Consider the following 72,089-nt stretch of genomic DNA (forward strand, 5'->3'; position numbering starts at 1 on the left):
TGTATTTATAAATTGGACGTAAATTATTACTTTATGAATCGAGTTTGACAATTGAGTTCAAATATTTATTTATTTATTTATTTATTATATTTTATAAAAAAATTATGAAAATCAAAATACTTAAAAAATAATTAAAATAATTACTAAATATTTATGGTAATGGAAAATAATCTATAGATACACACACTAATAATTTTTTTAAAAGATCTAAGTTGAAGAATATATTATACTTATATATAAAAAGTCGGATTGACAAATGAAGATCAACAAAAATAAAAGTCAAATAAAATAAATAAAAAGAACAATCAAAGATTAATCAATAGACAAACAAAAAATAACCAATAGACAACCAATAATTAACTAAATCAATATTAAAAAGCAACTAAAAAAGTACATCATGCAATTTTGGGCCAACATCAAACTGTATTAATGCATAAAACTGTTTAAAATTAGAGTCAGATTCACCGCCCGAAAAAAATCTACACGCCTCAAGTGAAAATTAGTCTTAATGTTGAAGTTTTAAAGGAGTTGTTTTATAATTGAATAAAGAATCAACGTGCTCCCTGAATTTGTGACATAAGGTCATTTAACCCAGTTTTAACTTGTTTGAGCAACTAACCACAAAACTCTTTATTTTTGGGTCAAATAACCCCATAATTTATTTTTTTATTAAAAAAATAAATTTAGGATAATTTTATCGCAACAATTAGGAAACTTTTTAATTTCTATTTCGCATTCCTCACCTCTGATTTCTGTTTTACGCGTTTTTAAAATACAATTATTGGGTTATCTGACCAAAAAATGAAGAGTTTTGGGGTTAGTTGCTCAAACAAGTTAAAATTAAGTTAAAAGACCCTATGTCTCAAGTTCAGAGGTGTGTTGACCCTTTGTTCTTTTATAATTAGGACTCATTCAAAAAACTTCATGTACCACGTACCAATAACAAGAGCGAGCAATAAAAGAGCAGCTAAAAAATAATCATAGCAATTAAAAATTAACTAAAGAGTAATTAAAAGAACAATTTACTAGTAACAAAAGAGAAATCAAAACGCAACATAAAATAACAAAAGAGCAACTAAAAAGTAACTACAAAAGAGCAACTATAAAGTAACTATAAAGCAACACAGAGCAACACAGAGCAACCAAAATCCACTAGAAGTTAAATTTATTAGTAGATATATTTATTTTTTTATAAAATTATTATATTAGCCCATCTTTTTTTCACCTTTTTTAAATAAATAAAAATACATTCAAGATTTTATTGCTTTAAAAATAAATTAATAAAAAAATTACAAGCAATTGAAAAGAAACCAAAGAACAACTGAAAAGCGACAAAAGAAAAACTAAAAAACAACAAAAGAAAAACTAAAAAGTAATTAAAGAGAAATTGAAAAATTAGGGGTGAGCATTAAACGGTTAAAACAGAATAAGCGAACTGAACCGAAATAATCAAACCAAAATATAATTTGAAAATAAAGTTCAGTTACAGTTATAATTTTTAAACCGTAATATTTCAGTTTGTTAATTCGGTTTTGACATTATTTTGGTCAAATACGGTTCGGTGACCAAAATTTCAAAAAACTGAACGGATTTGAATTTTTAGGCGGTTCGATGACCGAACTGACCGTTGCTCACCCCTGTGCAAAATAATAACAAAGAAATAGATTTAACAAAATTAAAGGTAATATAAATTTATTATATATCCATACCAAAAATAATATTTAAATTACATAAAAAAATTCAATATTTAAAATATTTACCAAAATACATATAAAATATGAAAAAATAGAAATCTATCAAACAACAAGCATAAACATCAAATACAGGAGTATCAAAACATCAAGTAAAATAATCATAACTTAAAAAATAGGAAAAGATCTGATTAACACAGAACTAAAACTATATATTCAAATTCTATAAAACACTTTGTATGTATTACATTAGTTGAAATTTAAGTCTCATAAAAATATTATATGAACAACTAAACAACAACTAGAGAGCTACTAAAAACCGACCAAAAACCCATTAAAATAAATCAATAAGTCAAAAATTAGATACTAAATGATGAAACATTATCCTCCTATAAAACTTATATACTAGATAGTTATCCCCAAAGGAGAGAATCGACTTAAAATAATCAATGGCATAATAATAACGGTCTAATCTATATGCAAGACTCCGGATAGAGGAAAATTTTATTGTCAATAATATGTCACAAATCATGTATGCAACAGTTCAAATAAACTTCAAACAGTTATAATAATTGTATAATAATTACAAAACCAACGCATCTACGTAATAGGATGGCCCTTTGGACTGCCGAGGAGATGTTGTCCCCTCTACAAACCTAGGAGGCACTGGATAGGATAACGACCAGTCATCCATGCAATAGTATGGCTCTTGTGACAGCTGAGTGTGTATTTTTCCCTCTACAAACCTAAGAGATAGTGGACAGGATAAGTACCAGGGGTTCAAGCCATTGAACCTCCTTCGAAATAGTTGGAGGGGTATAGCTCCATTACATGAGGAAAACAACTGGCAGTTTAGATCTAGCAGGCAGCCTTCAGGCCAACTGAAATACTATTCAGGCAGACAAACGTAAAGTAGACTGGATGCATGAGGCATGTAATCACAACCACGCACCATAACCGGTAATGCTCAGATTAGAGCATTACCAAACCACCGGCGACAGAATACCTCCAGTGATGGACAATATCCTTATTGCTTGTCTAACGTCGACTATCGCTCTTTGACAAGAATTGACCTACATTGTCAATTCCTATTAAAGAGGGTGCAAACACTAGACACCTATTTTTAGGACAGGTAAAAAAATGATAAGGGACTGAAGCGCCGATGATTATTGTGAGCAGAGCGGGCTCGCTCGTCTAGGCTTATGGCTGACTTCTTGATTTGGAAATGGTCTGAAAATGGAGTCGCCACCTAGTTCAATTAGGAAGTGCATTTTATACCGACTAGATAACCTTAATCGCTTATGAGTAAGATTATCGTACATCGAACTAAAAGACTGGGTTCGTGGACCTCCTAGAGACTCGTGTGCTTGGCTTATCTATTATTGCTTTATTCACCGTACATATTCGTTTTATTCTCATCTCAACATTCGATAGCAGTCCACGGGATATGATACTGGAACTATAAACAAGTCTGGAAAAGTAGTAAACACGTTTGACGCGCATATGACTCGATATGGACAGGACATGCAAAGCAAGTAGTAGATACTCCTAAGCATACATGTAAACCTGGTGGTTTCTAACAAATAGCAGAAGTATGACTGGTCTGGATTTATTATATGCACAAAGCCTAAAATGGAGTCTAAGTTTGATTGATTTTTATAGATGATCTTTAATGTTTGATACAACCGTTACAATAATTTCATGTTAGTCCTAAGATGTCTAAGTGACTTGTTGGAATTGATTTGATTTGGTAAATTACCATGGTTAATCCTTTAGCCTGTTAATAATGGATTTGGCATGCTTTTGGAAAGCGTTAGACATTGCAAACTGGCCCATGTACAGTTGGTATTCATACAAGGTGAGGAATACTTTTAAATCTCGTTTACCTTTGAGTGCCTTGCACTGCCGCGGGTTCGACCGTCAGTGTCGTCAGAACTAGTTCTTGGATAGAACACAAAAGTTTTCCGTCTCATAAGGTTTTATCACTTTGAACCGCGGTCGATTCCAAGTTCGGGTGAATCCGGAATCTGGTCTGGAAGTTGCTAGGTTTGCTGGCCTCATGCTCATGGGCCTGGTTTATTCTTTATGTTGCATTTTTGAGCTTATGGGCCCGATTTACATTGGTTCTTACCCATTACAGTGCATAAAATTAAAGTACATCAGACTATCTACGTCTGGGTTTAAACAGGGCCTGATTCCGAGAATGAACGAGCCTAAAAATATGTTTGGAAGTCTGGATCAGAGTCTGGGAGTCATTTTCAGGGAGGCTAGGGATGAAGAACACAACGCCAATGTGATGGAGGTGGAGGCGGAGGCAGGCAGCAGCAGTTTGACAACAATTATTTTGGAAGTTTTCAGTCTGTTTTAGCTCGTTTTAACTCTGTTTTCTAGGAGAATCAACACGTATATTAGGTGTATTAGGGACTGGGATTTAATAATTTTGTGTGTGTGTGTGCTATAGTTCGGCCAAACCTAGGATTTTTAGGGGGAGGGGATCAAATTTCTTATGCTAGGGTTTTGTGTTTCTGATCTGACCTTTGGCTAAGCTGTATTAAGGCTGTTTATATAGGGGAATGTGTGACCTATGGTTTACTAGAGTCTTCTAGGGTTGAAAGTGTGTGGAGTGATAGGTCTTAAGGTATTAGGATTAGCTAACAACTTTATGTTTTAATTAAATTTGTATCTCGTCTTGATGGCTAATCAAAACAGAGTCAAAAGTTTTTTTTTGATGCCCGAAAGTAATAAAAAAAAGGCTACTAAGACCTTACGGGTTTGGGTATGGTCAATTTTAGTCCGTAAAACTTGCAAATTGGCTCATAAACTTCTAAAATATTGCAATTATTCCAATTTCTAGACTTAGACTACAATCTCTTTGGATTTTTATAGGCTACTTGCAGCTAATTACATTTTATTTCTCCAAGTTTGCAGCTATGGACATATTACGTCTGCTTAGATTCCAGCAAGCAAATTGATAGCTCATCATCAGAACAGATTTCTCTAGAAATCATCATTGGACGCTTCCATCCCTTATCACTTTTTACCTATCCGGAAAATAGGTGTCTACAATTATTTCCAGAGACACATGCCCGATTGACAAGCTAGCGATCGGCTTGCTAGAATTCAAGTGGACTAGATCGTTGTATAACAATAAACTTGAAGGACTAAAGCGTATTGTCACAAATAGCGCATAAACACCCATCGATATTGTGATTTAAGTTTAAGAAACTGGACTAGTTACAATTCGTTTGAAGTTTATGGTCTAATTTGTAGGTTTGAAAGACAAAATTGTACCAAAGCAAACCTTAGTGGCACTGAAGGCTCTTTTTAACATTTTTAAGGACCAAAATACCTTTTTTGCAACCTTTTTCATGGCACACAATGATAACTTCAAAATAAAATAAATAATTAATCTAATGTAGAGGCTTAACCTAATATAGACATTAGGAAACCTTAACTCTAACCCTAGACATCGATAAATACAACCTTGGAAACCCTAATTAAGGCGAGGCAGGAAAATAACATATAAACTCTAATCGCACGTACAAACCTTAACTACAGTGCCCTAGGCCGAACCACATAGACCTAAGACACATAAAATTCATTCACTCACACTAATGAAACAGTGTTTCTACACTTCAGATCATCAAACATCTACTACTGCACAATTATCTATGATGGCTTCTACTTCTAGAGTTCCAAAAAAACAACCCAATGACTCTTACTTTTGATGACCATATTGTAGTTCCTATCATATATTTACTGTCGTTTATGCATGCTATATTCAATTAGGATTCAATAAGATGCACGATTAGTCTATTTTACGTTTTTGAATGATTTGCCATGTTGTCCATTATTTTTGCCTCTAGATTCATGTTTCTGTTGTTAAATCATTGTTAAACAGGGTATTTTATACATATAAATTTCCAGGCATTTATTTAGGCATTTTTGGATTTTTTTAAACGTTTTTCTTTGAACGCCGAACCCAGAAAAATCTCAGAGTTCTGGCGCCGCAGCTAGAATATTCTGGCACCGCTATCGGATAAAGCAGCGCAGCCACAACTTCTTTTAACGCCGTGATCCCTAGTTTCCAAGCATTCCTAGATCTTTGATCCTAAACCCGCATCTTGTTTTTGTGTTATCATACTCATCCGGGCTGAGAATTGCTCCATGTTCGTACCAATGGTTAAGTGTTTAGTTGTAGTTTTATTTTATGTCCAGTCCCAGTCAGCCTACTATTGCCATGTTAGCAACAGTGACGTGCGACATGTAATCATGGGCTTTGAAGCCTAATCATCGGCCCAACAACTTCTAGTAGTGATTCCTGCTGTATCTATACTCAAAATTTACCCTGGTTTTGACTAGTGTACTCGAATTGATCAGAAGACCAACTTCTGTGTTTTTACTAGATTCTGAATCTGAGCGTACCAAGAAAGAAACGACAAACAACCTTCAGGCGCTCTAGAAAGAGATTTAAAAGTATTTTTAACCTTTTATGTATATCAACTACGTTTTCGGCATGTAAACATTGTTTATCGCTTTGAATGTGATTCATCATTAATAAGCTTAGTCAAATAATCATCTTAATATAATACTAAACTAATTAAATGATGTCGAATTCCTAGGACTGCCATGAAAACGGCAATTAGTTTTTGTTTAGGCATTGAAGATGATGATTAATAAAATCAATCTTACTTTTACATCCGGTTTAAGTTTTATGCATGTGATTGGAATAAAATTCACCTTTGCTTGTTACATGTTAGTAACCTGTCACGACCCAAAATCTCGAGCCGAGATCGGCGCTAGGGAATGGGAATGGTAGCTCTGAAACCCGTCGCAAGCCTTAAAAATACGATAAAAAAAATTTCGCAATCATTTAACATAAAACGTTTTCATAATAGTTTTTCAAGACTTAACATTTACAAACATCTGAAAACGTTGCATAAAAACCTGGGACTTATTATGTGATGTCTCACATCCAGCATAGCCCGTTTCACTTCAAAATAAACGGTAGCGGAATTTCAAAGCCTTATATACATATCAAAATATAGGGATAACAATTTAAAAACCGTTTGACAAACTATTTACATAGATTGGGGCCATGACTACTGCAGCACTACTGACGGACCTCCTTTTTACTGTACATACTTCAAGTACAGACTTCTAAAACAGAGGTAGGAGTCTGGCACACCAAAAAGTCTTTATACTTGAAAAGACACACTATTGGGGGGGTCAATCAAAACTGAGTGAGTTCATAAGTTTATAAATGAGTATTAATTAAAACATTCAAATCGATGCTTTCAAATCAATCAATCATATGCATCCAAGTATAATTTTTCGGATGAAACCCTAAACCTTAACTTGTCTTATCGTAATCCAAATTAATTCCCTTAATCCAATTAATTCCATTACCTATCAATCCATATCTTAAGTAAGTCTTTAATACTTATTACTGATGGTTTAGTCTCGGGATATTTATAACGAGTTTAACTATAACCATATAGTACAGTCCCGGGATAATTCAACCGAGTTATAGTACTATCTTATATCCAATCAATGAGGTGAGTCCCGAGATAATTCTACCGAGTTAAACTCCCTAGACATACGTCCCGAGATACATCTACCGAGTTCAACCTATGCTTGTCGTGTTCTCAAGAAGCTCTTTGCCAATTTCTGATGCTTGTAGAACCTCTAACCTTAACTGGTGATCACACAGTTTCTATTTGCTCTCAATAGGAAAGCTCGTTTCATCGGGTTCATAAAAGTTTCAAATCCATGATGTATGCATTTCAAACTAGGCATTTCATTTAAAATGACGCTATGCAAATGTATAAAACATTTATGTAAGAAGAAATGCATTTAAATACTGCAAATGTAAACATCCACAATAAACTCACAACTTGCTATATTTCAAAATCCTCGATTAAGCAATTATTTCCTATCAAGCTCCCTGAGCTCCGCCTTGCCGGATCTAAAACAATCGTCAAATAATGCTCGAGTAAAAATCTATTTCTATAGACGTTTTAAACTCGAGATAAACACGTATTTATACGTTGTTGTATTTTATTTGCCTCTTGTTTGATTTGTTTCTATTTTTTCATTTAGCGATATAAAATATCATATTTCTTGCGCATCTTTGGGTTTACCATTTAAACCTAATATCCAATCGTTATTTGATTCACTTATCAAATAACTAACCACGCATACAATTTCGACGTTTAAGTTTTTAACACATTTATTACGTCGAATCTAACTCCGATTGCCTACTTGATTTCATATCAAACGGCTCATTTTCACAACTTTATTGACTTTATCAATTTTATACTTCAAAGTCCACTTTTCGAATGGTTTTAAACTCAATTTAAAACCATATAGCATTGTATAACAAAAAAGTCAATTATTACATTTTTTCATTATTAACATTATTTGATTTTCCGTATTAAATAACCTATCATTCTATATCAATTTGACGTTTATAAAAACACTTATGTCCATTTATAAAAAAATAAATCCCACAATGATACAACTTTACTTTCAAAGTTATATAATGCTTTATTGTCAAGCGCTCCCCATCGACGATTGGGGACTAAACTTGCAGCCCCCATTGCTGTCCAACTCTGCTCGATGTGAGCAGAGTTGGGCTCTGCCCTTCGGCAGAACTCTGCCGACCGACAAACTCTGCATCGCCGAGCAGAATTCTGCCCTTGGTGAGCAGAATTCTCTACTCACCGGAGCAGGGCTTCGCTGGCCGGAGTTCCTACCAGACCTAGGGTCACTTACCTTCAACAATCATAAATCAAAACACTCAATTATCACCTCACCAATCAATACAAACATCAATACATCCAAACACCACAACCCTTAGTTATTACCGAAACCTATAACCATTTCCCAATCAATTCATTCATCTTTACTTAATCAAAATTCATCTAAAGCGCTTATCATGATAAATACTTCACAATCCAACACATAATATCAATTAAACACAAACACTCTAAACCTTTAATAATTGTCGAACCCTCCATAAATTTTTCATCAATTTTCCTTAGCCAAAACTCACACTAAAAGACTCATCAAGATCAAAACTCCATTAACAATGTTTTAGCACCAATTTATTAGCATCACAACTCTCAAACCACTCACCAACAAGCTTTGAACATCAACATGTCAAATTACCAATACAACTCACAAACCCTAGAAACTTTCTATCACAGTTTCTTCCAATTCAACCATTAAAAGTTTAAATTGAAGACATTACCTTGTTTACCTTTAATCCAAGATTGATTTGCCTCAAGTTCGATAAGTTTTGGTGAGGAATTCCTTAGGCCATGGTGGTAGGGTGTGTTCGGCAATGGAGGAGAGGAGAAGAGGGTTTCATTTTCTCTATTTGTGTATCTTAATGATAATGAAGATGATAATCAATCCTTATGCTAATGGGAAATGACATCACCACATGGCCAATTGTCCACTTAGCTCAGTTAAATTACACTTAAACTCAATTGATTAACCGACGTGCTTAATTCTCAAAACTACTTTCGTAAAACCTTTTCCAATCAATTCTCAATTAAATTTCACGAACCTTAACGTGAAATTTAGTTTCTCGGAATTTACATCTTATCCTTATTATTTTTAGTTTCTTTAATTCTGCTAATAATCAATTTATCAAATAATAATTTTCAATTATTTTTTTTACGATAAATTTACTTCCTTATTTATATTTCATTCTTAATTCCAATCTTATTTCCGACCTATTTGACCTAAATTTCTTAATTTAGGTACGAAGTACGACCTAACTTATCGGAATACTCTGAGGGTTATTAAAAACCCTAGGTTAGATGCTTGTTTAGGAGTATTTGCTACTTGTTCACCATGCCAATCTAGATTCAGTCTTATGCGAGTCTTATGCGAGTCTTACTTGTTCACCATGTTTACATTTTTGCACTTATTTTTCAAGCTGTTTATTTCTCCAGTCATTTTCTTTCCAGAATGCTATTTTTGGACTTCTTGCTTTTATGAGATGATTATCTCTATTTAGGATATGCCCGATAAATTGATAAAACCAATAAGCCAAGTACAAGAGATGGTTGTGTCCATAAACCCTAATCTTTTGGTCTGATGCACGACATCTCATACATTGGCGCGTGAGATTGTCTAGTCGGTAATAAATATTTCCTAGATAAGCTAGGTGGTGACTCCATTTTTCAAACTAAACCACCGAGGTTTTGAAGATTATAAACATCCAAACAACGTTTTTAAACTCTACAAGGCATTGTATGGTTTAAAACAAGCTCCTAGATCTTGGTATGAAAGAGTGAGCAGATTTTTGCTTGAAAATGGTTTTTCCAAAGGCAAGGTTGACACAACACTTTTCACAAAAACTCATAAGCATGATATTCTTTTTGTTCAAATATATGTTGATGATATCATTTTTTTTTCTGATAATGAACACTTTGTGAGTATTTTTCTAAGTGTAAGACTAAGAAATTTGAGATGAGTCTCATGAGGGATCTTAAATTCTTTCTTAGACTCCAAATCAAATAAGAAAAGGATGGAATTTTCATAAATCAATCTGAATACACTAATGAGATGCATAAGAAGTTTGGAATGGATACTTCATCAAGTAGTAGAACACCAATGAGGACCACAATAAAATTGGATAAAGACAAATCGGGTACATGCATTGACATCACAATGTGTCGAGGTATGATCAGATCGCTCCTTTATCTTACCTCTAGTAGACCCGATATCATGTTTAGTGTGTGTTTGTGTGCTCGTTTTCAATCTTGTCCTAAGGAGTATGATTTTCATGTCGTTAATCTTATTTTTAAGTATTTGAATGGCACTTTCAAACTAGAAATACGGTACCTAGAAACTTGGACCCTAGGTTGCTTGCTTACTACGATGCCGACAATGCAAATTGTCTTATTGATCGTAAAAGTACCTCATGGAGTTGCCAATTCTCAGGTCATAGTTTGATCTCTTGGAGTAGTAAAAAGCAAGATTATGTGGCTTTATCAACCTCGAAGGCCAAATATGTGGCGGCCGGGTGTTGTTGAACTCAAGTCCTTTGGATTAAGCAACAACTAAATGATTACGGTATTGCACTTGCCAACATTCCTATTAAATGTGACAATACAAGTGCAATTAACCTTTCTAATTTAACACTCTAGGAGTAAACATATAGGTATCCGTCATCATTTCATTCGTGATCATGTGCAAAATAGTGACGTTGTGATTGAATTCATCGATGCAACTAATCAACTTACAGACATCTTTACCAAGCTTCTAAAAGTAGATCGTATGAATTTCATTATTGAAGAAATAGGTATGCTTGATGGTAGTTCTTTGAACTAATTGTTGTGTTAATTGTCATGTGTTTTTAGTGTTTGTTTGGATGATTATGCGTTTTACTCAAACAAATTGGAAATGGATAATCACATGCTTAATTTTCATTGATTAATGAGTATATATTAAGTTTTAGTCCATACTATTGCTTAAATTCAAACTATTTTACTCATATACTTCTCTTTTAATGTTTTTCATGCATTTTAAAAAAATTCATCCTAGACGATCGTCACTTTTAACTAGACGATCGTCTGTCCCAAACTCATTTAACTCCAGTTTCTACAAATGCTAAGCGATTTTCTGTCAATAGACGATCGTCTATCTCGTCTAGACGATCGTCCGTCGAGTTTTAAACCCTTTTCCATTTTAGCTTCTCTTTTTTTTGAAATTGTTCTTTCCTCTTCCCAAAACAATGTCGTTCGTTGTTGTCATATCTGTAGACACCTATTTTTTGGACAGGAAAAGGTGATAAGGGAGTGAAGCGTCCAATGATGATTTTCAGAGAAATCCGTCCGGGTGACGAGCTACATATTTGCTTGCTGGAATCCAAGCAGGCGTAATCTGTGCACTGCTGCAAAATTGAAGGATTAAAACGCAATTAGTCATAAATAGCCCATAAAAAGATCCAAAGAGATTGTAGAGTCATAAATAGCCCATAAAATATCCAAAGAGATTGTAGTCTAAGTCCAGAAATTGGACTAATTGCAATGTCTTAGAAGTTTATGGGCTAATTTACAAGTTTTACTGACTGAAATTTACCTTAACCAAGCTCATTGGGTCTTAGTAGGCCGTTTTGACACTTTTTTGCACCAAAACTAACTTTTAGCACTTTTTTTGCTTAGCCACCAAGTGTAAATCCTAATTTAATTGTAAAAAACCTAAAGTAAATAATTTAAACCTAATCCTAATCCTAAAAATCTATCACTTAACACTTTTTTAACTTTAAAACAAAATCTAATTAGATAAATAGTAATTTAAAACTAATTGAACCTCTAGTTAACCCTAGATCACCCCTAACCACTATATATTCAACCTTAAGTCAATTTGGCTAGAGGTGGCACACAAACACTAGAAATCAAACAAGAAAATATGACCACCCCGCTAGAATAGCATAGCCGAATATTTCAACACACACACACAAAACTGCACCAACTTCCAGTCCTAAAACACTAAAACACTTTTTAATTCTCTAAGAACATAGCACAAGCACCATATTTGAAGCTGGATTCCGCATCCACTTTTCCAACGAAAGAGCCATGGACTTTGACTGGTATTTTGAGGACCCTTTAATTATTCCTTTGATTTTCCATGAATATATGTCATAATAAGCATCATACATGCCAAAGTTAAATGATTTAGGGTGTATGTTAGTTTATTCGCCAATTTTAGCCATAAAATTGGCATGCTATACTTAATAAATAATTTTCAAACTGCCATGAAATCATTAGTCGGTGTGTTAATTAGTTATAATCGACATTTTTTATGCTCAAATCAAGAAACTCAATCGATCAAAACCTCTAGAATGCATGTTTGTAGAAGTTTTTAGCTATTTTTTGACATGAAAACACCCAAAAATAGTTGTTGTATATTTTTTGTTCAAATAACCTTAAAAACACTTCCAGACTGCCGTTTTTTCATTCCTTGTTCGATTTTATGCGTTTTTTTACTACTTTTGCATGAAAAACGGAGCTGAAACGAGTGAAAAACAAGCTACAAACGAACCAAGAAATTGCTGAAAAACAGACAATTGCTAACTGCCGGCGCCAGCGGTCACACTGGTGCCGTGTTCTTGATGCCCAGCCCCAGAACCTTGCTTCCCAGATCTTCTAGACGATTCCCAGACTTTCAAATTAGATTTTCGGGCTCGTTGGAGCTCAAAATTAGATTCTGATTAGACCATGATTTACCGTTTCCCATGTACTTTATGTTTTTCCTTTGTAACGGGCCAGACCCAATGTAAAACGGACCCAAAAGACCAATAATGTAACATAAAGTATAAACCGAGCCCACGAGCCCGAGGCCCAGCAAACCAGTAAACTCCAGAAAAGATTTCAGGTTAACCCAAACTCGGAATTGACTTCGGATAAAACCAGTAGAATCAGATCGACGAGATGCATAACTCTCGAGATCTAACCGAGAACCTGTGCCGACCAGACCGATTGACAAAACCCGCGCGAGTGCAAGGCTTTCAAAGTCAACGAGGTTAAAAAGTACCCCTAACCATGTATGTATACCAAACATCCCCTGAGCATTCCCACATTGTTTACCGCTTTCCAAACCAGTTAAAGTACTAATCACAAAAATTGGCCAACTAATGCAATTCCAGCGCATCACTTAGACATCGTAGGACTGCCATGAAATGAGTAGTAATACTTGTATAGGTTTTTCAAGATCACCTAACAAAATTAATCAATCAAACTCAGACTCCCGATTTAGGTTTTTTGCATGTAAAAATATCCAGACCAGCCAGACTTTGCTACTTGTTAAAATCCTTTAAGGTTAGATGAATGTTTAGGAGCATATGCTACTTCCCTCAATGCTAGTCCAGATCGAGTCATATGTGGATCAAACGTATTTATTTCATTCATACTTGTTTATTAATAGCTTTCATATCCTGTGAACTGCATATACTGTTGAGATTAGATTAATGCAAATATGTCCGGCATATAAAATTTGTAACCGATAAGCCAAGCTCACGAGTCTCAGGAAGGTCCACGAACCCTAGTCTTTAGTCTGATGCACAGTAATCTTACCTATAAGCGAGTAAGGTTACCTATTCGGTTAAAAGGCATTTCCTAGCTGAACTAGGTGGCGACTCCATTTTTCAAAATCCATTTCCAAATCAAGAAGTCAGCCATAAGCCTTGGGCGAGCGGCCCTCGAACCCTCTCCGCTCACAATATCCTTTCACCCAAATCTTCGAATTTTCACCATTCAAAGTCAAAATCGATCCATGAAAACTTGTTTAAACCTCCTACAATCAATCTCTAACATCCTATTTTGTTAAAATTCAATCAATTTTGAACAAAATCACTAACCTTGAGTTTTTCCCAATTTCATTTTTTGGTTGAAATCTCCAATTTCGTCCTCAATTCTTAATCATGTCAACATCAAGGGTTGGTCAAAAGCAAAAAACAGTGGGTTGTGGTCCTCGAGGCGGCTCTCGTCCCTCTCCTTCAACCAACCTCACCAATGATGAACGGGTAAGACTCTATGACATAGACAAATGTGAATTCCTAAACTCTAGGATGTATTATCCTAATACTTATGTGTCACGACCCGATTTCCTCCTCGAAACTCGAGCTGAGACCTGCGCTAGAGAATGGGAATGGTTGTTCCGAAACCCGTAGCAAGCCTAAAACCTCTATAATTTTTTTGCAAATATAAAGCTAGATCATATCTCATATACGATCCGTTTCAGAAAAAATTGTTAAAACATTTTTTAACGTAAAGACAGTTCTGAAATATTCACCCACGCTTCTTTCTGAAAACTGATGTGGTAATACTGAAATCAGGGACTTAGCCTCTATGCCTTACCTCGAAGGCAACCCCGTTTCAAATCACACAAAATGAATAATATGTTAAATAAAATATCTCAAACAACTTTCACTTCAAAAGCGTTATATTAAACATATTAAGTAATCACACAGCAGACCAGATACATAAGGCCAACAAACCAATACACAATGTTTTTGCAAACCAAAAGCATAATGCCTGGCCTATACGTAGAGGAATAGAAACTAAATACCAAATTCCAAGTAAGTAGCCACCTAGTAGGTATAAAAAAATAGGTTCCAACCAGAGTATACTGAGAGAGGAACACTGACATGGCTACTGGCATATCTCTCCTATGGCACACTACTGCAGCAGCTAAGAGTACAAAATTTTACGTACATGTCAAAAGAGAAGCTTCCCTGAAACAGAAGAGTGGAAGCTCAACCGGACCCAAAGCGAAGTACCTGAAAATGATAAGCAACAACGGAGTCAGAAATATAAATATTTCTGAGTGAGTGAATAGGTTTACAATTAAATACCAAAATCGCAAATAGGTAAAATATCGGTATATAAAAATATTACCAGTTCATCGATCCAAATGAAACCCTATTCCAATTACGTTCTAATGTTATAATGCATATGCTCAAATCTTGTTTAATACGGAATGAGCTGTATACTTATGTATCACAACCATCTTAACTTTATATAGGGTTGTTGGACCGTAACTTAAGTCACTGCCGCCTCATGACTACCCGTTAGGTCTAAGCCGCTTTACAAGCATCTGGCTACACAACCTAGTCTTAATATGTATATGCAAATGTTGTTTACCTCTCACTCTAGTTCATTAACAACGGTGATCACATAGTCCAATTGTTGCCTAATAGATTGTCACGACCCAAAATTTATTGAGCCGCAACCGGCGCTAGGGAACGGGAGTGGTAGCTCCGGAACCCGTAGCAAGCCTAAAATCACAATTTATTTTTCGCAAATATAATATAAACAAATAACAACAAACAACGGAAGCAAATATATACATATATATAACATATAACCGAATATGTACACTAACTGTTTCAAAACCTCGCGGGCTCTAGTTACCGTACCCTGTACGAACTGGCCTCGCGGTACTATATACATCAGTTAGTGTTTCAAACATCCCACTGGCATCTGGGGCCGTGGATCACATACAACGTACGTAGCCTATCAAAAAGCATATAGACAAATACAGCAGTTGATATATACAATCAAAATAAACTGCTGACTAGGCTACTATTCTGTTGACACAGGACCACTACTGCAGCACTCACAGAAGTCAGAAACTAACATATACAGCTGACTTCTGGACTTCAAAATTGGTCTCTAGCTAAGTCCACAAGCTAAGCACCTGAAAGACATCAAAGGTGAGGGGTCAGTATTTGGGGAAATACTGAGTGAGTTCGCAGTTTACTAACGGTATTATTTTAAAAACATAGCATCGCATTTCAAATCAATATCAATATAAAAATACATATGAACAAGTACTCGATCCTTTCGAAACTATAATCCTGAAACATAACGTAACTCACTATTATTCAAATCATACTGATTCCATTAGTCTGACCCGGGAGCGTTCACGTTCAACCACGTCAGTCAGAACATATCTCTTAATCCCAAAGAGGTGGGTCCAACCCACTGGTAGGTCCAACCTACTAGATACGGGGCTCAGGTTACACTGTAACCGAGTTCACTCTCGTATAGCATTCATATCATAGTTTTCATAATCAAACCATGCATGCATCTCAAATCATATCTTATAGTCAGACACACTAGACTGACTCGATTACTGGTGATCACGCAGCCTATTGACACCCAATAGGTAGCTAGTTTCGTTGGATCGTATACTAGGTTCTCGTACATTAAAACTTAATCAAAACATGTAGCATATCAACAATTCATATATATATATATAGTGCGATGCATATAAACAGTATATATATATATATAGTATGATATCAACATAATATTAATCGATAATACACGAAAGTAAAGTGCAACTCACAGTGACCGCAATCCAAGAAATGATATGATCGATCTGATAGTACGCTCTTGCTAGTCTGCCTCTACTGACTTCACTACTCGCAGACACGTCTGATAAATCGTTAATAGTTAGACGTGATTCTCATATTCTTATACGTATAATACTTTTAAGTTTTAGGATTTAGTTTTGTTTTACACTTATTTACGTATTCAATATCTCTAGTCGTATAAACGACTTAGCGAATACTATTTCTCATAATTGAGAATCGCTTAACGTCCTTGACGTTCTCCATTTTATAATTTACCTAAAACGTCGAGCTAATCTCGAGATTAATGATTCTCAAAGTCCGAAATCCGTCTTTCCACGTCCAATTACCCTAAACGTCAAACACTTAGGTCAATTATAGTTTGTATACGCGTGGGGGCGAGTTGGGGTGCACGGTGTGCGTTTTGGTGGGTGCACGATCGTGCAACTGAGTACACGTTCGTGCACCTCAGGGGTACACGTTCGTGTACTCATTGTACACGTTCGTGTACCATGAGAAGTACACGTTCGTGTACTTCAGTACACGATCGTGTACCTCGCTAGGTGCACGTTCGTGTACATCAGTACACGTTCGTGCACCCGTGGTACACGGTCGTGTACCACGTGCACAGCCCCGGAAATCAGATTTTCCGGGGTTTCGCCACAGTCCCGACGTGCTAAACATACCCACGCTCAATACCCATATCTCGGTTTCTTCAAAAACGTCATAATAAACTCAAAAACGTCAAATTCAAACCAAAATCATAATCTCATGAAAACAGCCCACAAAACCATCTTTTTCATGCCAAAACCCGACCTCTTACCTTAATTTGATGGTCGGAGGTGATAGAGCTTTCCGTTCTGAAGAAATCGCCGCTTGAATCACTCGAATCGGATGTCGAACGGAGAAACGGCGGCGAAACGACGGAAATCGACGATAATCTCTCAATTCTCTGGATGGTTCTCTCTGCTTCCTTCATTTCATATTTCCTTTCTTATATTGTTTGGCTAAAAGCCCACTTTGATCCTTGTTCTTTTTGTTTCTTATCATTTATCCTTTAAACTTCTCTTTTATACGATTTAGTCCATAACTAAATCGTTAAATTCTTTTATTACGACTTATACGTATTATTTATATCCTATAAATAATACAAAGCCCGATAATAACACTTTCCTGTCAAAATCCCATATTTCTATTTTCGACACAAAGTGGCTAAATTATCACTTTGGTCCCTATACCTTATTTTAGACTTTTCTCATCATTTTTCCATTAGATTCCAATTCCAACTTTAGAATATAAATTTTCTCCGTAATAACCTTTTTCTAAACGACCTACTAAAACTTATTTATCGGAAAACTTTCCAATATCGCCACTTCTGCGACTCAAAACTGGACACGTGGTCCAATTAGCTAATTAATTATTTTGGGGTATTACATTCTTCCCCCCTTATAAAAATTCGTCCTCGAATTTTCATAAAACTTATTGGGACCTTACAATTATTCTTATACCTTTCTTGATATTCATTACTATACGTCAGTCATGTCCTTTCTCTTACTTAGCTCTTAGCTCTCCACGTATAGCTGTGACTTCGTACTTATCATTAATCGATTATTTATCTTGCTCACAGTAGTCTCTTGTCGTAGTATAACTGAGAATCTTCTTACTATTACCTTTGTTTCATCTATCGTCTATAGTGTGACCTTAGATGTATTCCTGATACCATAATCCTTGCGTTAATAATACCCAATCAAGACTTTCCTTTTTCTATTTCTGTATCCTTTACTGATATTGATAACGCTATAAATACTTTGAATATCACTTGATATTCATTATTCGTATTACCATCTCTTTTGCCCTTCATACTTTTAATTTCTCCTTTTCAATTACAACTTACAATCACTACTTCGTTTATCTCAATCATAAGAGTAATCATACATCATCCTTATGTATATATTACGTTTCTTTCGCTTTGCACGACTCCCTGTCATTTTATCCTTTGTTCAATCATAAGGATAAATATTGTATCCTTAAGTATTACCAGTGCAGTGCAGCTTATCTGCGCATTTCCGGCGGTAATTTCTTATTCACATTCTTCTTTAGTTCTATTAGCCTTAGGGCAATGGTTATTAACATGGCTCTATTCTTTTATTGAAGTTTCTTTCACAATTTTTATTCTTATCTGTTAAGAATCTTTGATTATTTGTCGCAGGGCTTTACATCCGAGTTTACTTACTAAACAATACGATTTTAAAACTTCTTTTGGCTGCGCAGCTCTTTCTAAATCACTTTTCATAAATCATTAAAATCGTTAGTACAATTGCTGCTCAGAGTGATGACATCTCTCATCACCAAGGAGTTGCTCAAAATTGCAGTTTCTTTTTCCATTACAAAGATATGATGCATGATCTAAAATTTTGAAAATCATTCTTTATGCATTTCTATCATGGTTATGCAATGTCACATGCGATGCCTGAGCACAATTGTACCTTGAAAATCATAAAAACTTTCAAAATCTTCATCAAATCGTAAGTCTTACTCCAGATTATACGCTCTGCGACTATTAACGGCTTTCTTTATATTTATTGAGTATATTTCAGATTTTTGTACTGCTGTCAAATTTTTGTATTGCTGTTATTTTCTGTCATTTACAGACTGTTCGTCTGTCACATCACTTCTTTCTCCATATCTCCAATAACTCAATTGAATTCAAAATTTTCTATTGCTGTAATCATCTTATCCACTTCTGCAACATTCTCTTTTACGTCATATACAGATGCAGATACCGATGTTTCACATCGACTCCCGGTACACAATCCATCTCTTTCCTCAAATTTTAAAACGTAATATAGGAATTACGTTCGCTACAAATGTATTGTGTAGTATATATTATATTACTATTTTCGTGAGTTATGTTTATATGTTCTTATATTAGGCGCGTGAGTTCAACTACAACGCTTCCTATAGGTTCTCGCTGTCTAAGGTATTATCCTAAAGGCAAAACCTATTATTGACATTCTACTATGCAATGCAGCAAATATATAAACACAATAATGCAAACACATAAACACAATTACTCAAAGCATATAAATTACTAATACCTGGAGGTGCCTGACGCGGAACGTTAGGTTCCCTAATAACTATGCCTGTATGTCGGCCCCTAACTGTTCTACCTGAGTTTCGTCCACCTCTTTGCACGAAATAGGGGTTGGTTGTAGTTCTGGAGGACGTACTGACGTAATCCGGGTGGTACTCACGTCTAAAGTAATAAGGTCGTATCGGATCACCCGACCATTCATGCTCTGTTTCAATCCTACGGGCCATTGTAGTAAGCGTACTGAAATGTTCGTCCACGTGCTCATACAGCTCATCAAACTGAGGTCCTAAGCCCCTGACATATCTGCGATTAATGGTCCTATTGCTTTCGTTCAGATTAGGGACTCCTTCAGCCATCCGCAGAAAATCAGTAGAATACGCTCCTACAGTCAACATCCCTCTAGAAAAAGAACGCATCTGCCTTCTAACCTGATTTAAAGCTATTTGCGCCTGACCGTTAGCTATGTCCGCATCTTCCCTCAGATTGCGATACCTCCGCACACTTGACCAGAAATAGTCACCTCTGTATTCCTCAACATCTAACTCATCTAACTCCTCTTCTTCATACTCTTCTTCCTGAGGATTTTCCTCTTCTGCTTCTTCCTCTAATTCTTCTTCTGGATCCTCCTCAGGATCCTCCTCAGGGTCTTCCTCAGGATCTTCTTCAAGATCCTCTTCCGGATCTTCCTCCGGTTCCCCTTCCTCTTCTTCGCTGTATTCAATCTCCGGCGAATGTTCTCTAACTCTGTTTCTGGAAGAACTACCTATCTCCGACACAGACATAAAACCATTTTGATATATCTCTGGCGATGCTCCATTATTTGCGTGGAATCCACTGTGATGGACCCCAGATGGTTCGCCCACTTCATTATGAAACCCGTTTTGAAATATAGGAGGCGCTTCCTCCCGTTCTTCATCAGCATGCGACTGAGCTCCGTTTTGCCCAGACATGCTGAAAAGAAACAATTTCAAACGTAAGCGACCATCTGAGCCCATTTTACACGCAATTCCAAAATCAGCTTATAAATGCTGTAACCATTTAACATTTAATCCAGTCGCACGTAATTCGCAAGCAAATATTCATTTTAATAACCTCAGCGCGAATAGCAAATACTTAACCCTCTCAATTGCTCATAATTTGCAAACATGTAACCACCTTCTATATCTTAGCACAAGCAACACATACTTAATTGCCTTGGTCGTCCGTATAAACAGATACTATTCACTTACTAATTTAATAGTCCTGGTACGCGCGCGTAATGCCACGTACTACTAATACACACATAACACAATTACAGACAACTACGGTCTGACTCTTGCTGCAGTAGTTCCTAGGTATACTTACTGACAAATACTCCCGGTCAAACAAGCAATCAGACAACTCTAGCAGTGGTAACTGGACCAAACTGCTCTCAGACAAGCATTGAAACAAACTTGCAGTGGTAACTGGACCAAACTGCTCTGATACCAACATTGTCACGACCCAAAATTTATTGAGCCGCAACCGGCGCTAGGGAACGGGAGTGGTAGCTCCGGAACCCGTAGCAAGCCTAAAATCACAATTTATTTTTCGCAAATATAATATAAACAAATAACAACAAACAACGGAAGCAAATATATACATATATATAACATATAACCGAATATGTACACTAACTGTTTCAAAACCTCGCGGGCTCTAGTTACCGTACCCTGTACGAACTGGCCTCGCGGTACTATATACATCAGTTAGTGTTTCAAACATCCCACTGGCATCTGGGGCCGTGGATCACATACAACGTACGTAGCCTATCAAAAAGCATATAGACAAATACAGCAGTTGATATATACAATCAAAATAAACTGCTGACTAGGCTACTATTCTGTTGACACAGGACCACTACTGCAGCACTCACAGAAGTCAGAAACTAACATATACAGCTGACTTCTGGACTTCAAAATTGGTCTCTAGCTAAGTCCACAAGCTAAGCACCTGAAAGACATCAAAGGTGAGGGGTCAGTATTTGGGGAAATACTGAGTGAGTTCGCAGTTTACTAACGGTATTATTTTAAAAACATAGCATCGCATTTCAAATCAATATCAATATAAAAATACATATGAACAAGTACTCGATCCTTTCGAAACTATAATCCTGAAACATAACGTAACTCACTATTATTCAAATCATACTGATTCCATTAGTCTGACCCGGGAGCGTTCACGTTCAACCACGTCAGTCAGAACATATCTCTTAATCCCAAAGAGGTGGGTCCAACCCACTGGTAGGTCCAACCTACTAGATACGGGGCTCAGGTTACACTGTAACCGAGTTCACTCTCGTATAGCATTCATATCATAGTTTTCATAATCAAACCATGCATGCATCTCAAATCATATCTTATAGTCAGACACACTAGACTGACTCGATTACTGGTGATCACGCAGCCTATTGACACCCAATAGGTAGCTAGTTTCGTTGGATCGTATACTAGGTTCTCGTACATTAAAACTTAATCAAAACATGTAGCATATCAACAATTCATATATATATATATAGTGCGATGCATATAAACAGTATATATATATATATAGTATGATATCAACATAATATTAATCGATAATACACGAAAGTAAAGTGCAACTCACAGTGACCGCAATCCAAGAAATGATATGATCGATCTGATAGTACGCTCTTGCTAGTCTGCCTCTACTGACTTCACTACTCGCAGACACGTCTGATAAATCGTTAATAGTTAGACGTGATTCTCATATTCTTATACGTATAATACTTTTAAGTTTTAGGATTTAGTTTTGTTTTACACTTATTTACGTATTCAATATCTCTAGTCGTATAAACGACTTAGCGAATACTATTTCTCATAATTGAGAATCGCTTAACGTCCTTGACGTTCTCCATTTTATAATTTACCTAAAACGTCGAGCTAATCTCGAGATTAATGATTCTCAAAGTCCGAAATCCGTCTTTCCACGTCCAATTACCCTAAACGTCAAACACTTAGGTCAATTATAGTTTGTATACGCGTGGGGGCGAGTTGGGGTGCACGGTGTGCGTTTTGGTGGGTGCACGATCGTGCAACTGAGTACACGTTCGTGCACCTCAGGGGTACACGTTCGTGTACTCATTGTACACGTTCGTGTACCATGAGAAGTACACGTTCGTGTACTTCAGTACACGATCGTGTACCTCGCTAGGTGCACGTTCGTGTACATCAGTACACGTTCGTGCACCCGTGGTACACGGTCGTGTACCACGTGCACAGCCCCGGAAATCAGATTTTCCGGGGTTTCGCCACAGTCCCGACGTGCTAAACATACCCACGCTCAATACCCATATCTCGGTTTCTTCAAAAACGTCATAATAAACTCAAAAACGTCAAATTCAAACCAAAATCATAATCTCATGAAAACAGCCCACAAAACCATCTTTTTCATGCCAAAACCCGACCTCTTACCTTAATTTGATGGTCGGAGGTGATAGAGCTTTCCGTTCTGAAGAAATCGCCGCTTGAATCACTCGAATCGGATGTCGAACGGAGAAACGGCGGCGAAACGACGGAAATCGACGATAATCTCTCAATTCTCTGGATGGTTCTCTCTGCTTCCTTCATTTCATATTTCCTTTCTTATATTGTTTGGCTAAAAGCCCACTTTGATCCTTGTTCTTTTTGTTTCTTATCATTTATCCTTTAAACTTCTCTTTTATACGATTTAGTCCATAACTAAATCGTTAAATTCTTTTATTACGACTTATACGTATTATTTATATCCTATAAATAATACAAAGCCCGATAATAACACTTTCCTGTCAAAATCCCATATTTCTATTTTCGACACAAAGTGGCTAAATTATCACTTTGGTCCCTATACCTTATTTTAGACTTTTCTCATCATTTTTCCATTAGATTCCAATTCCAACTTTAGAATATAAATTTTCTCCGTAATAACCTTTTTCTAAACGACCTACTAAAACTTATTTATCGGAAAACTTTCCAATATCGCCACTTCTGCGACTCAAAACTGGACACGTGGTCCAATTAGCTAATTAATTATTTTGGGGTATTACATAGATAGCTCATTTCAATAGATTTTCCTTGGCTAAGTTTCACACTTAGTGCAATTTATGGATTTAAAAACAATTGAATACTAATATTCAAAAGTAAACAAAGAAACTCACAACACCGCTAGGTCTAATACTTATTCCTAAGGTATGTGTGTCAGAATCCCTGTGGTCGGGGTCTGACTGCTGACAAGCTGGTCGGACTAAACACACAAAACAAACAGGATAAAACATCAATATATGTTTCCTGTATAAATTTCTAGGTTCAGAAACCTAGTTCCAGGAAAAGCATATATAATCATTTAAACACATAACACTTATAATCTCTTTTCTTTTAAAATCATATAATTAATTTTCATTTTGAGAAACTATTCAAACTTCTCTCTAAAAGTTATTTTAGGTATAGAAATACCTAAAAAAACTATTAATAGTATAGACTTAATTGTTAAAATAATTCTTAGTCATATATTAGGTATTTAGCAAATCGATTGCTAAATCTTTTAAAACCGTTTAAACGTTGACATTAAATCTTTTAAAGTCTGTTATAAACATTTAAGTTTACTTTTAAAACCTCATTTTAAAACATCTAACTTTAGGTTTAAAAACATTTATTTAAAATGTTTTTGGTTCGGTCAGAAAACACCTCGGGTTACTAGGCAAAAACCCCTCGGACTCCCCCCGGAATGTCCCACGTCAAGTCCACAAAACGCCGTCCAATAGGCCCTATCAGGGCTGCTGTGCGGTCGCACAACTCATTGTTCTCGCGCACCGTGGGCTGTGCGAGAATTTAAATTCCGGGATCTCCCGTCCTACTCGATACGTCCAAAAAAGCTATTCTAACGTCCACAATCACATATACACAAATCCAAACTTAATTTGGTCGTTTAAAATTATTATTCGAATCAGCAACAGTTTATAAACGAATATATATTCAAAATATATCAAAATAACCGTTTAATACGGGTATAATGCCTCGATTAGTTGAGTAATCGTTAAAGAAACGGAGTTAGAATCGAGAAACGAGCGAAACGGGTGGAAACCCTAATCGTCGCTGTGTTTAGAGAGGAAGAAGCTCTCTTTTTCTTTCTCTGAGAAAGAAATGAAGGCTTTTCCTTCCTTCGATTCAAATGAATCTTATATATACATAATGGTTAAATTGCAATTTAGTACTAGCTCAATCATGCACTTTAAACCAACTTCATAACTAGTCGTTCGTAGCCCAAACGGAAATGACTCCTGAATTTCGTGAAAATTTACCCAAAAATATTATAAAACATAAAAGAATAAAAATATAATTTTTATTCTCGTTTGACTTATACTTTATTTTTAATAAATCATTTTTGATTTATTAGGTCCGTATTGACTGCGCTTGATAAAATTTATACTTTCAAATTTTATCAAATTTTCACGATAACCTTTTTTAAAATATTTTGCGAATCTTGGCACAAAAAATATTCGCTAGGGACTAATGAATTATTTTGCACCCAATTCATAAGTTCATTTTATTCCCGCTAACTATATAATAAATCAAATTTGAATTCCCTAAATTTAAATTTGAAATCCTATTGTCACAATAAAATTTTAGGGACAATTATAAATTAAAAATATCTTTAAATTTAATTTACGTACTCCCGTCTACTAAAATATTATACACGTGGCAATATTTTATCCTTTAAATTTCCAGGTTATTACATTATGAATCCTTAAATTTTAGGGCTTAGATTGATTCTTGGTTAGAGAAATTAGGTTGGATGCATTTTTTTGAGCATTGATACTATTAATGATAGGACTCTTTCCTTGGAGTTCTTGTCAACTCTTAAGTTTCAGAAACGTCAGAATGATCCTGATAGATGTGTGGATTTTACAAGAGGTTCCTGATACAGTATCGGGAAAAAGATGTGAGTATCGGGTCTGGTAATGTATTAGTGAGGTGTCTGAATGTCTGATCTTTGTGAGAGCTTAGGATTGATTTATTTATAAGCGAGCGTGTATTTCTTGCTTCTCCTGTACGATGTGGGATTTGTGTTTTCCGTGTGCTTTATGGTCTTATTCCATCATTACTCCCCCCTTTAGTTCCCGTTTCGTGTAGATAAATATGTCTATATTGCAAAGCGGACTTTATTGGGTCAGGTCGTCTGTTCGGTTTCTCCTCTTCTTTTTTCTTGTACCTTTCTGACAGCCTGCTATGCTGCACTTAATGCGTCTTGCACCTTTGGTGTTTTGCCGTCGCTTCTTTTCACTTTCATTTTCAAAATTTTCCTGAATTATCTCTTTTTTCCTTTTTATTCTTTTTGTTTTCCTGCTTTTCTCTTTTTCTCCTTGCTCTTTTCTTAGCTGTTTGACCTTCTTCCTCTCTTCCTCCTTGACCATGGCTGAAGGTTACTCAAATGATGTTGCTTCTTTGAAGAAGTGGCCTTGTTCTTTGACCCAAGAATCGTTCGTTTCGCTTCGGGAGACCTATGGCATACCCAATGATTATCTCATTGATCTCCACGCTGATGGTCAGTTTGCAAATTTACGTCTTCCTCCTGGCCGTTTGTTTGTTTTTGGAGTACGGTTGCTGGCTGGTCTCTGTTTTCCGCTGGACACGTTGTTGCTTAGCTTTTTTGATTACTGGGGCATTGCTTTGTCTCAACTGCACTCTAATGTTATCCGTTACTTTATTTGCTTGAAATCCCTTTACCATATTCATGGTGAGCGACTGGCCTTAACCGTACTCACTATTGGATAAACTCTCCCTACCGCCGTAATGAGTTGCCGTTCTTCACTTAGGCTTTTGTTCTAGGTTGAAGATGTTTAGCAATCTCCCAGACTCATTGAAGAGGTGGAAAGGCAAATTTTTTATTATTTCGCACCCGACTCCCTCTTTTGGGTAGGCGTCCTGGCGTTCGCATATCGATCCCCACAATTTTAAATAGCCTATGAAAATCCAAAGAGATTGTAATCTAAGTCTATAAAATGGACTTATTGCTATATCATAGAAGTTTATAGGCCAATTTGCAAGTTTTACGGACTGGAATTGACCATGACCAAAGCCATAGGACATTAGTAGCCTTTTTTGACACTTTTAGGCACCAAAATAGACTTTTAACACCTTTTTACTTAGCTAGCAAGTCAAAATCCGAAAATTAGAATTAAAATCCTAATTAATTAATTAAAACTTAATCCTAAATACATATAGACTTATCACTTAATACTTCTTCAACCCTTAACCAAACTCTAACTAGGACGAACCTGTAAATACACATAAGCTAACCCTAGACCTAATTAGACTCTATATATAGAGCCTTAAGCCAGCCTGGCAAAAATGTGGCACACAAACCCTAAAAATAGACCAGAAAATTCGGCCATACACACACACACACAATCTCCAGTCTAGAAAAACAACTAAAAAACGCTTTGATTCTCCAAGAACTCAAGCCCTACACAGATTCGAAGCTCGATTTTGCATCCACTTCGCCATTAAGCGAGCGAAGGACTCAGAACGGTACTTTTGAGGACTCCCTATCATAATACCTTTCATTTGCCATGCCATGAATATCATAATTGTTGTAATTGTGTATTTTAGGATGTATTACTAGCTTATGTGTTAATTTTAGTTATAAAAATGCCATAAATAGCTTAATCATTAAATTGCTAATCACCATAAAATTCGATGAAAAAGCATGTTAATAACTACAATTAACTATTTTAAATGTTCAAAACCAGAAAACAATCAATTGGAGACTGATAAGTCTCTATTTTACGTCACTTTAAGATCATTTGTATTTCATATTTTAGTCTCTTATTGCGTAAAATAGAGAGCTTTATACTCACTTTTACCTTTTTGTAGTTTTGAATATAAAATGTAAATACTTAGCATTTCTGGAGTATAATTGAATAAACAGAGCAAAAATAAATTAAAAGTCAAGCCGGATTGATTCTATCAAGTCTAAGAAGAAGAATAATGGAGAATCAAGTCTAAATGCAAGCAACAAAGCCGCTAAACCAGTCGGTGGAAGTTAAGATCGAAAAGATGAAAATTCGGACATATGTCCGTATTCGGATCATATCTAGAGCTAGAAATATCCAAATGATATGATTAAACATGTCATGAAAAGATAAGCGATAAATCTACAACTTTCGCGAAGACACCGAGCCCAAACTCGGACTCGAACTTTCTCGAACTTGGCCTCCATAACGGAACACTTGCAAACCAAGAATCGAATCGGCCAAATTTACAGATTTTGGTGAAACGGCTCTTTGGCCGGCCCGGAGCCGACTCACACCCTCCAAGCCGGCCAAAAGCCGGCTGATGACCTGGAAATTTCATTTTTGACAGTTTTGGGAAGTCCGGGCCTTGGTGAGCACTCATAGACCTTCCATGTCGATATAACCTTGATCCACACTCAAAAAGGGACCTTCCATGTCGAAATTTCATTTTTGACAGTTTTTCTGTTTTCAAAACCGAATCAACTTAACAGAACGGTTACTTTATAAAAATTAAATTAAATAACATTTTAAAGAGTTCGTCTTTTGTGGATTCGACCTTGGAATACTACGAGTATTACTTGCTACAATTGATTCTGTGAACTTGCAGAATTAGCCGATCAAGTTTTTGGCGCCGTTGCTAAGGACGACGGTTTTAAATTGTTATTTCTTTAATTTTTGTGTTTTTATTTCTAAAACTCTTTCAAGTGTGAATTTCAGGTAGTATATGCAACGAAGGCGTTCCAAGAGCAGTGACAACGCAGAACTACTACCCTTGAACCAAGAGATCGAACACACTTGTAGAAGGAACCGAAAAGAAAAGAGACAAACAATGGCGAATCAAGTGAATCTTGTTGTTAATGCACCTGCCGCGCATAGACTGAGAGACATTCAAAGGCCACTGATGGTAAATAATCTTTCATGGATCCGAATCTCGGATGAAGCTCGAAACTATGAGCTTAAAACCATACATCTCAACATGTTACCACAATTTAATGGCACAACAGTGGATGATCCATTATTATTTATTAAAGAATTTTATAGTGTGGTGGAAACTTTCTCATTAAACAGGTTGACGGAGGATGAATTAAGGAAAAGATGTTTTCCTTATTGCATGAAGATGAGTGCGAGGACATGGCTTTTGAACTTACCCGAAGGATCGTTCAATACGTGGAGTGATGTATATGATGCTTTCATTACAAAATATTATTCTCCATAGAAGAATCTTGACCTTCGAGGCAAAATATATAACTTCACTCAATTGGATGGTGAACCATTCCATGAGGTGTGGCAGCGCTTCAAGATGCTTATTGCTCAATGTCCACATCATTGCTTTGATGAATTATTACTAACTCAAATTTTCTTTGAAGGATTGACCATGAGCGGGCAAACATTGGTTGAAACGGCATCCAGAGGAAGTTATGGAGAAAAGACGGCGGCTGAAATAAATAAGATTTATGAGAATGTTGCTCTAAATTCTCAACAAAGAGCCATTAGAGGACGAAGGGCAGCCGTCGATGAGGTATCTTCACATCATGATATTTTGTCGGAAGTCGTCGAACTAACTAAGCAAGTGAAGATGCTACTTAGTCAGAATTAGCAGTTGAAGGAGATTTGTGCATTCTGCGGAATTCAAGGGCATGGTGAAACTTCATGTAGGTTTGCCAATAGAGTCCAACAAGAGGAAATCAATTTCGTTGGCAATAATAAAAATAGACCGCCAAGGAACGACCCGTACTCAAACACATACAATCCAGGGTGGCAAAATCATCCGAATTTTTTATGGAGGGATTCGAACAACGTTAAGCTGCAAGGACCATCCGAATTTCACCAAAATATATTGGTACCTCCACCTCCACTACAAGAGAAGAAACCCTTCTCTCGAAGAGATGATGGTTCAATTCATGGCAAATCAGAATGGACATAACAATAAAATGGAGCAAAGGATTAGACAGATTGAACAATCATTTCAATCTTCCATTCATGAAGTGGAGCTTCAACTGGGGAAATTAGCGAATAAGGCTGCTGAAAGAGAAAAGGGAAAATTCCCTAACCACACTGAGACAAATCCTAAGGCAATCTCTTTAGCAGGCGAGAACCAAGTTGATGAAGCATCAAAAGAAAAGAAGGCGGACGAATCAGTTGTTATAAATGAGAGAACGAAAAACAAGGTGGTAGAAGAGAGCACTATAGAGAAAACTCCACCAACAGTGAAGGCATATGTGCCTCCAATTCCATACTCTCAGTGGCAGATGAAGAGGATAAACGAGTTGAATTTTCAAAAGCTTCTCAACATCTTCAAGAAAATTCAAATCAACGTTCCTTTTACCGAGGCCTTGGCACAAATACCATCATATGCAAAGTTCTTGAAAGAGATCATTTCCAACAAAAACAAATTGGAGGAGTATGCAATAGTAGCCTTGAATGAGGAGTGCAGTGCAATGTTAGTGATATGCACTAGGTCAATCATGTTTGACCATGTTTTGACTTTATCATTTTGTTATTTATTGATTGGCAGTTTTTATCATTTTATATTAATGATTAAAATACTTGAATGGTTAATTCTTTCTAAGGTCATCAAGTATGTGACTTGATAGTAGAACCCTTAGGTTTAATAAAAGAATTATATACCATCTATCCCTAGTCTTAATAGAACATTGAGACTAGTATGATGTTGACTGATGATTATGTTTTGCTAATCATGTATATGAGATATTAAGTCAAATCATAGGTGCTATTTGAGAAATAAGGCACTGGATGACCCACTGTGAGAATACTACATAGATCACTGTCATAAGTATTTCTCATTACAGTACTATTAGTATAATCCTTTGACCTTGAAATCATCATGGATTTCTACATAGCTATTTCATATTTTGATACAGTCTTACATTATCTTAAACAGGATAATGGAATAGATTGTCATTGGATATGAAAGTAACTATGTGAGAAATGTGAGTGACTGAGAAGGAATTTGTCCCTCATTTATTTGAGTAAGATATCTATGGGCCCCTTGAAGAAGATAGACTGAAGGAAATGCATGGCTATGCTAAATGAATTGATAAAGAGTTATCATTTTCAGTCTACTTAGAGTTAAGAAACTGATGATTGAATATTATAAGGATGACAGGACTATGCCTTATATTCAATCTGGATATCGAGAGACAAAGGGATTAAAATATTATTGTAAATGGTTAAATCGGATTGTCGATATTCGTATAACTTGGGTAGTCATAATGTCTTGCTAGAGGCCACTTATGACTTGTGGGCTGAAATAGGGATTCCGAGCCTAATGCCAACGTTATATGAACCTACAGGGTCGCACACTAAGAACAGGCCCAAAACAGTTATGGGTTGGACAAGCCCAATGTGATTAAGTGATTAATTATTATATATATATATATATATATATAATTCGTAATATATATATATATATATATATATATATATATATATTAATTCGAAATTTAAGGATAGGTGTTTTCCTTAATTTATTATTTTTGGAAGATAATAAATATAGTAATTAATATATATATATATATGGATGATTATCAAACAGGGAGTTTTTAATAAACATAAACTTGTAGAATTGCAATGAGATTGAAATTCGAATTTGTCTCAAACCCTAGTAATGTTGTATCACTATAAATACACATTAAGCAATTGGTTTGAGAATCACGAAATTCATTATTCACTAAATCACTAAAAATTCAAAATTGCTTGTGAAGCAATAGTGCTAGCACACAAGCACTAGTTTTGGCTAAGGTCTGTTCGTGTGGATACTCGTAGAGGACGCATTCTTTTGGAGGCGTTTCTGATCTGAGGCCAGGTATCACCAAAGTGAACCACCTCCTTCCTTCCTACATTGCTGTTGAATTCGACATACAAGTAAGTATTAATTATGTAGTTAATCTATTTATTCGAATTACATGGATCTTGGTTTGGGTTTTAGATAAATTTTTTGAAATTCCGCTGCGTTATGAACCTAGAAAACCCAACATGCAAGACTTCAAAAGAAATTACCTCCAAAGTTGAAAGACCCAGGGAGTTTCTCTATCCCATGTACTATTGGTAATGTTGATGTTGCTCATTGCTTATGTGATTTAGGTGCTAGCATCAACCTAATGCCGCTAGCGCTTGTGAGGAAGCTAGGCATAACCGAGATGAAACCTACTACAGTTTTATTATAACTTGCGGACAAATCCATTAAATGACCGCTTGGCATAGTAGAAGATTTGCTCGTAAAAGTTGGTAAAATATTTTTACCAGCTGATTTTATAGTGCTTGATATGGATGATGAAGTGGATTTTTCTCTTATTTTAGGGAGACATTTCTTGGCCATGGGAGGAGTATTAATTGATGTTAAAAGTGGTATGCTAACCTTTAGGGTGGGAGAAGAAAAAGACGATTTTAACATAAGTACACCCCCAAAAAAATCTGAAATTTTGGATTCTTGCTATAGAGTTGACATAATTGATGAAATTATGAGTGAAACTCCTATAAAAGAATCAATCAAAGAGCCACTTGAAGCATGTTTAGCTCTGAATTTAGAAGAAAAAAATGAGGTGGGAGAAATTAAAAATTTGGTACCTAATCTAGAAGGTGATAAATATAAAAATATCAAACACAAAACTAAGTTTAAAGAATTTTGTAAAGAAAAACCAAAGATTAAGCCTTCAAGAAAAGTGTCGCCTAAAGAAACACCGAAACCACCTCTTACTTATTGGAAACGTTTGGTTTCAAGAGCAAATAATATTCGTTCTGTGGTTATGTCTGCTAACCAGAATTCTGCAGCAAAAGAAAAATTGTTAGAAATTGACAAGAATGAGAGGAACATGTTTCTAGTCAATGGTCAAAGAGAAATACATTACTACAAAGGTGACCAACTAGCAGACGTAAAAGTCGTGAACTTCGAGTGAGGAAGGTAAGATACGTCGAGCCATGACGTTGAACAAAGCGCTTGTTAGGAGGCAACCTAACATCATTAAGGTACGTTTATCTACTAAATTTGGTTGCATTTTCGTTTTAGAATTTTCCACATGTTAAAAAAAAAATTATATGAGGCCCACAACCGGTTTTAGCCGACCCTTGACTCTGACATTGTCATGGAAGAAGAGATCGGCTAGTAGTTCCTTTAGTGGAATTCGCTGTCTTCGGAAAAGGGAAGATTTTTATTCTCCTTTCTTTTAGTTTTTCTCTTTTTTTTACATTGAGGACAATGTGTTTCTTAAAGTGTGGGGTGGGTAAAAGCAGTCGAAAAAAAATATTGTTTTGAATAAATTATTCATTTTCAAGAAAAATTATTTAATAAAGTAAATTTGTAATCAATATCTCTTTGATTCAATTGTAAATTTGACCTTCTTCTTAGATAGTTGACTTGTAATTTAAGTAAAGGACAATTAAAAGAAAAACTTTTTATACACGGTTTTACTTAATTATCATGTAAGGTGTCAAACTCTTTGTAAAGCCACATTTAATTTGTTGAATCATACACTTAACCAAATTGGAGAGATTTCGAGCCTAAAAGCATACTTTTCATGCTTAAATTCTTGTTGAGTGATCTGATTGTAAAGACTGTTTTTCAGAACTTGCTCGAAATCGGCCTCCAAGACTGAACACATGCGAACCAAGAATCGAATCGGCCAAATTTACAGATTTTGGGTGAAACAGCTCGTTTGCCGGCCCGGAGCCATCCCACACCCTCCAAGCCGGCCAAAGGCCGGATGAGGACCTGAAAATTTTATTTTTAATAGTTTTGGGAAGTCCGGGCCTTGGTGAGCACTCATAGACCTTCCACGTCGATATAACCTTGATTCACACTCAAAAAGGGATCTTCCTTGACTTGCACTCAAAAAATGAGCTTTGACTTCCATCAAAATCATTATGGAAATGAGATATGCAACATTGACTTCAATCGAGCTCCTTATAGAAATGAGATATGTCAAATATGATTCAGTCAAGCTCACTATGGAAAGGAAAGAGAGACTTGATCACCACTCCTACTCTTTATGGCAAGAAGATATGTCAAACTTGATTATCACTCAAGCTCACTATGGAAGGAAGATATTCTTGGCTTGGCTATCACTCATTTTGTGCCTATAAATAGAGCACTCTTGTGTAAAGATAGGATTCACTCACACATTTATTTGTGTAGACATTTTATATAATATAATTCTCTCAACCATTATTATATTTTCACTTATTTTTTTATATGTTCTTGAGGTGTAATAATTTCATTGTTATGTTCAATATGACAATGAATTGCTAAACCCTTCAACTAGGATTAGGGATGTAGCCTAGTTAGAGGGGATTTCTTGATTATTAATTATTACATCTCATTTATATTTTAAACAATGATTTTCTTTAATCTTCTTGAGATAATCATGAATATTAAGTTTTTATCCTAGAATTCATGTGAATTACTTGACCGTGAAGCATGAATTCAGATCTAGAGATTAAACATAATTTACTTAGAATAGGAATATGTCTAAGGAATTGTGATGGTGTTAATTATTTTGCTTAATGGGTTTAATTAATGGCTTAATTACTTAAAAACCACTCACCTTAAACTTTTTTTTCTTGTATACTCCGACCTAGGAAAAATTCATTTATACCCTGACGTATGTATTATATTTCATCTCTATCCCGAGGCACTAAATTAACCTCTTTTTATTAAGAAAAAAATTTAAAATAGTTCTTCATTTTTAACCTAAGCTAATTAGAGTTTAATTAGAAATGAATTTTTCTCTAAATGAAGGACTATGTTAAACTTTTTTTTAAATGAAAAGACGTCAATTTAGTGCCCCGGGGTAGAGGTGAAACATAAACACATACGTCAGGGTATAAATGAATTTTTTCCTAGGCCAGGGTATAAACGAAAAAAAAGTTCAAGGTGGGTGGTTTTTAAGTAATTAAACCTTAATTAATTAACATGGTTATTGGAAAATATCCAGAATTAATTAATCACACATTTGTGTCTTGAAAGAGGACAAATATATTTTAGAAATAATTGTCATAAAAAAGCTTTTGAGATGTATTATTAATTATGATAGAATTTCCCCTCAACTATGGTGAACCCCGAAATCCTAGTTGCTTTAAATCTTGATATTTTACCAAAAATATTCGTTCACTTTTCTTTATTTAATTATTTATTTTTAAAACCAAATCAACTTAACAGAACATTTACTGTATAAAAATTAAATTAAATAATATTTTAAAGAGTTCGTCCTTTGTGGATTCGACCTCGGAATACTCCGAGTATTAAAGACCTTTGAATGCATGTTTCTAAGTATATTTTAGCTATTTTTTCCTTAAAGAAATCCTAAAATAGTTGCTGCCCCGAAATTAATTTTTTCCTAGATGAGGTTTAAACACACTTAAATTAATGTTTTTGGATTCTTTATTCGATTTTATGCGGTTTGGACTATGTTTGCATGAGAAACGGACTTGAAATGAGTAATAACGGAGCAAAACAAAATCCTAGAACTGCTGTCGATGAACTGCCGCCCCCGCCGCTGCAACCGGCGGCGCCGCCACAATGAACTGGCGGCGCCGCCGCCTTATCCTGCCGGCGCTGGCACTGTGAATCGGCGTCGTGTTCCTCCTTTGTAAGATCCCAAATTTGCTTCTCAGATCTTCCAGACTTCGATCCAAACTTCCAGACGCATTTCCGGGCCCATCCGGACTGCAAATCAGGCCCAGTTTTTTAACCCAGATGTAGAGAATTTAGTGTAGAGTCATATTCTGTAATGTAACGGGCCAGAACCGATGTAAAACAGACTCAGAAGTCCAAATATGTAACATAGAATATAAACCGGGCCCAGGAGCCCGGGGCCCAGCAAACCAGCAACTTCCAGAGCCGATTCCGGACTAACCCGAACTCGGAATCGACTCTGAATCAAACCAGTAGAACCGGATCGATGAGACGCACAACTCCTGTGATCTTACCGAAAGCCCATTCTGACTAGACCGATGGTTAAAACCCGCGTGAGTGCCAGGCACTGAAAGTCAACGAGGTTTAAAAGTATATCTAACCCTGTATCTATATCCAACTGCCCCTGAGCATGCTAGCACTGTTTACCGCTTTCCAAAAGCATTCCAAATCAAATAATAACAAGTTAAAGGACTAATCAGTTAAAATTGGCCCATTAATGCAAATCCAGCCCATCACTCAAACATCGTAGGACTAATACGAAAAAGTAGTAACGGTTGTATAGGCTTTTCAAGACTCATCTAATAAAATCAATCAATAACATTTATACATCCGGTTTTAGGCTTTGTACATGTAAAATATCCATACCAGCCAGACTTATGACTATTTGCTAGAAACCTCTAAAGTTAGATGTATGCTTAGCAGTACCTGCTACTTGCCTCAAATGCCAGTCTAGATCGAGTCATATGCGCGTCAAACTTGTTTACTTATTTCATCCCTGTTTATTTCCAGCCTTTGTATCATATGCTGCATATACTGATGAGATAAAAAAAACGAATATGTCCAGAAAATAAAGCCAGTAACCGATGAGCCAAGCACAAGAGTCACGGGAAGGTCCGCGAACCCTAGTCTTTGGTCCGATGCACAATTGTCTTACCGGAGGCGAGTAAGGCTATCTAGTCGATTAAAAGGCATTTTCTAGTTGAACTAAGTAGCGAATCCATTTTTCAAACCGTTTCCAGATCGAGAAGTCAGCCATAAGCCTTGGTTGAGCGGCCCCCGAACCCCGCTCCGCTCACAATAACTCTTCGTGGTACTGAAATAAAACACTTTATGTGAACGTCATACTATAAATGTCTGATTCACGTAGTCTATCGTCCTATTTCAGTATTCCATCAACAATACTGTAACCGCAAACTTTTATTTGCTGGTCTATATCCATCACATACTCCAAGTAAATATTTCCACTTCATTCTAGACATATAATTGGTTGTGCCAATAGACTTATAAGGTTTGAGAATTTACGTCCAATACTTGATTATTCAAAGTATAAATGTCTTACTAATCGGTCACTAACACAATAGGTGTAGTATGCATGTAATTTCTACAAACTTTCACACTTTCGCTATGCTACTCTGACTCACAATTCACTAACTCTTAATTTTACAGTTAGGTTGTACGAGATCTACATCACTAACTCTTAACTTTATAGTTAGGTTGTATGGGATCTATATGATATTCTTCTTATATCAAAATAATACTTTCCTGAACTTTTGATCCATAGATAACTTACACATTATACCATATAGGTGGTGTCTCTTGACAACTTTCACAATAACTTCTATTTTCATAAATAGTTCGCACATTGTGTCACACTATTTCATAACATATCCCCACTTGACTCCTTAACACGCGGTGTACTATAATCCTTATGTTTTCCTGGTTGTGTAAATACTATTACCATAGTCCAATATTCCTTCAATTTCTCAAAACTTACTTCATGTTGATTTTCCTAATCAACTCTTATACTCTCTGGTTAAATCTTGTTACTAGCACAAAGATTTTTGAAAAATCTTGCATTCAACATTCGAAGTACTTTGCAAAACCTAAGAGATTACCAATTTCTATAACCGTACAGGTTACTTCCACTCATTGAACACTCAAATATTTTTCAAATTAACTAAAACTCACTTGGGACTTTACAAGTTTCCAAAATGTCACTCGCCTTTGGAAATCTATTCTGACGCTCTCTAAGAAGTTGAAACACTAATCGAATATATTGTGCATGCTCCTCCTCTGTTACTTCAATAGATTGATATACCTTCAATAAAGGTCTTGGAAATAATCCGAAAATAGCTTGATTACTTTTTTCTATATTCTTCATAAGAATAGTTGAAGTGCTTATTCACTCCCTATCTACATCAGAACTAACTTCTGAACATTACTAGTTTTCAAAATTCATTTACCGGATCTAACTTACGCTATCTTCACGATAGGCCTATTCTTAATTTCCTTCTTGTCCACTATCTGTAAACATATCAAACCTATTTTGTATCAGATTCCTTAATCAATTTTCTTTTGATACTCGGTATGCACTCATAGAGATGTGTCTATTACTAACATCATTACTATCAGTAACCTTACCCTTAGCCTTTAAAGTCAGGGGCCATATGTGATTATTAGACATCAATGTCACTTGCATATATATATATATAGAGCTTACGTTTACAATATCAACTTAATTAACGTCCTAACTCCCTTTTTTTCCGTTACTTATTCTTTTGGCTCATTGCCAATATTCACACAATCTTCCCATCATTACTTTTAAAAATAGTATCGTCTAGTTATAATATCTGAGCTTTGCTTAGCTTGGATGGAAGTTTCATTATATGATAGCTTGATGTCGTTAAGACTTATAATAGCCTATGTCTTGTTCTAAGTGAGTCTTATAGAGCCTTGATTATTATATCTCAGTTTTTGTATTTTTAACTGACGTTACTATTTTCAAAAAAAAAAAACTGACGTTACTTTGTTTCTTTGAATTAACCGCATTTGCCCTGATGACTTGGTGATTCTATAGTGGATTTTTATGTTATAACAAAGCCATGTTAAAATATATAAAATATTTGTATATTACGTCGGGTGGACCTAGGAGGACAATTGACTATTTTATTATTTTGAATCTTTAAAAAAATATATAAATATATAAGTTAATATTATAGTTTTTTCATTTTACAATTTATAGCGCTGCCCATCTTAAAATTTATATTTTATCGATTTTGTTCATCTTACAAACTTTCAATACAATTTTACCCACCTTATTAAATATTTGAGAAAATTAGAAACAATACACTCATTTTAAAAATGATATAATTTCCTACCTTAATAAGGAAAAAATAAAGAAAATAACTCACCCTTTTAATATATTTATTTTTTACACTAAGACATGTTTATATTATAATTATACTTATTTCTTATTATTGTTTTACTCCAATCATACTTATTTTATTTTAAGTGACACATGTCATTTTTTTTTCTATCCCTTTCTTCTCTCCTTCTTTCTTTATTCTTTCTTTCTTCTTCTCTGGTTTTTTTTTTGCCATTTTTTTCTTTAATTTTTTTCTTCTTTTCTTCTCTATTTTTATTCTTTTCTTTTTCGTCGTTCCGCTATCGCTCCTCCATCGTTTCGCCATCCTTTTATATTTAATTTTAGCGAATTTTTCCTTAATTCGTGGTGATAAATACAATTTATTATAATTTTCAGATCTAAATAAATTACTCTTAAATTTTTTCAACTTTAGATCTAAAAATCTGCATAAGAAACAATGTTATGATGAAAAAAATGAGTATCTGTACAAAAAAATAATTTCTGCAAAAAAAAAAACAGCATCTGATTATTATATAGTTATCACTGCATTATCATAAAACTGAAGAGAAAAATGATTTTTTTATAAAAAAAACGTCTGATTATCATATGAGTATCACTATATTATCATGTCGTTATCATAACACTATTATATAACACTGCATTATGATAACTAGATGATAATGAAGTATGATAAGGCTATGATAATTGGATGATAACGTATATGAAAATATAATTATAAAAAAATTCATGATACTAGTGATAACCAGATGATAATTAAATAATGCAGTTATGATAATAGTATGATAATATGATACCTATATGGAAAGAAAATACATAAAAATTATGATAACGAGATGATAGTGTAAAGATAATAGTATGATAAGATTCTTATTGATAATAAAATGATAATAGTATGATAATATGATACTTGCATGAAACAAAAATTACAAAAACTTATGATAACGAGATGATAATAATCTGCTATATACGATAGGCATGATAATAAGATGACAATGCAATATGATAAATTGATAATTATATGATAATGTGAAACTGTAATACTGTGATAATCATATAATAATATAATACTAGATGATAATGAAGTATGGTAAGTTTATGATAACTGGATGATAACTTACGTGAAAATATGATTACAAAAAATTCATGATATTAGTGATAACCAAATGATGATTAAATAATAAAGTTTTGATAATAGTATGATATTATGATTCCTACATGAAAACAAATTACATAAAAATTCTGAAAACGAGATGATAATGAAGTATGATAAGGTTATGATAATTGGATGATAACGTACGTGAAAATATAATTAAAAAAATCATGATATCAATGATAACCAAATGATAATTAAATTATAAAATTATGATAATAGTATGATAATATGATACCTATAAGGAAAAAAATTACATAAAATTATGATAACGAGATGATACATTATTTTTATTATCCAGCAGTATGATTACATTATCATATAATAATCTGCTATATATGATACTCGTAATGACATGATAATAACATGGAAAATAGAAATAAAATAAATTCTTGACATTCATTTAATTCTCTGATAAACTTGCTTTAAAATTTAGTATTCATAAAAAATGAAAATAAAATTTGTAATCTCCGGTTAATTTAAAGAAGAACAAAAAAGAATTGAATGAAGAAAAGAGAATTGGATGAGCAAAAAAAATTGAATGAAAAGTGGTTCTGTATAATTGTGGAAGACTTAAAGAAAATTGAATGAATAAAAAAGAATTGAATGGAAAGTGAATGAACAAAAAAAAAATGAATGGAAATAATTCTGCATAATATTGGGGAAGATCTGTGCGCGCATGCAGAGAGAGAGAGTGCGCATTTGTGTGTCAGAGTAAAATAATAAATATTTTAACATAAAGAGTAAAATCATAAAAAAAGTTAAAACAGTATCATCTTTTCCGTATTTATGTATAAAGTTCTATTATTATCTTTTTAGGTAAATATTTAATAATTTCTAAATATTTATGGGTCGGCCAATGACATCGACTCAACTTTAGACTAAGAATGGCATAGCCTTGGTCACAAGTGCTACGTCCCTTTAGCATAAACCGAAGGGATGGTAGTAAAACATATATCTTTTTCATGAGGACGGGAAAGAGAAGAAAAATTATAAGAAATACATATTTGCTAAAAAAAACATATAGTAAACATACATTAGCCTACGTACATCACCCTCCATTCTCCTAATAAAAAGATCTTCATGTTAGTTTAATTTCTTTCTTTCCCCGAACAAAACAAACCCTACTTCAAAATCATATATATATAAAATAAAACTAAAACAAAAATTCATTAGTAATTATACCCCCATGCACATGCACTACTCTCACTATTCTTGAATTTTGAAAATAATTTGGCTATCAACAGATTGTAGGATTGCATTTTCAGGAACATCAATGGCAATATTCAAGTCAAGGGAGATAACTTGATGATTATCTTCTTCAACCTTCACTTGATTATTCACCATAGCTGAACTAAAAATGACAATGGCATCTTTCAGCGGAACGTTTTGACCTCCGGGAATATCTATTCTGCCGCTTTGAATAGCTTTTTTGATTGCCATTTGAGAGCAATAATCAAGCTGCTCCGCGTCTTCGATGAAGAACACTCTGTGAGGATTCTCATTCAAGGCAAGCCCTAGTCTCTCATCATAACTACTCCAATCCACCTCATCTCGCCTCCTCTTCCTATCGCTCGTTCCAATCGAAAGAAAGTTGGCTTTCGAGCCGTAAACAAGTGTAGCTAATTCTCGTGCAATCTTCTCTTTTCCTTGGGAATCAACACCCGCGAAGAAGAGCCAAGTTTCTTCCCTTTCTTCGCCCTTTCTCATCCCGGACCTGCATTCGAGAATGACCTTCGCTATTTCAGGAATAATTTGTTTCTGCTCTGGAACCTTTTCCTCCAAGCTACTGCATAGAATCTTCATGTTTTCATCACTCACCTCCTTGAAGTTTTCTAAGCCTTCCATATCGCCCATTGCTTCACTTGATGAAGCCGAATTCGGGCTGGAATTCGGATTTGATAAAACGTCTGGCTTCCCAATACTAATCAGATTGCTTTCTGAATCGAAAAGAAAGTTGTTGTTGCACTCATGGGAAGATATGGAAATTGGGGAAGCAGGAGATGAAGCAAATTTTATGGTTTTGTGAGGATAATGAGACTCTTTATGAACTGATGAACTACCAAAAGAGTTCCATTTCTTTAAAAGGGGTCTTGTATTCATGCAAAATTCCTGCTTTTATCAATAAAAAATTGATCTTGTGTAAGCTGCTTGATCATACTTATCTCAGCAATACATTATCAAAACAAGATTATTATATGTACCTTATCATCAATACTGATTCTTTGTGTCTCTTCCTTATGCTTCTTTAGCCATGAAGGTAAGCCTGAGCTAGTATTCTGCTGAATGATCGAGAAGTCTGCGCAGCAAGTTTCGTTCTTTTCGTGGGCTGATTCAACGCCCGCCCAACTATATCCATTGCTTCTACACTCACATTGAGATTCACTGATACACAAAAGAAATAAGCAAGAGAAATGGGAATAGTTTAACTTAGAATATATTTAAAAAAGATAATTATTGTTACCTGTTGAGGTTGAGCCTTAGGGTGAGGCTATCAAGTGGAATTTTGAGAGAATGCAATTGCCAAATAGTCCCTAGAGAAGGATGGCCTGCCTTGCATTTCAAGTAAGTTTTGAAAGTTGCAACTCCAATGAGCCATAACCTTTCTACTTCGCCAACTAATTTTTTGAGCTCCATGATTATATGATCCCAAGGGCTGTAGTAGTAGCTTTTGCTTTGCTCGCCGTGATAATTTGACCAAAACTCAGCAACCAATTTGAGATCACCCAAATATAAAACAACTCCTCGACTTATACACCTCTTCACTATGCACCTAAGCTCCATTAGCTTCTGCTCCACCACTTCTTTTGGAACATCTCTCAAACAACTGAGAGGAAAGCTTATCATCCGCAACGATCGCAACTCCACAGGACCACCACCTCGCTCAATCTTCTCCATCACTCCCTTCACTAAACTTTCACTACTCTCTACACATTCTCCTGTAATAACTATGTGTCTCTTTTTCTCCACCATTGTCTTTAAAACACTTATTACATCATCCTCAACATCCAATGACAATGGTTTGTTAATTAGAGGTATTAGAGATTGAGATACATTATGGGGTTTGGTTTCTTTTGATGAAATCTCCAAAGGAACAACAACAACTTGTTCGACCTTATGCTTTACTTGAACACTTGAGAAACCAGCTTCTCTCATTACTCGACTAACACTCGGGTCATCTAGTATAGACACAATAAGCTGTTCTATCTCTATCTTCAAAGCTAAAATGGGCTGCTGCTGGTTTTCAATGGAGCCTCGTCGTTGGTGAGCCTGCGCGCGCTTAAAAGCAGCAACCAAGGCATTTGACAGACAAGGAAAGGAAGAGTGATGACCTAATAACGCACTCGCAGCTGAGGCAGGTAAGCGATTTAAGGCAACGTTGAAGCAAAGCTCTAAAGCCTTGCATTGAAGAGGATGCGAATGGGATTGAAGGCAAGCCCTTCTGAGAAGGCCAGTAGGGGATGCTAGCATAGCACTTGCCACATGAAGAGGAGTCACTTGAGCATGACCCCGCCGCCTAGCAAGGCTAACCGCTTGCTTTACGATACTTGCAGCCTCTGCTGTAAGAGCTTGCTGCACGCTGCAAATTCCTGCTCTCATTCTCAAAATATTGAAGTTGAGTATGCAACAAATTGAGAAGCTAATGCATTGTATATATTGTAGGATGGGGTATGTGCTTTTCTTGGTGGTGAGGCAAAATTTGTAGTCTTTAGATGTGAAAGTGGCTGGCATGTGATCTCTTTATCTCCCTTATCATATAAAGTGTTAAGTGGATAATTAAGAAAGAAAATTTAGATTTTGAAAAGCACTTTAAGAACTATGAATGGAATAAACACTTTGTCTTGTCTAAGAAGAATGAGAAGATGGCAAAAGAGAAAGGCAAAAGGGAAAGGAAGAGAGGACTGGCTGTCTCTTTGAATGTGCCTTCTTTTTGCTTTGCTCATTTCTCGAAGAAAAGAAAAAAAGGAATACAATTATGCCTTTGATGATTGCTCCATCCATTCAGTTTTTTCATGAAATCTATGTTCAACATTCTCTCACCCCTTTTAATAACAATCTTCATCATCACTTGTCTCTTCCTTTCTCTCTCTCCATAAACATGATGGCTTTAAAACCCTTTATGGAATACTTTTCTTATATTTATAAAGTATTGAATTCATAAATTTGAATATTTTGATGTTTTGATCAAACATAAAATTAATAGATATATACAAATACAAATACTTTTTAAATATTTAAATAGCTAAGTAATCCATATGTAGATATGTCTTGTCCATATAACGGGAGAAGCATTAAAGAAGTCCAATAATAATTTTCAGATACGTCAGGTTGACGAACTGTTGATCCGTTTGGTGAAATTTAAGGGACTAAATCGACATATATGGCTGATTTGAACGATTGAACGTAACTGTCCCTCATAACCCATATATATTCAAAGAAATTTCATGTATAAGTATGAAAAATTCAACTAATTCCAATATCTAAGAAGTTTATGAATTATATAAATCACATGGTTTGCAAAAGATTATGTTGGAAAATTTGAGATTCGTAACTCTGAAAACCTTTTCTAAAACATTCAGAGATCAAAGTGGTATATTTGCCACTTTTTGAGCATAGTCTATTATTAGTTACAAATTAAATTTATTAGGTTTAATTACTTAAACAATGCCTATCTTGTAATATTTTTTCGTTTATACCATGACCTAAGAAAAAGTTCATTTGTACCTTTTTTTGATTTTTCATTTTCAACTGTACCCCAAAGCATTAAATTTAACTTTTTTCATTTAGAAAAAAGCTTAAAATAGTTCTCATGGATTTAGTACCAGAAATAATACCAGAGGGCAGCTAGGAGACGTAAGTCACAGAAGATGTAACCAGTCAGCAAGTCCCTGACCCAGTACCCAACAACAACTAACGCAGAGTAGCAGATCAGCTAGTTATCCCAAGAAATCAGGGATAACTACGAAGATAACTCATCCTAACAAGAAGATGAGTTCAGAATAAGGGAGGAGACTCCTAACATATCATAATGACTGCAAGTATATATAGAATTAGACCTAAGTCAGGTAAACCCTAATTTTAGTCATATTCATCCATCAACCTTACTCAAATCTATCTGACTTAGGCATCAGAGGGTATTCGAGCCAATGCCGGCTGGAGTACTTATAACCGATTCTTTCTTGTAGGTTGGATTAGACTCAGACCGGCAGTTCAAGAACCATTATTTGACGCCGTCTGTGGGAACGATCAATTCGTTTTTTACTAAAACATTTAATTTTGGTTTCTTGCTGAAAAGATGAATAATGAGGAAGAGCCACCACCGCCCGGAGTGGTCATAAAGACGGGAGCTTTACCCGTGAATAGCGGACCAATCTTTCTTCCCGTGGCCAACGTCGGGGGAGGACTTGCACCAGGAGTCAATCTCGTACCACCAGCAACAACTGATGTGCCGTACGACATCACACCGCCACCCTTGAGGAGGGGGGTCCCTAGACAGACGCAGTCACCCTGGGGTTATTACACTCCCCAATATCAGGCTCTGATGACTTACCAGCAGCCAGGATGGTACCCAGGGTATTATCCTTGGAGCCACCCTAATCATCAGGAATACCAATGGCCCATCAACCCGATTCCTTTTCAATCCTTGGATACATAAGGGACAGTGACTTCTACCACACTGGTTCGACCATATGTGCCGCAAGGTGAACCTTTACCACCATTTTACCATGAAGCAGTAATAAAAAGTGTTAATGATTTTCAGGACTATCTAGTGGGACTGGCAAAAGAGTCAGTAGAGCGGCATGCAGCGAAAAAAAAGACACCCGTGGATAAAGTCCCAGAGGGAAGACATAGACCAGAAGCTCTGGCGCAAAGGAAGAAAGCAGGGGAGGAATTTGTACGCAGAGGACAATCCGAACCATTGCCGCAGAGAAAGGACGCAGACAAAGGAAGAGCAAATGCCCCTCCGCGAGAAAAAGAAAAGGACTTGGAGAACAAAGAGAAATGCGTGGGTATGGAAGCACCTAAAAGCAATCGAATTCATATCGATGATGAACAAGCATCCAAGGAAGGCATGTCGGCGCAGAGATTGAAGAATGCCCCTGGAGAAGGACAAAGAGAGTCATTCCTCCAATAAAAAGAAAGGAGCAGAAGAGTGAATCGACATCGATGAGAAAATTAACAACGCCATGAGAAAGTTTCAGAAAGAAGGAGAAGGAGAAGACAAAGACAGAGAAGATGAAGACTCCCCTCTCAAATCTGAAATTCAACTGGTACGGTTTCCCTCAAGGTTTAAATTACCAACGTTTGATTCTTTTGACGGAATAGGTGACCCGAAGAGCCACATTTCCAAGTTCAAAACAATCATGATGCTGCATGACGTCACTGATCCCATGCTCTGTAGAGTGTTCCCTGCGACGTTGCAAGGGTCGGCACAGAAGTGGTACTCACACCGCAAAGCAAGCTCAATCGGTTCCTTTTCTGATCTTGCCACAAGATTCAAAGCACGTTTCAGAACCAACATCCCAATGCAAAAGAGTTCTAGTGACTTGAGGAAGTGTAAGCAAGGAGACCAAGAGACGTTGAAGAATTTTGTGGAAAGATTCAATAAGGAGGTAGTCCAAATCAAAAATCTGAATCATGATACCGCCATAGAGGCCATGAAGATAGGGACTCGATTTGAAGAGCTCCGAGATAAAATCATGATGAAAAAACCCACCACCTTTCAGGACCTAATGCTGATCGCACATAAATATGTGGAACTGGATGAGGCAAGGAGAACTTTAACCAAGCAGTCGGAGATGATGCAGCAAGATAGCTCCAAATATCGAGGAAAGAAAGAGGAGGAAAGGCCTCGGACGCAGAGGTTCGGTGGATTGAGCAGACCCTCTGACTTCACCCCATTGAATCGAGCCCCAGTCTATATACTCAGTTGGATGAAGTAGAACGGGGTGATGTTCAACACCCCTAGGAGGATGGATCCATATAAATAAATAGAAAAAGCAAGTATTGCCGTTTCCATGAAGGCTACGGCCATGACACAGATCGCTGCCGGGACCTGAAAAGAGAGATAGAACAGCTAATCCAATCTGGAGTGCTGAGAAAATTTTTCCACGAAAAAACGGGAGGAAAAGGAAGGGAGAAACTGCAGAGAAGGAAGAGCAAAACATGAAGACAAAAAAGGTGGCAGGAGTAATACATGTAATTGATGGAGGGGAGCCTTATAGTAACTCTCAAAAGAAAAAAAAGGAACAGACGGGGATCTTCGATAGTTTTTGCAATTGAAAGGGAGATAACGCAAGAAGTCTCATTCGGCCCAGAGGATGGAGGGCATGTACGAGGACCTCACAACGACGCACTAGTGATAGAAGCAGTAGTACGAAATTATCTAGTCAAGCGAATCTTGATAGATGAAGGAAGTTCCGTGAACTTGTTAACCCTGGAAGCGTTCAAAGAAATGAAAGGACTTGTCACAGACTTATGAAAGGCATATGTCCCACTCATCGGCTAGGAGGAAATCCAATACGACCAGAGGGAACCGTGAACCTGTATGTAGAGTTAAGTAAGAAGAATGAAGGACCACTCAAGAAGATGCATGCCCAATTCAATGTAGTAGATTTACCTCTAGCCTACAATGGCATCTTTGGTAGACCTTTCTTGTACCAATCAAGCGCGGTAACTAGCATCAAGTTATTAACCTTGAAGATACCAACCTCGTATGGTACGATAGTAGTGCGGGGAAGCCAAGAGATGGCTAGGGAATGCTGCATGGTAACAACAAAAGAAGAAGAAAGCTTACCAATCACCAGATTCCCAAGAATCGTAATAGATGAGCAGGAAGTAGGAGGCACAGAACCGGTCGGAGAGATGGAAGAATTCGAGATGACTGTGACAAAGGTAGTAGAAGTGGGAACCGATATCCCAAAGGAGGAGAAAGAGGAGATAAAATCCATCCTGAAGAAAAACAGTGAGTCATTTTCCACAAAACCAGTAGAGATTATGGGAGTTTACCCACAAGTGGCGTCGCACAAGCTAAACATAAATCCAGACAGCAGACCAATAGTGCAGAAGAAACGACGATTCATGGAAGAGAGGCAGAAGATAATCGCAAATGAAGTAAACGTGCTAGACGTGGCTGGGTTCATTCGAGAAGTGTACTACCCCGATTGTGTAGCCAACGTGGTCTTAGTCAAAAAGTCGAATGGGAAGTATAAAATGTGTGTGGATTTCACAGATCTGAACAAGGCCTGTCCCAAAGACAGTTACCCACTCTCGAATATAGACCAGTTGTTAGACTCAACCGCATGTTACCTTCTATACAGTTTTATAGATGCGGCACAAGGGTACCACTAGATACCCATGGATAAAGAAGATCAAGAAAAAACCTCCTTCGTGACAGATAAGGGAACGTATTGCTACAATGTCATGCCATTTGGATTGAAGAACGCTGGAGCAATGTTGAGAAAAAACCCAACTCGTAGTAAATCCGGAAGTCGGATGTCGATCCCACGAGGACTAAAGGTTTAAAGTGAGTGAAATCGTTTATGAAATTCAATTCGGAAAGCAAAAATAAAGATTGGTTTTAGGTAACAATTTTAACAACTAAGAATCAACTAAACGCTAAAATGCAATAACTCAAAAAGCACTAATTATCAACGATTTAAAATCAATAAAGGGAAACGTCAAGGGATTGGCAATCACACCTAGGTCATGCATTCATGGTTGGTCAAATCGGAAGTATTTCAAGGGCCGAGTGAAGTCTAAGGCGTCATTCCCGCTCTCTCGAGCCTCAAGGAACAACAAAACCGCTACCTAATCACCTAATCAATACCAAGCTCACTCTCGTGTTACAAGGCATAGCTAAACGATTAACTAGCGATTAATCAATCAACTCTAGGGCCACCTAAGTTCAAACCCACTCTCGTGGCGCTCTAAAACCTAGGTTTTCAATCCTATTAGTCAATCTACTCAACCACCTCTCGGTGCATTAATCAAACTCTAGACATGCTTAGGGTAGCTAATCCTAAACAAGCAATAAGCAATAGGAGTAAAACATGAGTAAACAACATTAAGAACCAACCAATCATACAGCCCTAGGCTATCATACCAACCCCCTAACAAGGGGCTTAGCCACTCATGGCTAAGTTCTCAATACAAGCACTAATCAAACAACTAAACATTAAAAAGTAGAGAAAGATTACCTTAAGTAAAATGGAAGAATAATAACTCATACAAGATAATGAAGATTCCACAATAAATAAACTTGCATTAATTAATAAGAGATCTTGTTCAATCAAACATTAAAAGCTTCAACTTCACCAACAATGGTGGAAAAGATGGAGCACACAACTCTAAAGAGATTCTAAGCTATTTTTAGGAGGCAACACAAAAGGAATAAAAGTAATGAATGTTGCATACTACCCTAATTTGAAACATAAAGTAGTACTTATAGTGTTCACAAAAAGGGAAATAAAAACATCCTACAAAAGAGTGTTGGGCCAAAAGAGAAAGTGTGCATAAGCCTTGTCCTTTTCTTCAGATTTTCGATTCTAACTTTAAGCCTTTGCACGAATCGTGCAAACCAACTTAACATGGATGCACGGATCGTGCAATATCTCTGGGAACAATCTGCTTCTGCTCTACTTATGCACGATTCGTGCAAGGTGTTGCACGATTCGTGCAACCCTCAGACTCCACAACCTTGAACTTCAAAACTTCATAACTCGGTGTAGAAATGTCCAAATGAGTTGGTTCTTGAACCATTGGAAAGCTTAGGATGTCTACTTTAACTCTTATGAAGAACACAAATTCATTAGAGACCTCTAACCGATCCAAATTGGTCCAATAGTGCAGATGGGTCAGCTTTTCAGAATTTCAAATGAGCTTTCGCCTCTCTTTCGTCGACTTTTCCATCTTTTGCACCAAAATGTTTCCGCAATGCTCCCAAGTATCTGAAATACTAAAACATGCAATAAGGCATTCGGAATACCATAAAAACATGACAAAACATAATAAAAGCATGCGGAAACGACACTCTAAATAGGAGTAAAATACTCCTATCAAACCTCCTCACACTAAATCTTTGCTTGTCCCCAAGCAAGAACAAAACTCACTTATAACTAGGATTCAAGAACTTAGCAAAACCGACTACTCGTCAACAAAAGTACTCCCAATCGATGAAGGTGCAAATGTAATTGTCTAGTGTCAATAACTCATGATTCATGCAAACAAATGAGGAATGCAATAGATAAGACATATGAAGATGGCACTCAAGACAAGTCATAAAGTTTAACAAATTTTCAACCGACAATCACAAGTGTACTATCACTTAAGGGACATGCGATCATTTGGTCAATCTTAGAATATGAACACAATGGCAATCACTCATAAGCATTAAACACAAGGAAATATTTCTCACAAGATTTCGCTCTCACACACAAGTGTTTAAGACTAAGAAATGAAGCACACAAAATAAGGAATTCCCATAAGTTTGCTCATAGTCCTAGACTCCACTACTTAGCTCGATGATCGACAATTATCATATGGTCTTTTCCGGGTTGTAACGTGGCCAAGGGTCGGGGTAGGTCAAAGTTGATATTTAGGCTAAAACTGGACTTGCAACTAGATAAAACATTAATCATCAAACACTTGGGCTAGCTTGGAATTTAGCACACTTGAACTCCTTTTGACTCTTATTTCATTGTAATGCCTTTATTTTTCTTTTCTCTTTTTTTTTCTTTTTCTTCTTTTTCTATTTTTGTATTTTTCTTCTTTTCTCTCTATTTTTTTTTCTTTTGTATTTTTCTTTCTTAGGTGTAGATTTTTTTTTGCCTTTGGCACTCAAGTTCAAACTTCTTCATTTTCATCAAGCTATTACCTTCTCCTCCTCACACTAGTTCTCAAGTCAAGTTCGGGTAATTAAAAGTGGAAATTGAAGAACGGAATATGATGTGATTATGGAGATATTCAACAAAGGTCTCGGCTCAAATTTGGCTATCTAGAGGTAAAAGGTGAGCTTTTAACGTGGTCTCTAGAATTGGTTACACCTAATGTCATACTCATCTAATCATCGACCACTCAACAATGTAATTTTGAATGGACACCGAGAAAATTCTAGGAATTTCGGACAATTGACACTCACAACAAACAATTAGGCTCGAAAATTCTCGAAAATCAACAAAAAAAATATGTGGTGTTATGCCTAATGCTCAATTCCTATGTTTTCATGCCACTTATGCCCAAAATTGCGTCAACACAAATTTTTCAAACTTTGTCACACATCATGCATCCGTATTAGGCTAATCACTTGAATTCGATAGTCAACAACTAAAGGTCAATTTTACCGCTATCCCTTTGCAACATGTCATAACAGTTTTCATTTCATTAAGAAAGCATTGAACACAATTGTCTAAGCTAGAAAAATGCATAACGACATTAAAGCACAAGAGATAGTGAATGTTGATACAATTCAAATCATTTCCAAAACACTAACTTTTTCACAAAGATCATTTCACAAGCTTGGCACAAGAGTTTAGTGGAGGCGACTCAAACACCCTAACACAACTAGACTCTAAAACAAAATGGAACAAACATAAAGCAATTACTAAAATAAAACCTAACAAAACGAAATACAATTCACCACCCTCCTCACACTATTTCTAAGCTTAGTCCCTAAGCGAGAAATAAAGAAACACAAAATTGTATGAGTTGAGTTAGAGAAATGCAAATCTTGGTTCAATCGAATTCCGGTGGTTCGGGGGATGGAGTTGGGGATGGATAGGCCGGTCCTCCTTGGGCATTGAAATAGTCACGTAATTTCTCCTCGTGACGCCTTTGTCGATCATGAAGCCTCTTTTGGCGATATTCCATGCGCGCCCACATCTTGCGTTGATCCTCCATGAATCGGAGTTGGGTGGCTTCAAACTCGTTCCTTGCATCCATATTAGGAGCGGGAGGCTCCCATTGAACGCCCTCGCTTCTCCTTCGGCGCTTGTTCCGGCCGCCTCACTTCCCTTTCTTCTCACATTTTCCTTTTGTTTTCTTGGGGCGGCCTCATCTCGTGGTTGATATCCGGAGTATGGAAATGTCTCACCGGGGTGTGCTCTCTCCCACTCATTTTGAAGGTATTTGGTGACAATTTTCCCTTTTTTCACAAATCCGCCCGTGGTGAGGTGATCCTCGTCTATCAATTTTGGAGCTTCAATCTTGTAGCGACTTTCATCAAAATCCGGAACCTTTCGAGCCAATTGCAACACAAACCAACCATATCCTATCATCTTCATCTTGCGGGGGATTTCTTGCAACATCTTCATGAACCGAAAAGCCGTGTTCACCTCCACATTATCTGCTAGGGGATTTGCAATGAGATTGATGATGAGCAATTCTCCTCGTGTTAGCTTGTTGGACTCATTCCTTCCACAATACACATGACTATACCACTTGAGTAACACTATCACCACAATATCTCGAATTTCATTCAACTTAGAGCGGTGTGTATCAAAAACCGCCTTTCCCGATGCCGCATTCCAAACCACATTGTCATCATAATTCTCATAAGACGGCATGTACTTAATCCCCACATTCGGTAGATCATACTCATTGCACAAGTCTTCTAATGTGAATACCGCTTCCTTGCCTACCAACCGGTAAGTGATGTCCGTTTCGGAACCGGGCACTACCTTGAGCATAGTGAAAAACTCATAAGTGAGAGCTTCACAAAAATCGTGTGTCGAACCCGCCATCGTCCTTAACTCCACCAAATCTAGATAATTTTCTAACCCGGCCTTGATACCGAGCTTCTCCAAGGATTCCCAATGAAGTGCATAGTGCTCGGCAATTCCCCTTTTCTTGAGTTTCTTGTAAAGTTCGCCCTCTTCTACCGTCCGAATCTCAAATGGTGCTTCGTATAAAGATATCTCAAAGCGGCATGGTCGGTATAGATAATGGACTTTGATCCGAGCAAGTATTGCCGAAATTTATCCAAGGCAAACACTACCGCCAACATTTCTTTTTCGGTGGTAGTGTAATTGAGTTGTGCTCCGGCCATCGTCCGGCTAGCATAGTAGATCACGTGCACCTTCTTATCTTTCCGTTGACCCAATACACACCCCAAGGCTTGATCGCTTGCATCACACATAAGCTCAAAAGGCAAACTCCAATCTGGAGACGAAATGATAGGCGCGGTCACAAGAGCCTCTTTCAATTTCTCAAACGCTTCATGACACTCCTTGGTAAAATCAAAAGGAGCGTCTTTCACTAACAAACTTGTGAGAGGCCTCGCAATAGATGAGAAGTCTTTAATGAACCGGCGATAAAATCCCGCATGGCCCAAGAATGCCCGGACTCCTTTAACCGTGACCGGAGCAACCAATTTCTCAATAACCTCCGTCTTGGCTCTATCAACCTCAATACCCGCTTCCGAGATCATATGCCCAAGCACAATACCCTCTTCCACCATAAAATGGCATTTCTCCCAATTAAGTACCAAGTTGGTCTCCTCACACCGTGCTAACACCCGCTCAAGATTAGCTAAACAACCATCGAAAGAATCACCAAAAACGGAGAAATCGTCCATAAATACCTCCATTATGTCCTCCACCATATCATTGAAGATCGAGGTCATGCAACGTTGAAAGGTTGCAGGGGCATTACACAATCCGAATGGCATCCGTCTATAGGCAAACGTCCCGTAGGGGCAAGTGAAAGTTGTCTTCTCTTGGTCATCCGGAAAAATCAGAATTTGGTTGTATCCGGAATATCCATCGAGAAAGCAATAGTACTTGTGACCCGCCACCCTTTCAAGCATTTGATCAATGAATGGTAGCGGGTAGTGATCCTTTCTAGTTTCCGCGTTCAACCTTCGATAGTCGATACAAACTCTCCACCCGGTAACCGTTCTTGTAGAGATTTGCTCCCCTTTTTCGTTCTCTATTACCGTCATTCCTCCCTTCTTCGGTACGCATTGAACCGGACTAACCCAACCACTATCGGAAATCGGATAAATAATCCCGGCGTCTAGAAGCTTTACTATTTCCTTGTGCACAACTTACTTCATGTTAGGGTTCAATCTTCTTTGCCTTTGTGTAACCTTCTTGGCTCCATCCTCAAGGTTGATCTTGTGCATCACCACTTGAGGACTTATGCCTCGAATGTCGGAGATTTGCCATCCCATGGCTAACACATGCTCCTTCACTACTTGCACAACCCTCTTCTCTTGTTCTTTAGAGAGCTTGTTTGAGATGATGATAGGTAGAGATTCACCTTCTCCGACAAAAGCGTAACGGAGATGCATAGGTAGGGGTTTCATTTCGACTTGAGGTGGTACTTGGGAGGAAGGAGGTGTGACTCCCTCATTCTTAATCAAAGTCTCCGGTGTGGGCTCGTCTTCATCATTGCACTCATCTTCGGAATCATCGGATTGGAATACAACTTGCTTCACTTCGAAAATTTCAAAATTTGCCTTAACTATGCCTTGCACGATCCGTGCATTGTGACTTAAATGTGTTGCACGAATCGTGCAAGTCTCAGTTTTAGCTTCTGGAACTCCTTTTTCCCTTGCACGAATCGTGCAACCAAGCTTGTGGGTGTTGCACGAATCGTGCAACAGCTTGCACTCCCCCAATTCTTGCACTTTCAACTCTAGCCCCCGGTTCGATGCTTCCAAGTTTGCTTCTAGTTGTTCCTTCACAAGTTCATCAACTACATCAATCCTCATGCACTCTTCCTCCTCGATGGTACCCCGCATGAGTTTCTTCATATCAAACTCAACCGTTTCCTCATCGATTCGCAAAGTCAATTTCCCACCATGCACATCAATTAAAGCCCTTCCGGTGTTCATGAAGGGTCGCCCCAAGATCATTGGGCACTCCTTATCCACCGCATAGTCCAAGATAACAAAATCAACCGGAAAGATGAATTTATCTACCTTGACAAGCACATCCTCAACAATCCCAAACGGCCTTTTCAACGAATGATCCGCTAGTTGGAGTACCATCGAGGTGCTTTTCACGGTTTGATCTCCACAAAGTGTCCTGAAAAGAGTTAAAGGCATAAGATTAATGCTAGCACCAAGATCACATAGGCAATTTATAGAACTCATATTTCCTATAGTGCAAGGTATAGAAAAACTCCCTGGGTCCTTCAACTTAGCCGGCAAATCATTCAAAATAATGGAGCTACACACTTCCGGAATGGGAACCGTTGCGCCACTATCCCAACTTCTTTTGTTGGTGATGATATCCTTCAAGAACTTCGCATATTGTGGCATCTCACGTAGTGCATCCGCCAAGCTAAGATTAATTTGCAACTTCTTCAAAATCTCAAGGAACTTATGAAATTTTTCGTTCCCTTGAGCCTTCCTTAACCGGCTTGGAAATGGAACCGGCGGCACAAACGGTGGTGGCGGTGGCGGCCTCACATAAGGCTCTTCAACCTCGATAACCACTTCCTCACGCTCCCTTGGTAATTCTTGGCTTGAGCTTGCTATATCAATCACAATTTGGGGCTCATCTTCCTCCACAACATGCTTCTTCCCATTTCCTTTCTCAAGGTTTCTCCCACTTCGGAGCTCTACCGCCTTAACATGTTCTCTAGGATTATTTTCCGTCGTGGATGGCAACCCCCCTTGAGTTCTTCCTTGAAGTGAGATAGCCATTTGAGAAATTTGAGTTTCCAAATGGTGAATAGTGGAAGCTTGGTTCTTCTCCCTTTGCTTATTTTCATTGTGAAGTTGCCTATTTTCAGCCTCCATCTTTTCAAATTTCTCCATCAATTTGACAAGCATGTTTCCCTCATCCGTGTTCCTTGGTTGTTGGAAACCGGGAGGGTGTTGTGGTCTACCACCATAATTATTCCCATGGTTTGGGTTTCCTTGATAGTGACCTTGTTGTTGTGGAGGCCTATTATTACTTTGGAAGCTTGAACCCGCTTGATTAGACCCTTGAGCATTGCCTTGCCCCTCTTGATTTCTCCACCCGAAATTTGGATGATTCCTCCATCCGGGGTTATAAGTGTTGGAATAAGGATCATTGGCTTGCCTTTGACCCCCGATGTAGTTCACTTGCTCACTCATACTTTGCCCCGTAACTAGGCATTCGCCTCCCGAGTTGTTGAAATCCCCACAAAACTCGCATCCTACTTGGACATAGGCCACCGGAGCATTTCTTGGAGCAACTTGTTTCCTTAAGGCATCCACTTGCGCTTGAAGTGAAACATTTTTTTCCTTGATAGCCTCCATCTCTCTAACTTGGTCAAGCGTCATTACCGACTTTTGACTAGCCGGTGCTCTTCTCTCCGTGGGCCCCCATGTGCTACTAACCATGGCCAACTTCTCTACCAACTCAAGAGCCTCTTCATACGTCTTTTGCATCAAAGACCCCCCCGAAGCCGCATCAATAGTGGCTCTAGTGGTGACATTCGTTGCATCATAGAAAATTTGAATCACATGCTCCTTGTTAAGCTTATGATGGGGAACACTCCTTTGTAAATCCTTAAAACGCTCCCAAGCTTCATATAGCGACTCCCCGTCGAATTGCACAAACTCAAGAATGTCTTTGGTTAGCTTTGTTGTCTTGCCATGTGGAAAGTACTTGTTAAGGAAAGCTTGAGCCAACTCCCGCCAAGTATGGATCGATTCATTGGGTAGATATTGAAGCCACAAACTAGCTTTATCCCTCAAAGAGAAAGGGAACATCCGGAGCTTGATTTGGTCCGCGGTTATCCCATGAAGCTTGAACGTGTTAAGGACCCCCAAGAACTTGGCTATATGGGCATTTGGGTCCTCATGCTTCAACCCAAAGAAAGCACAACGGTTCTCCAAGAGTTGGATAGTACTCGGCTTGATCTCAAAAGTTGCCGCTTGAACCGGCATAGCGAAACATCCGAACGTGGCATTATCCACATCCGGCAAGAAGAACTCGCCCAAAGTTTGCCTCGGTTGATCTTGCACTTGCGGTTGCACCCGAGGGCGAACATCCCTTGGTCGCTCTTGTTGCCTTTGTTGATTCACATTCTCAAGCGGAGGAGGGGGTGGATATTGTTGTTCCCCTTCATCCACTAGAGGATTGAATCCTTCTTCTACCTCATAATCATGTCCGTCACCCTCCATAACTAAAGGAATCCGGGCTCTCCTTCTTACGCCTCTTTCGTAATTACCGAGATCCTCTTGAAAAGGTTCTAGTGGGAGATTAGCACGCCGTGTATTATGCATACACAAAGGGTAAATTCCTACACAAACAAAGACAAGAGAACCGAGCGTAAATCACGAAAAACGCAAGAATGAACAATAAAAGTAAAAACAGAAAATAACGCTAACTCGACCGAATTTCAAAATACTTTCAATCAATTAAACGCAACCTAGTCCCCGGCAACGGCGCCAAAAACTTGTTGAGAAAAAACCCAACTCGTAGTAAATCCGGAAGTCGGATGTCGATCCCACGAGGACTAAAGGTTTAAAGTGAGTGAAATCGTTTATGAAATTCAATTCGGAAAGCACAAATAAAGATTGGTTTTAGGTAACAATTTTAACAACTAAGAATCAACTAAACGCTTAAATGCAATAACTCAAAAAGCACTAATTATCAACGATTTAAAATTAATAAAGGGAAACGTCAAGGGATTGGCAATCACACCTAGGTCATGCATTCATGGTTGGTCAAATCGGAAGTATTTCAAGGGCCGAGTGAAGTCTAAAGCGTCATTCCCGCTCTCTCGAGCCTCAAGGAACAACAAAACCGCTACCTAATCACCTAATCAATAACAAGCTCACTCTCGTGTTACAAGGCATAGCTAAACGATTAACTAGCGATTAATCAATCAACTCTAGGGCCACCTAAGTTCAAACCCACTCTCGTGGCGCTCTAAAACCTAGGTTTTCAATCCTATTAGTCAATCTAATCAATCACCTCTCGGTGCATTAATCAAACTCTAGACATGCTTAGGGTAGCTAATCCTAAACAAGCAATAAGCAATAGGAGTAAAACATGAGTAAACAACATTAAGAACCAACCAATCATACAGCCCTAGGCTATCATACCAACCCCCTAACAAGGGGCTTAGCCACTCATGGCTAAGTTCTCAATACAAGCACTAATCAAACAACTAAACATTAAAAAGTAGAGAAAGATTACCTTAAGTAAAATGGAAGAATAATAACTCATACAAGATAATGAAGATTCCACAATAAATAAACTTGCATTAATTAATAAGAGATCTTGTTCAATCAAACATTAAAAGCTTCAACTTCACCAACAATGGTGGAAAAGATGGAGCACACAACTCTAAAGAGATTCTAAGCTATTTTTAGGAGGCAACACAAAAGGAATAAAAGTAATGAATGTTGCATACTACCCTAATTTGAAACATAAAGTAGTACTTATAGTGTTCACAAAAAGGGAAATAAAAACATCCTACAAAAGAGTGTTGGGCCAAAAGAGAAAGTGTGCATAAGCCTTGTCCTTTTCTTCAGATTTTCGATTCTAACTTTAAGCCTTTGCACGAATCGTGCAAACCAACTTAACATGGATGCACGGATCGTGCAATATCTCTGGGAACAATCTGCTTCTGCTCTACTTATGCACGATTCGTGCAAGGTGTTGCACGATTCGTGCAACCCTCAAACTCCACAACCTTGAACTTCAAAACTTCATAACTCGGTGTAGAAATGTCCAAATGAGTTGGTTCTTGAACCATTGGAAAGTTTAGGATGTCTACTTTAACTCTTATGAATAACACAAATTAATTAGAGACCTCTAACCGATCCAAATTGGTCAAATAGTGCAGATGGGTCAGATTTTCAGAATTTCAAATGAGCTTTCGCCTCTCTTTCGTCGACTTTTCCATCTTTTGCACCAAAATGCTTCCGCAATGCTCCCAAGTATCTGAAATACTAAAACATGCAATAAGGCATTCGGAATACCATAAAAACATGACAAAACATAATAAAAGCATGCGGAAACGACACTCTAAATAGGAGTAAAATACTCCTATCAAGCAACATACCAAAGATTGGTGAATTTCATGTTCCAGGATTCATTGGGGAGAAATGTCGAAGCCTACGTCGATGACATAATTGTGAAGAGTGTGACAGCAGACAAACACGCCCAAGACATAGCAGAAACCTTTTCAGTCTTGAACAAATTCAGAATGAAGGTTAACCCAGCTAAATGCGCCTTCGGAGACAAGGCGGGCAAATTCTTGGGATACCTGATCAGTCAACGAGGGATAGAGGCCAACCCTGAGAATCTCCAGGTCATAGCAGACATGAAAGCCCCACATAATGTGCAAAAGATACAAAAGTTAAACGGTCGCGTCACGGCAGTGGGACGCTTTATTTTTTCCTCAGCTAAAAAGTGCTTGCCATTTTTCAAACAGCTAAGAAACATGAAGAAATTCACGTGGGACGAAGATTGTCAGAATGCCTTCGAAGATCTGAAGTCATTTCATACCAAGCCACCATTACTAAGTAGGCCTATTGCGGGAGAAACATTATACCTATACCTCTCAGTAGGGAAGGAGACCATCGCCTCTGTGTTGGTCAGAGAAGAAGGGGAAGAGCAGCAACCTATTTACTATATCAGTAAAACGCTCAAAAGGGCAGAGCTCAACTACCCAACCATTGACAAACTAGCACTAGTCGTAGTAGTGACCACGAAGAAGCTGAAGAAGTATTTTCAAGGACAGGCGATCATCGTCCGCACAAACCAGCCCTTATGAAAGGCCCTCCATCGGCAGAGACATCAGGAAGGCTGGTGACCTAGTCGGTACAGCTTGGGGAGCATGATATCAGGTACGAGCCAAGGAAGATGCTGAAGGCACAAAAGTTGGCAGACTTCGTCGCAGAGATGACAGAAAAATCACCTGATGCAGTCACAGAGGATATAACTTGGAACTTATTTGTAGACGGAGCCTCTAGTGAGCAAGGACAGGAGCAGGAATAGTTCTAATCGGGCCCTAGAAGGTCGTCGTAGAATATGCGGTACATTTGAAATTCAAAGCTACCAACAGTGTGGCAGGTACACGAATATGTTTGTTATTTTTCTATCTATTTAACTCACTAAGACACTCATGTGCTACCAACAATATAGCAGAATATGAGGCCTTTCTAATAGGACTCGTAATAGCAAAGGATGTTAAAGCAGAAAAGCTGCAGATTCACAGCGATTCCTAATTGGTTACCAACCAAGTCCTGGGACAGTTCCAAACGAAGGATGCCAATATGGAAAAATACATGGGTAAAGCGAAGGAGATGCTGAAAGAAATAGAGAAGAATGGAGGGCAATGGGAGATAATCCCAATACCCCGAGAAGAGAATATGAGAGCAGATGCCCTGGCTAAAGCAGTCGCAGCAAGAAACTCTCTATACCTTTCACTTCACATGAGGGAAGAGAGGGCTAGCCCCATGGTGCATGAGAAGTAAGTCCTACCCATCGCAGAATTAGATCCTTGGATGCAACCCATAGTCACATACTTAAACAATGGAGTAGTCCCAGAAGGAAGGGCAGAAGCAGCAAAACTAGTACGAATATCCTCTGTCTATTCCATGATAGAAGGAGTCTAGTACGAACCTCGGTCACACACCCATTGTCCAAATGCATCTCAATAGAAGAAAGAGCTTATGTCTTAAAATAAATCCACGAGGGAGAATGTGGAGCACATGAAGGAGTAGCCACTTGGAGTAGGAAGACATCACTCCAGGGATATTATTGGCCGACTATGAAGAAAGACGCTGAAGAGATGGTCAAGAAGTGCGATAAGTGCCAAAGGTTTAACACAATCATAAGAACCCATGCGGCTCACCAGTCTGCAATTGGAAGCCCTTGGTCTTTCATGACATGGGGAGTGGACATACTTAGACAAATCACCCCAGCTCGTGGGCAAGTCAAACTCATAGTAGTCACAGTAGATCATTTCACCAAGTGGGTAGAGGTGAAACCAATGAGTACCATAACATCCCAGAAAATCATCAAGTGGTTAACCAATGCAGTCATGAGCAGGTAAAATTTCAAAGTTCTTTAAATAATTTTTCGAAATACGGAATATACTAATACGCAACAGATTTGGCACGCTACATACTCTAGTCACAGACAATGGGAAACAGTTTGATTGCGCCAAGTTCAGGAATACTGCGATGAACACCTCTGTGCACATCCACAGACCAACGGCCTTACTGAAGTCACCAATCTAACTATCCTATCTGGAATCAAGAAATGGCTAGGAGACCTAAAGGGAAGATGGGTGGATGAACAGTACCATGTAATATGTGTTTATAGAACAACGCCTAGAAGAGCGACTGGAGAAACACCTTTTCATCTCACTTACGGGACAGAAGCTGTCCTCCTTGTGGAGATGGGAATGCCAATACTCAGGGTATAAGTCATAGACGCAGAACGCAACGAAGATGCAATCAAGTTGTGTCTAGACCTTTTAGGGGAAAGGAGGCATCAAGCATCTGTCCGCGCAGAAGCTTACTGCAGACAGATGACTAAGTATCATAATGCCCGAGTCAAGGAAAGAAGCTTTTTAGAGGGAGACTTAGTCCTAAAAAAAAGCAGAAATAGGCAAAGGAACTACAGGCGTTGGAAAGCTCGAATCCAATTGGGACGGACCTTATCGAGTCACTGAAGTTGTGGGAAAGGGGGCATATAGAATAGCTCACCTAGAAGGCACACCATTGCCTAGAACCTGGAATATCGGAAATCTGAAGAAGTACCTTCAGTAAAAGATGTAACATAGAATGATGAATAAAGTTGCACCTTTTGTTCATTTCAACTTTTAGCATTCTTTTAAAATTTTTACGCATGACTATGACTCAATGGAAAGACGCAATCAATGAAAGCAAATATAAACAGAATTCATAAAGTATTGCAAACGTTCAGAAATTCAAGCAGAAAAAAGGAGAGTTCCCCATGAAACTCTCCAAGAAAAAACAGAAAATGAGTAAATGGAAGTACTATAACATAAGTAGTACGAAAAAGAAAGCTAGCTAAGGCCCAACATACGGCCTATTACACTTCCTCTAGATGGGTCGCTCCCTCCTTTGGACCAATTGCATCTTTCAAATTTTTCTCTTCAGCAAGTTCCTCGACTGAGTCAGGAACAGAAGAGTCATGATCCCGAACATTAGAAGTTTCAGCCTCAAGATGTTGAAAGTCTTTAACCACAGCCAAAACTGTCTTAGTCGCAGAAGCCTGACCTAACAGTTCTTCGTCTTGCTGGGTAGTAGGATCAGGAGACGTTGTTTTCTCATTCACACCTTCATCAATGACATCTAATGGAAGCACCGGCGAAACAGGAAGCCTAGCCTTCTTAGCAGCAACCTTGGCCGCAACCCGCTGACCAAGGCCCGGAGATCAATTGACAGGAATTTATTGATGTCATAATATGGGTAATCCTCACGAACTATCTTGATCACAGTGGCACAGAAGTCAGCCAGGCATCCACTCTTGTATACATTAGCATCCCGCTTATTATTTTGTTGCTCTTGAGTCAATCTCTTACACGAAGCCTGAAGTTGCAGCATAGCACCTTCGCGATCATCGACTTTCTTTTCTAGAATTTTGATCATGTCCATAGCCGTCTGTTTCTGCTTGCTCAGTTTAACCCTCTCCGCAGACATAATATCTCGCAGATGACTCATCTCTTTCTCGTGTTTCTAGTTCAGTAACACAGTCTCTCCCATCTTGTGACGAACTAAAGGATTTCCTTGAATGAGCTGTAGACAGAATCCTATGAGGCAAGAGCGTAAGAACATAGGACGAAGTCCCATAGCATAGTCACAAACTGCAGAAACAATAAAAGTCAGAAAGGAAAATCTAACCTGTAACAGAGCTGAATCAATCCGGTCACAAGCACCAGTACCAGTGCAACTGTCCCAAGCCTCTATATCCTTCGGAAATTGTGCAAATTGAGAAAACAAAGAAGACACCTCAGGGGAAGAAACAGACAGCCCCTCCACATTCTGCTCTAACTATTCTCTAGGATTGGGGCAAGAATCCAAATTCTTCTTAAGACATTTTGCAGACCCCTACCTGGTTCGATCACGAATATCTCGCGCCTTCTTGCTAGAAGTAGGTGGCAGCATTGGCTCAGAAGTCTTCTCAGTTTTGATAATTGGCTTAGGAGGCAAAGACAGCAGCGCAGGCTTAGACACAGTAATGACAGCCGAGTCATCCTCAAAAGTAAGAGTCAAAGCATCAAGAAAATCGTCCCTCATTCCTATAAAAATGAAAAACCAATGAAGATATACTTAAAAATGACAAACGCTAAGTAAGGACAAAAAAGAGGCATACCCTGAGACGTAGCTGTCAAATCTACAAAAAATAGAGGTGAAGAAGAACGGCAAGACTGTGACAGCGTACCATTACTTTCGAGAGACCCCTCAGTCACAATATGGGAGGCAACTCAATATGAGGAAACTTACGATGAAGGCATTTATCCACTAAATCATAACAATTGTATAAACGGGCTTGGGCGTCATCTACTAAAGAATCTAATACCACTGAGTGAGTAGTACAAAGTGGGGAGAAAGATAGAGACACCGCATCATCAACCCAATCAGAAGGGAAATCAACAAAGGGACTCTCATGACTCGCAATAAAGAAGGATCGTTGCCAACGCTTTGTAATCTTGGGCAAAGCATCGATTAAACGCCTATCCCGGTGAGCAGCCAAACGATGATAAAACTCGTTACTTCTATGAGTAATAAAGAAAAGAGCATTAAGAAGACCTAAGGAAGGAGCCCAGCCCTTGTCACATACTAACTCGACGAAACAACAGAAGACCCGGATCGCGTTTGGACGAATTTGACCCAACGGGATCCCATAATCCTTGGCGAAAGGATCAATAAACGGATCCAAGGGGAAACGCAACCCACAACGAAATTGTTCCTTGTATATAACTACATTCCCAGTACCCACACTCTCATTGGCACCCGTACGAGCACCACAAACAGAAAGAGAATAAGAAACTGGAATACCGCAGTCATCGCGAATCTCATTCAAGGACTCTCTATCAATATTGGTGACAAAAGAACCAAAAGAATTACAATAATCTGGGCGGCACCAGAAGAAGGGAGTGACACAGAAGACCGAGTACGCGTCTGTAGACACCTATTTTTCGGACAGGTAAAAAGTGATAAGGAATTGAAGCGTCCAATGATGATTTCCAGAGAAATCTGTCCGGGTAACGAGCTTTTGATTTGCTTGTTGGAATCTAAGAGGCGTAATCTGTGCACAGCTGTAAACTTGGAGGATTAAAACGCAATTAAGCGTGAATAGCTTATAAAAATCCAAAGAGATTTTAATCTAAGTCTAAAAATTGGACTAATTGCCATATCTTAGAAGTTTATGAGCCAATTTGCAAGTTTTACGGACTAAAATTGACCATGACCAAACCCATCGGACTTTAGTAGCCTTTTTTGACATCTTTAGGCACCAAAATAGACTTTTAGTGCCTTTTTACTTAGCCACCAAGTGTAAATACGGATTAAATATATAAAATCCTAATTAAATAATTAAAACCTAATCCTAATCTTAGAAACATATCATTTAACACTTCTTTAACCCTAATCAAATTCTAACTAGGAAAATAGTAATTCAAAACTAACTGAACCTCTAGCTAACCCTAGGTCATCCCTAACCACTATAATACAGCCTTAAGCCAGCCTGGCTAAAGGTGGCACACAAACCCTAGAAATATAGACAGCAAAATCGGCCACCACCCTAGACTAAACCCTAGCCGAATTGCACACTAGAAACACACAGAAATCACATCCATTCTAGACCAGAAAAACAACTAAGAACGCTTTGATTCTTTAAGAACGCAAGCCCTCCACAGATTCGAAGTTGGATTCCGCATCCACTTCGCCAGTAAACGAGCCAAGGACTCAGACCGGTACCTCTAAGGACTCTAATCTTCTTTCCATCACTTTTTGCCATGATTATTTAGAACTGCTAGATTTCATGTCTTTAGACTGCATGTTTAGGCTATTTTACTGTAAATTGCTTAAATTATGTTTTTACCATAATTGCTGGTTTTAATAATATTGTCATTATTGCCGTCAAAATTGACTAGGAAGCATGTTAATAGATGAATTAATATGTTTTGTATGTTTAAATCCAGAAATCCATACACTAAAATTGCTTAGAATGCATATTTAGGTTAATACAAGTCTATGTGACATAATATGTTTAATTCAATAATTATTGAGATTTAATAGTTTTGATGATGTAAATATTCCTTACATGTCGTATTTATAATTCGATCTCTTTTTGGATGAAAAACGGGCTCAAAAACGAGCTGAAACGAGCTAAAAACGCTAAAAAACGAATGCTGGAAACTGTTGCTGCTGCTGTCTGCAGCGGCGCCGCCGCCAATCAGACAAGCGGCGCCGCCACTTCATCTTGCATGCGCTGGCAGTCACACCGGCGCCCTGTTCGTCGTTCCTCAGCCTTTCCCAGATTCGCTCCCAGATCTCCCAGACTTCAATCCAAACTTCGTAGCTCCTCAGCCTTTCCCAGATTCGTCGCTCTCAGCCTTACCCAGATTTGTCGTTTTCGGGCCCATCCTGACTCAAAATCAGGCTCAGTTTGAACCCAGACATAGAGAATTTAGTGTAGAATCGTATTCTATAATGTAACGGGCCAGACCCGATGTAAAACGGGCTCAGAAGTTTAAATATGTGACATAGTGTAGAAACCGGGCCCACGAGCCTGAGGCCCAGCAAACCAGCAACTTCTAGAGCCCATTTCGGGCCAACCCAAACTCGGCATCGAGTCCGGATCAAACAAGTAAAACCGGATCAACGAGACGCACAACTGCTGTGATCTGACCGAAAGCCAATTCTGACCAGACCGATGGTCAAAACCCGCGCGAGTGCCAGGCACTCAAAGTCAACGAGGTTTAAAAGTATCTCTACCCTTGTATGTATATCCAACTGCCCTTGAGCATGGTAGCACTGTTTACTTCTTTACAAAAGCATTCAAATCCAATAATAACCGGTTAAAGGACTAATCACCTAAAATTGGCCCATTAATGCAATTCCAGCCCATCACTTAGAAATTGTAGGACTAATACGAAAAAGTAGTAATGGTTGTATAGGTTTTTCAAGACTCACCTAATAAAATCAATCAATCACATTTATACATCCGGTTTTAGGCTTTGTGCATGTAAAATATCCAGACCAGATTTGCTAGAAACTTCTAAGGTTAGATGAATGCCTAGGAGTACCTGCTACTTGCCTCAAATGCTAGTCCAGATCGAGTCATATGCGCTTCAAACGTGTTTACAGCTTTCATACGTGTTTATTTACAGCTTTCATATCCTGTGAACTGTATATACTGTTGAGATGAGATATAAAACGAACATGTCCAGAAAATAAAGTCGGTAACAGATAAACCAAGCACAAGAGTCTCGGGGAGGTCCACGAATCCTAGTCTTTGGTCCGATGCACGATAGTCGTACCGGAGGCGAGTAAGGCTATCTATTCGGTTAAAAGGCATTTCCTAGTTGAACTAGGTGGCGACTCCATTTTTCAAACCATTTCCAGATCGCGAAGTCAGCCATAAGCCTTGGGCGAGCGGCTCCTGAACCCTTGTTGTGCGAACGCATAGTGATGACGACGAGGGGTGCAGATGTTTTGCCCTATTTCGATCCTTACGCTCGAATTGATTTTAATGGACCTCAAAATGTGACGAGGAATTCAGAAAGAGATTTAAATGGGTTTGATAATTGGTTTACTTAAGTAAACCTAAAGATGTAATCAAGGTATAAGTCAAGATTTAAAAACAAAGGAACGAGATGTGATAATGCTTATCAAGATAGATATGTTTAAAGTACGACGAATTATGTTTAGCTAGTATAATTATCGGAATAGGATTCTTTAAATTATACGTTATAACGATAGGATCCTATAATAGATACGACGAACTATCGAACTACGAGTATGACAAACCAAGAAGCTCGACGCGAATTGACGAACCAGTCTCCTGGAGCTTACGGTTGGATATAAGGAATTGCGGTTACAGTGAGTTTGTTGTTTACATTTGCGTATTATTTTAATAAGTTGTTTCCTTTTCTGCCTTTATGAAAAATATGTCGATTAGTTAATTATCATATTGTTGAATGTGTAATCATGAGTTTGAATGCATTATTACGCTGTGAACCTTGTGGTGTCGTTTATGGTTTGTATGAAATATGAGATTGGTTTGTGTAAGTTTAATCGAGTACATCGGTTGGCTTTGCTATCGATGTCAGGCGTATCCGATACATCGGTTGACTTTGCTATCGATGTCAGGCGTATTAAATACATCGGTTGGCTTCGCTATCGATGTCAGGCAAATTGTTTTTAAAACATAAACATAAAACATTTTCAGAATTATTTTCAAAAAAGGTTGCCATGGACCTAAACCGCTTGGTTTGCGCTTTATTAATCACCGGCTGTATTTTCCAGACATATTCGCACCTGTTGCATTGCATTAGAAATTTCTCTACTCACCTACTCTCTAGGAGTCCCTATCCAGCCCCGATACTCATAGCCGGTCTCACGCTCTGGCTCTGCATTCCACTGCCCAGAACGTCTTATGCGGAGTAGTATCACTCACAACCCAGTACCTCTATCGTTTGTACTCGTGATTGAGGACACCTATCAAAGGTATATCTATCTGTGGGAGCCTTAAACCGGTTACTACCAAAACCCAATGACTCAGCCCACATGCATTCTAGCTTAGACACTGCCCTCTAGGAATTGACCCAATATAATGATTGTACTTGAAGCATGACTGTTAATGTAATGATTCTAAATCCAATGTTTCAAAAACTACTATTTCAATCTCAGTCTTAGGTCCGGCCTAACAAATTTTCCAGTTTCAAAACCAGATTTTCAAAACTTCCAGTTAGGCCAGACCTAAAAGAAACAAATCTGATTAAGTGATACACTTTCGCTTAATCAAACCTCCAATAACGAGTCTAGTGAAAACTCCTTTCGCTAGATACAGCCGCCAGGCTAAATCAAATTCCAGATTTCAAAACGGACTTCCACGTCCACCCTACATGTTTTAAACTCCTTCCAGAGAGGGATTTAGAGTCATTACATCGACAAATGTTGTCTATCTGCTTTAGAATTACTAGAAGAGAGCTTTTTCTACAAGAATGCCGACTCTTGCATTGCGACAACCCTTCTATTTAATTGTTTTTAAAATTTTCATCCTTTATTTAATTAAATTTTCAAAAAATTAAAATTTGTTGTACAGTTGAAAACAAAAAAATCAAAAAAAGGTGCAAATGAACTTTTCCGAGGTCAGGGTATAAACAAAAAAATATTATAAGGTGGGATTTTTTAAGTAATTAGGCCAATTTATTAATTAGTAATTAATGATAGTATTGCCCTAGACGTACTCGCTAACCTATACAGTATATAAACAACCTAATGATCATCCGTTAATGAAGAAAAGTAATTTATTTAATTAATTAATAACGGAGAAATTATGAATATTGACACCCTAAAATATCATCATACCTCAAAACAACCACAAATTCATTTAATTTAAATGATCAAATCAAAACGCAATATGCAAGCTACATGAAGATCATCATTTGATTATTCGACTAAATCAATAAAAAAAACAAGGCAATAATTAAAAACAATATTTTTGAGGATCCAATCAGTTTCTAAACACACAAGTAATATTTTTCCATTAATTATTGCAATTAAATTTCCATTTACTTGAATTGACTCTTTTTAAGCCATATAGTATTTTTTTATTCATAAGTCATAGGACTGTGATTTTACTAGTAGATCCATTTTTAAACTAGAAAATAGCGTTTTTATGTTGTTTGTGTTATTTATGGTAAAATTGTGCATGTAAAATTAAAATAGGGAGTGGTTTTTGAATTGTCCGCTACCAAGAAGAGAGATGACAGTGTAACCATTTGAACATGGTGGAGGCCATGTTCTTTCAAAGAATAATGATGCGATCCTTAGACGGTGAAGTTATAAACGCCTCCTACTAGCGAGAATATTGAAATGGGATTAGAGCGTCTAAAGATAATTTTAAAAACATCTTTTGAAAAGTCATCTTTTGAAAAGTCATCTTTTGTTTTTTATTTTAAATCCCACCTACACCAATAGAATGTGTGTCGGTCATGGTATGTGCATGATTGTTCCTTTGGATTATTACTATTGGTTTTGAAGAATACTTTTTGGCTTGGGCCTTGATATTGGTTGTTAAAATTTTGACATGTTTCATGACTATACGTTATTTGACAACGTGTTAAATTTATAATGCTTGGTAATCGAGGAAACGGTTTTGGCTTGACCCGTGTTAGACACGAGGGTCTAATGGGTAGTCTTGACACGATATCTTAGAGTATGGTTTTGATGCTCTGCCAGTAAATTGAGTTTTACGCATTTAGATTTTTCTGTTTGGCCACATATGTTATAAATAATTTTTCGAAACAACATTATATAAATGATATCATGATTAGGTATGACTTGGTGAATCTGGTATCTTGTGGTATGTCGACATTTGAGGTGTCGTTTAGTTATATATATTGGTATGTTATAGTTGCTTGAGCATGTTTAAAAGGTTGCTTAATTACATGCTAAATAATATGTGTTTTCCTTTTTGGCTACATAAAGTTACAATTTGGCAATTAATAGTATAGTGGAGGCATGTTACATGTTTCAAACACAGTTATTAATGCGTCATAATTGGCATGATCCCTTGGTATGCTAAATGTTTCAATGAAGATTTTGTCTCAAATTATGTTTGATGTGTGCCTTTTGGGTCTATGTCATGATTAATATTGAATTATGTTATGTCAATTTGGAGTATGTTGCAACATGATTGTAGTTGTGATTTTGGATATTGGTGATTTACATGAGTTTATGTTCCATGTAGATAGTAACATGATGTTTGCGATAAAATATTGCTTGCTCGTTTCTTTGATAACGTATTTGTTGATTTCCGTGAGTACAATTAGTTATGATTTAATTCATGTTGAGATGGTTGAGTTAAAATGCATGTTAAAATATACTTGGGTGGTTGCTGGTTATGTGAGAGTCGTAACCTGCTAAATGTTGCTTTTTTGTATGCCTCACATTATTGGAGGAGCTATGCCATCTAATTGTTTTACCGTGTGTTGTCTTGTCGAACAGAATAGCACGTGAGACAATTTTTAGCATATGTTGCTTTTTGGGCTTAGTCCTGATGCTTGGTGTTGAGTCAAACCTTCGGTTAGACCCTTTGTTTTCTTTCAGATATCATGACTGGCTATGTCAGGGCTAATGTATAGATTTTGGGGATCGAGATTTTTGAGAAGTGTTACCGAGTAGGATAGGAGAGTGACCCTTCATCATAGTTAGAAGATTATGAGTAAGAGTCCAATAGAAGTCAGTGGGAAAGGTGTACTAATGTAATGACCCTAAAACGATTAAGATATTGGATTGTGCCACAAGTCTTAAATTGTGAAATTTAGGTCAAGTGGGTCGGAAATGGGACTCGACTTAAAGTATAGATGGAATAAGAGAATTATTCGGATCACGAAATAATAATTTGAAGGACGAATTACTATCCGTTGGAGCATTATTAGTGGGACTAAGTGAAAGTTAAGAAAAATTGATATTAAATAGAATAGAAATCCTGAGATAATAATTTTCACGACAACGTTCGTGAAATATTAATAAGAATTAATTGGAAAAGAAATTCCAACAGTTAAGCACGACGGTTAATTGAAAATTTGAGTTAAAGTGCAAATCAACCATTTTGAGCTAAAAAAGAATTTTTGCCACTTTGAGCCAAAGTGGACTTTTGCCAAGACAATTTACTCATTAAGTTGTCTTCTCCATTTATTCTTAAGAGTAGGAAAAGAGCTTCATTTCTCCATTTTAGCTGCTAAAATGTCGAACCCCCTCCCTTCCTCACAACTCCATGATTTCTTCACCAAAACTCATGGTTTTGGAAGCAAATCAACCCTAAGCCTAAGATAATCAAGGAAAGGTAAGAAATTTGAAGTTTTCTTGGTTAATTTGGATGATTTGTTGATTTGAAAATCTATGGTTCTTGAGCTAAGATTGGGGATTTTTTTTGTATGATTTTGTTAGGTGCTCTTGAGCTTAAGTTGAAGTGATGTGATGGTGAATTGCAAGCCAAAACCCTTCAGCCATGAGACATCACCCAAGGTAAAGGAAATTCTGAAATTTATGGATTTAGGTTGATGAAATTGGATAAGCTTTGTGGCTTTGGATTCGGAAATTTCATGCTTAGAATAAGGTTTTGTGATTGATGTTATGGTTATAGAATTGTGTTGTGTTTGATTGAAATTTTGATCTAGGCAAAGACTAAGGGTTTCGTCCCCTATGTTATATTGGTGAAAATGAAATTTAAATATTAGATCCATGCTTGGTTTATGATAATAAGGAGCTGAATACAGGTTGTATGAATTGAAGTAATGTTGAGTAAAGATTGATGATAGTATTCGGCCATGATAAGGACTTGTGTCTATATGAGTTTGATTGTGTAGAATGCATGAGTTGTAAGTGTTTAAATATGTATACAGTTTCTGTTTTTTGTTAAGAAGAAGTGTGATTGCGTTAAGCTTTAAGTCTCGACATGCTAGTTAACACAAATTAATTTGATGCATGGCAGAATGTTGCGCTGCAGAACAACGATATTGCGAGGGAAATATCTCGATCTTTATAGCTCCAAATTAAGTTTCTTTTCTTGGTACGGAAGCTTAAAGATGTTGTCTAAAATTGTTTAGGTTTAAGTTTCTGCTAAATGGGACTCTAAGCTGCCCAAATAAAGTAGAACATTAAGTCGCGTGTAACAGTTCTGAAAATTTGGACGGCCCAAGTTATTAACTTCCAAGCTAATTTCCGACAACTTCGGGTGGAAATCGCAGTCTGAGACCTCAACAAAACTTGTAGAAGACGTTTTGAACTTTAAAAATGACAATTTTGTTTAGGGGTCGGACTATTATAGACAAGCGTAAATAGAAAACTATTGGGTTAAACGCGATAACGCGATGAGTTATACGTGCACAATTTACTCTCGAGTCTAGTGTATCTATCGAATTTGATTCTCACTCAAAAGTTATTTGATAATTGTCCTAGGTTCGATAAGGTAACCTCCTAGCGGATAAGGAGCTCGAGGAGCTTGACGGGCATAGAAATTGATCAAAGATTTTGGATAGCAAGCCGTGAGTTTATAATTACGTTTACATTTAAAGTATTTAAAATGCATTTGTTTTACGCAAATTGTTTATACAATTGCATAACATCATTTTAAATGAAATGCCTTGCATGAAATGCATACATCATGGGTTTGAAACCAGTATGATTCCGATGAAACGAGCTTTCCTATTCAGCGGCAATACGAACTTTGTGATCACCAGTTAAAATCAAGAGATTCTATAAGCATCAGAAATCATAGTATT

General features: G+C 37.3%; 1 protein-coding gene and 2 non-coding genes across 4 annotated transcripts; 1 reads left to right on the top strand and 2 right to left on the bottom strand.

The window, feature by feature from the left end:
- Nucleotides 1-28,917: 28,917 nt before the first annotated feature.
- On the bottom strand, nucleotides 28,918-29,024 carry LOC126662438 (small nucleolar RNA R71). Its single transcript, XR_007635811.1, has one exon. It is a non-coding gene; the product is annotated as a small nucleolar RNA R71 (small nucleolar RNA).
- An 11,625-nt stretch (nucleotides 29,025-40,649) lies between these two features.
- LOC126662331 (protein SMAX1-LIKE 3-like) lies at nucleotides 40,650-43,333 on the bottom strand. Of its 2 annotated transcripts, none has more exons than XM_050356279.2 (3): nucleotides 42,124-43,333; nucleotides 41,864-42,044; nucleotides 40,650-41,774 (listed from the first exon to the last, which is right to left on the bottom strand). In XM_050356279.2, the coding sequence occupies exons 1-3, from the start codon at nucleotides 43,257-43,259 to the stop codon at nucleotides 40,869-40,871; spliced, it is 2,223 nt and encodes a 740-aa protein (XP_050212236.1). In that variant the 5' UTR covers nucleotides 43,260-43,333; the 3' UTR covers nucleotides 40,650-40,868. The 2 variants fall into 2 exon arrangements, with proteins under 2 accessions (XP_050212236.1, XP_050212235.1); XM_050356278.2 differs by having other exon boundaries at nucleotides 40,650-41,771; nucleotides 42,124-43,319.
- Nucleotides 43,334-56,112: 12,779 nt separating this feature from the next.
- Nucleotides 56,113-56,220, top strand: LOC126662432 (small nucleolar RNA R71). Its single transcript, XR_007635805.1, has one exon. It is a non-coding gene; the product is annotated as a small nucleolar RNA R71 (small nucleolar RNA).
- Nucleotides 56,221-72,089: the final 15,869 nt, after the last annotated feature.

This window comes from Mercurialis annua, linkage group LG8 (genome assembly GCF_937616625.2).
Source record: "Mercurialis annua linkage group LG8, ddMerAnnu1.2, whole genome shotgun sequence".
NCBI classification, from domain to species: domain Eukaryota; kingdom Viridiplantae; phylum Streptophyta; class Magnoliopsida; order Malpighiales; family Euphorbiaceae; genus Mercurialis; species Mercurialis annua.

Bases quoted from the DNA above. Each gene is read 5' to 3' on its own strand.
- LOC126662331 (XM_050356279.2), bottom strand. From the start codon at position 43,259: ATGAGAGCAGGAATTTGCAGCGTGCAGCAAGCTCTTACAGCAGAGGCT. The intron at 42,045-42,123 runs GTAACAATAATT...TTTGTGTATCAG, and splicing joins CTAAGGCTCAACCTCAACAG to TGAATCTCAATGTGAGTGTA. The intron at 41,775-41,863 runs GTACATATAATA...TATTGATAAAAG, and splicing joins GAATCAGTATTGATGATAAG to CAGGAATTTTGCATGAATAC.